The sequence below is a fragment of the Rhinoderma darwinii genome, chromosome 3 (assembly GCF_050947455.1).
Source record: "Rhinoderma darwinii isolate aRhiDar2 chromosome 3, aRhiDar2.hap1, whole genome shotgun sequence".
NCBI classification, from domain to species: Eukaryota; Metazoa; Chordata; class Amphibia; order Anura; family Rhinodermatidae; genus Rhinoderma; species Rhinoderma darwinii.
In genome coordinates, this window is record NC_134689.1 from 411,590,012 (window position 1) to 411,662,100 (window position 72,089).

General features: G+C 43.3%; 5 non-coding genes across 5 annotated transcripts; 4 read left to right on the forward strand and 1 right to left on the reverse strand.

Annotated features, from left to right (window-relative positions):
* Positions 1-861: 861 nt before the first annotated feature.
* Positions 862-933, forward strand: TRNAD-GUC (transfer RNA aspartic acid (anticodon GUC)). The gene has a single exon. It is a non-coding gene; the product is annotated as a tRNA-Asp (tRNA).
* Positions 934-2,840: 1,907 nt separating this feature from the next.
* TRNAD-GUC (transfer RNA aspartic acid (anticodon GUC)) lies at positions 2,841-2,912 on the forward strand. Its single transcript has one exon. It is a non-coding gene; the product is annotated as a tRNA-Asp (tRNA).
* A 1,987-nt stretch (positions 2,913-4,899) lies between these two features.
* On the forward strand, positions 4,900-4,971 carry TRNAD-GUC (transfer RNA aspartic acid (anticodon GUC)). Its single transcript has one exon. It is a non-coding gene; the product is annotated as a tRNA-Asp (tRNA).
* Positions 4,972-9,624: 4,653 nt separating this feature from the next.
* On the forward strand, positions 9,625-9,706 carry TRNAS-CGA (transfer RNA serine (anticodon CGA)). Its single transcript has one exon. It is a non-coding gene; the product is annotated as a tRNA-Ser (tRNA).
* Positions 9,707-35,734: 26,028 nt separating this feature from the next.
* TRNAT-AGU (transfer RNA threonine (anticodon AGU)) lies at positions 35,735-35,808 on the reverse strand. Its single transcript has one exon. It is a non-coding gene; the product is annotated as a tRNA-Thr (tRNA).
* Positions 35,809-72,089: the final 36,281 nt, after the last annotated feature.

A 72,089-nucleotide genomic window follows, 5' to 3' on the forward strand; every position in this document is an offset into this window, starting at 1 on the left:
TTTTTGACCTTTGAGGGACAGACCATAATAATAAAAAAATAAGTAAAGTGCAAAAAATTAATCCGATTAAAAAACGATCAAGGAAAAAACCGGATGCAAATCGGGTCCAAATCGGCCGGTAAAAACTGCAACACGGCCCGGAACGGAATCGGAACGGATGCAAACCGGCCGGGAAAATCGGCCAAAAACGGCCGATTTTCCCGGCCAACACTCGGACCCTGTGGTGTGAATGAGGCCTAAGGGGTAATTGTCTGATCAGTGGGTGTCTGACAGCTAGGACCTCAACCGTTTACAAGAACAAGGAGCCTGAAGATGTCCGAACCCCAAGTTTGAACCGAGCGGCAGGTCGCTCATGCGCACTACCGGTTCATTTATTCTGTAAAGGAGCCCTGGAGATAGCCGAGTGCAGTGTTCGGATTTTCCAGCGCTGCCACAGAGAATAAATGAAGTGGCAGTGCGCATGAGCGACCTGCCGCTCGGTTCAAACTTAGGGTTCGGGCAACCTCGGGCTCCCTGTTCTCGTAAACGGTGGGGGGTCCTATCTGTTGGACACACACGGATCAGCAAGATAGGGGTAACTTATTGTAACCGGAATACCCCTTTAAATGTAGTATAGTATGGCTATTATTTTTACACACTCTAAAATAACTAACAATTCAATAAGTCAGTAGAAACATTTGTCCTAGTCTGCTTGTCAGACGCCAGGCTCCAGGCTCCATGCTCCAGCCTGCACACTGCACACTGCACACTGCACACGTTGCATCACATTTATTCACACATCACATTACACACAGCCCCCCCCCCCCCCCCCCGTCATCATCCCTTTAAGAAGATTACCATGTGACCAATGGGCATGGCTGTTCCTCGTTAGTATAGTGGTGAGTATCCCCGCCTGTCACGCGGGAGACCGGGGTTCAATTCCCCGACGGGGAGGCTTCATTTTATACACCTGACTATACTAAACAGAGTTTTAAAACAAAAACGTGTAGTTAATGCAGATTCCTTCTTTAGCTTTTTGTTTTTTTGATCAAAAAGCCAAAAGCGACATAAATACATTTAAAATAGAACTGTGATAACACTATGGGTGCATTTTCTTTTGCCCTATTTGATAAGTGCACTTAAATAGGACCGAATTGCAGTACCAGGAACAGTCACAACTGTATGTATGGAACTGTGGGGGGCATAGCTAGGGTGGGGGCTACCCCGGGTGCTGGGTGCCAGGGGGGAGTCAACAAGTGGTCATACTTGTATTGATATATCCTATATACCTGAATAAAGCCCCAGGTGGGGGACTCAAGAGCTATCCCCGCCAGCAGTCAATATCAAGGTTTGACCAAACTGGAGCGAGGGTTCTATGACGGTCCCTGCATAATACTTTATAAGGAAAATCAGTGCTGTGGAACCTGTACCCAAAGATAAATCAGTCTTGCCCCCAAGTAATTTGCTGAATCATAAACAATAATATATATATATATATAATATGATTACTCTGAATAATACAGTCATGCAGTTACCAAATAATACCTCCACACCATGACCACATATTTATTCAATAATACCTCCATACTAATACTGAATAACACCTTACCCGATGATCCAACAAAGTTCCTACTACAATGGGCCCATAATCGTGGGTGATGGCAAAAGCGTAGCTAGAGTCAGTGTAAATGTTGGCCATCTTACCTTTTGCCAAGTTACAAGCCTCAGCGATTGCCTCAACCGCCGCTTCCTGAGCAGAATAAGAAGGTGGAGTGGAAGGTGGGAGTGGTCTCTCAGTGATTTACCTCGTGCATTGTGACTAGTGCGTATCCTGTCTTGTACATACTGTATATGATACGGATGAAGTATCGATCAAAGGTAGACGCTTATTTATTCTCAAAAATAAAAACAAAATGTTATATACTTCTCCACACTCATCTGATAATCCAGAACACTTGAGAATCTCTTCCATCAGGTCCTGTAATTGCCTGCTTAATACCACAAACAAAAATTTATTTGAATAAAATCTGTCATAAAACTAACAATGTTCACGCAATTTTAACCTCCTTCCTATCTAAAATCGGTAAAAACTCATCTGTGAGTGGTGTCACCTCAGTCTCCTGTGCAGATTTTCTGGATTTGAATAATCTGTTACACAATACTTCATGTTTAGCGAGTAGAGCACAGCATACCCGGTGCCATATTTGCCGTAATGGAAGAATCTGGAACAATTTACACAATACCTCAAAATCTGGGTTACTCTCATGGACATTTAATCTGGGTTACTTTATGGGGTCTCATACAGAATTTGTAGACCTCCTCCCTGAGTTCATTTATTCAAAACAAAATTGTGCGTTCTCACTGAGTCGTAACTAATCAGTCTCACATTCTCAACACTACTACCCCCTTTATGGAGCTTGTGTAAGTCATGTAGCAGGGTACAGAACTGCATATCCCAGCACTGTAAGGTTGGGCACTCTATCTGGGGACACTTATTTGGCCCCCTGTAATACGCAATAGCCTAGAACAAAAAATTACTTTCTCCTGACAAAACTGCATTTCATCTTTAGATACCTTGCAGTTGTTTGCTGCCAAAACAACATACATCTTCAAAATGACATTTAGGCAGTATTGTTCTGTCTCACAGGCCAGAAGTACATCGTCAACGTACTGCAACAGTAAAATAACTAACAATTCAGTAAGTCAGTAGATACATTTGTACTCGTCTGCTTGTCAGACTGCACACTGCACACATGTTAGATCACATTTGTTCAAACATCACACCCATGTCACATTACACCTCCCCCCCCCCATCATAATCCTTTTAAGAAGGCTACCATGTGACTTTTTTGCATGGCTGTTCCTCGTTAGTATAGTGGTCAGTATCCCCGCCTGTCACGCGGGAGACCGGGGTTCAATTCCCCGACGGGGAGGCTTCTTTTTATACACCTAACTATACTAAACAGAGTTTTAAAACAAAAACGTGTAGTTACTGCCAATTCCTTCTTTTATTTTTTATTTTTTTTTATCAAAATAGAACTCTGATAACACTATGGGTGCATTTTTTTGCACTATTTGATCAGTGCACTTAAAAATAGGACCAAATTGCAGTACCAGGAACAATCACAACTGTATGTATAAAGCTGTGGGGGGCGAAGCAAGGGAGAGGGCTACCCCGGGTGCTGGGTACCAGCGGGGAGTCAACAAGTGGTCATACTTGTATTGATATACCCTATAAAAAGACCTGGATAAAGCCCCAGGTGAGGGACTCAAGAGCTGTCCCTGCCAGCTGTCAATATCAAGGTTTGACCAAACTGGAGCGAGGGTTCTATGACGGTCCCCTAGCATAGTGTGAAGGTACAATGTGATAATTCTGTACAGTTTTAGAAGACACAGTAGGCTTAGATACACCACCTCACCAGTAGACTGTTCCTGCATAATACTTTATAAGGAACATCAGTGTTGTGGAACCTGTACCGAAAGATAAATCAGTCCTGCCCCCAAGCATTTTGCTGAGTCATAAACAAGAATATATATATATATATATATATATATATATATATATATATATATTAGCATTACTCTGAATAATACAGTCATGCAGTTATTAAATAATACCTCCACACCATGACCACATATTTATTCAATAATACCTCCATACTAATACTGAATAACGCCTTACACGATGATCCAACAAATTTCCTACTACAATGGGCCCATAATCGTGGGTGATGGCAAAAGCGTACCTAGAGTCAGTGTAAATGTTGGCCATCTTACCTTTTGCCAAGTTACAAGCCTCAGCGATTGCCTCAACCGCCGCTTCCTGAGCAGAATAAGAAGGTGGAAGGTGGGAGTGGTCTCTCAGTGATTTACCTCGTGCATTGTGACTAGTGCGTATCCTGTCTTGTACATACTGTATATGATACGGATGAAGTATCGATCAAAGGTAGACGCTTATTTATTCTCAAAAATAAAAACAAAATGTTATATACTTCTCCACACTCATCTGATAATCCAGAACACTTGAGAATCTCACCCCATCAGGTCCTGTAATTGCCTGCTTAATACCACAAACAATAATTTATTTGATTAAAATTTGTCATAAAACTAACAATGTTCACGCAATTTTAACCTACTTCCCATCTAAAATCGGTAAATACTCATCTGTGAGTGACGTCACCTCGGTCTCCTGTGCAGATTTTCTGGAGGGGAGTGATCTGTTACACAATACTTCATGTTTAGTGAGTAGAGCACAGCATACCGGTGCCATATTTGCCGTTCTGGAAGAATCTGGAACCATTTACACAAAAACTCAAAATCTGGGTTACTTTATGGGGTCTCATACAGATTTTGTAGACCTCCTCCCTGAGTTTATTTATTTAAAACAAAATTGTGCGTTGTCTCACTGAGTCGTAACTAATCAGTCTCAGTCTCATCACTACTACCCCCTTTATGGAGCTTGTGTAAATAATGTAGCAGGGTACAGAACTGCATATGCCAGCACTGTAAGGTTGGGCACTCTATCTGGGGACACTTACTTGGCCCCCTGTAATTCGCAATAGCCTAGAACAAATAATGACTTTCTACTGACAAAACTGCATTTCATCTTTAGATACCTTGCAGTTTTTTGCTGCGAAAACAACATACATCTTCAAAATGACATTTAGGCAGTCTTGTTCTGTCTCACAGGCCAGAAGTACGTCGTCAACGTACTGCAACAGTAAAATAACTAACAATTCAGTAAGTCAGTAGATACATTTGTCCTAGTCTGCTTGTCAGACTCCAGGCTCCGGACTCCACACTGCAGACGTGGTACATAAAATTTGTTTACACATCACAATACACAGATGTGTTACATTACACCTCCCCCTGTCATCATCCCTTTAAGAAGATTACCATGTGACACATGCGCATGGCTTTTCCTCGTTAGTATAGTGGTCAGTATCCCCGCCTGTCACGCGGGAGACCGGGGTTCAATTCCCCGACGGGGATGCTTCTTTTTATACACCTATACTAAACAGGGTTTTAAAACAAAAACGTGTAGTTACTGCAAATTCCTTCTTTTTGTTTTTTTTTTTTTAATCAATAAGCCAAAACGACATAAAACAAAATTAATATAGAACTCTGATAACACTATGGGTGCATTTGTTTAGCTCTATTTGATCAGTGCACTTAAATAGGACCGAATTGCAGTACCAGGAACAGTCACAACTGTGGGGGGCAAAACTAGGGAGGGGGTTACCCCGGGTACTGGGAGTCAACAAGTGGTCATTCTTGTATTGATATACCCTATAAAAAGACCTCAATAAAGCCCCAGGTGAGGGACTCAAGAGCTGTCTCTGCCAGCTGTCAATATCAAGGTTTGACCAAACTGGAGCGAGGGTTCTATGACGGTCCCCTAGCTTGGTGTGAAGGTACAATGTAATAATTCTGTACAGTTTTAGAAGACACACTAGGCTTAGATACACCACCTCATCAGTAGACTGTTCCTGCATAATACTTTACAAGGAAAATCAGTGCTGTGGAACCTGTACCCAAAGATAAATCAGTAATGCCTTCTTTTTATACACCTATACTAAACAGAGTTTTAAAACAAAAATGTGTAGTTACTGCAAATTCCTTCTTTTGTTTTTTTCTTATCAAAAAGCCAAAAACTGCATAAATAAAAAAACAAAAAACCCTCTGATAACACTATGGGTGCATTTTTTTTTTTGCCCTATTTGATCAGTGCTCCCTAAATAGCCCCTATTCAGTAATAGTGCCCCCTACTCATTAATGGTTTACCCCTTAATAGCCCCAAATTAGTAATAGCGCCCTTTGTGGCCTAATTCAGTAATAGGGCCCCAACAAATATTTAAACTTATACTCATCTAACCCTGTTCCCTCAACAAATGGAACAGTTACTGCAAGTAGTAAGAACATTTTATATTTTATAGTAGTAATAAAGTTTTATATTTTATGGCAATAAAAGCCAAAAATTGCATAAATACATTTTAAAAAGACCTAAAACATTTGGGTTGCATTTTTTTGCCCTATTTGATTACTGCATTTATATAGGACCGAACTGCAGTACCAGGAACAGCCACAATTGTATGTATGGAGCTGCACGGGGCATATCTAGGGAGGGGGCTATCGGGGGTGGTTCCCCGGGTGCTGGGACCAAGGGGGAGTCAACAAATGGTCATGCTCGTATTGATATACCCTATGAAAATACCTGAATAAAGCCTCAGGTGAGGGACTCAAGACCTGGTCCCTGCCAGCTGTCAATATCAAGGTTTGACCAAACCGGAGTGAGGTTCTATGAGACTCCCCTAGAATTTTGTGAAGGTACAATGTAATAATGCCGCACAGTTTTATTTATATATGTTCTAATTTATATTGAATGTTTACTGTATGTAAATTCAATGGCTTGATGAATGAGAAAAATAAAAGAATTTGACCACTATTTGGTTTCATAGTTGCGAGAACTCCATGGAGGAGAACTAGGGTAAGAGTTCTTGGTCAGCAACATGTGGTTCTCCTAATTTAGCTATAAATGCATAAAACAACGCAACACACCACAGACAATTTAAGACGCTGACATTATTTTATTGATAGTGTATGCAACAGTGACACCTGCAGGCCATAAACAGAAGGAGCTAGTACTAGCATAATTTTATTGATAGTTTATGCAACAGTGACACCTGCTGGCCATAAACAGGAGCTAGGACTTGGTAAAAAAAAAAATTACACAAAAGTGGTGGATTACTATTATTATACATTATTATGTTTTTTTTATTTGGAGACATTTTTGTATTTAATCAGAACTGAAAATATATTTATAAGGAAACAAAATAATAAATTTGCAAAAATTGAAAAACTCATACCTTAGTTTATATAAACTAATACTTACCCTTCAGATAGGGGGTAACTTATTGTAACCGGAATACCCCTTTAAATTTAGAATAGTAAGGCAAAATTTTTTTACACACTCTAAAATAACTAACAATTCAATAAATCAGTAGAAACATTGCTACTAGTCTGCTTGTCAGACTCCACACTACACACGTTACATCACATTTGTTCACCCATCACACGCATGACACATTACAAAAACCACCCCCCCCCCCGTCATAATGCCTTTAACCTCTTAATGACCAGCCTATTTTAGAGCTTAATGACCAAGCTATTTTAGACGTTTTTCTATCGTCTCATTCCAAGAGCTATAACTTTTTTATTTTTGCGTCTACATAGCTGTATAAGCTCTTGTTTTTTGCGGGACAAGTTGTAATTTTTAATAGCCCGATTTTGGGGTACACAGAATTTATTGATTAACTTTTATTAACTTTTTTTGGGGGGGAATAGAAAAAAAACAGTAATTTCGCCACACTTTTTTGCGTCCTAAATTTACGCCATTTACCGTGTGGTATCAATAACACAATAACTTTATTCAGCGGGTTGTTGCAATTGCAATGATTCCAAATTTGTATAGATTTTGTATGTTTTACAACTTTTACACAGTAAAAACACTTTTTTTTCAAATTTTCTTTTTGTGTCTCCATATATGAAGAGACATAACTTTTTCTTTTTTTTCCGATGCAGCTGTATGAGGCCTTTTTTTTTGCAGGACAACTAGTAGTTTTTAATGGTACCATTTTCGTGTAGATGTGACTTTTTTTTATCACATTTTTTTAAAGGCAGGATTCCAAGAAAACAGCAATTTTTGCATTGTTTTTTTATTTAATTTTTTCCGACTTTCACCATGCGGGTTAAATGATGTAATAACTTTATAGTTTGGGTCATTACGGATGTAGCGATACCAAATATGTTTAACTTTTTTATTTTATTTTGTTTTTTAATAATAAAGCCGTTTGTAAGGGGAAATAGTGGGTTTTAAAAAAATTTTCCATTTTCGTTAAACTTTTTTTTTTCACTTTTTCACTAGTCCCACTAGGGGACTTCACTATGCAATTCTCCGATCGCTATTATAATACACTGCAATACTTCTATATTGCATTGTATTATGCCTGTCCGTGTAAAATGGACAGTCATCTGCTAGGCCATGCCTCTGGCATGACCTAGCAGGCATACACTATAGGCCTATATTAGGCCCCCCGACTGCCATAGAAGACAGACACTCTGCGATCTTATTGCCGGCAGGATGAGAGGGAGCTCCCTCCCTCTCTCCAAAACCACTCAGATGCGGCGCAAGCTATTGAGCGCCGCATCTGAGTGGTTAAATGGGTGAGATCGATACTGATATCGATCTCACCCGTTAGAGCAGGGATGCCCCCAGCCCTCAGCTACCTCTGGCAGCTGAGAGCAGGGAGATTTAACGCCTCCCTGCTCTGTTTATTTATTTTGATGCAGCGCCGTAAAAAGGCTATAGCATCGGATTAAAGTCCATTAGTGGCCGCCATAAAAACACTATGGGTCACTAACGGGTTAAGAAGGTCACCATGTGATACGTTTGCATGGCTGTTCCTCGTTAGTATAGTGGTGAGTATCCTCGCGGTAGACCGAGGTTAAATTCCGGGGGGGCTTCTGTTTATACACCTAAATATACTAAATCTAATTTTAAAACAAAAAAGTGTAGTTACTGCAAATTCCTTCACAAATAATACCTCCACACCATGACCACATATTTATTCAATAATACGTCCATACTAATACTGAATAACACCACTATATCATAAAAATACAGTCATGGAGTTTTCAAATAATACCTCTATATAAGGATCAAATTATACCTCCACATCATAACCACGTATATCTACCACAGAAACCAATATGTCCAATAATATCACCACACAGTGCCTATACCAGGGATCACAAACCAGTTCTACACTGACACTTGATGGAGTATAATCACGCTGCAGACCATATAAGTAGTGACAGTACAGTGACTCACAGGTTACGCATTTTCTGGTTGGAGTCCTTCACTTTCCCTTTTTCATCCTCATCCGGTCGAGACCACCATGACAACTTCTTCCAGGCCCTAATCGTCTCTGCAGAATTTGACACACAAACATCTTTGGATCTTTACTTTTCCAGTACATCCCCACCCACTGATAGTGCCAAATATTAACAGTGCTCCATTAGTGCCATCTACACATTAATAGTGACTGCTACCTTTAGTCTCCAACACAGTAATATTGCCCCACCCACACACACATATTTTTGCCAAATTAGTTCCCTTCACAAAGGAACTGTGCTCCTTGTATGGCCCCTATTCAGTTATAGTGTTTCCTACTCAGTAATAGTGCGGCCTAAGTGAGGCCCACTCAGTTTTTGTACTCCCTGAAGAGCCCCTATTCAGTAATAGTGGACCCTACTCATTAAGAAGCTGAGACAGGACCCTGGCGTAGGCCGGCGCGATGCAGTAACATAATCACACCGACCTTCGCAGGGATCCTGTCCCAGCGTCTCATAAACTGCAAGTCTAACATCGGACAGAAGTCGTGCACTATGAGATGGGGAATTTGAATTAGCAGAAGGGGTTATGATTTAGGGGTGATATGCTACAAATGAGAGAAGCCAAATTTGTCTGGGAGTTTACTGTAAAGAGGTGAGTCACCGCTGGAAGAAGCCTTCATGATTGTCTAGGCCTTCAATATCCAACTCTCTGCACCTGCAATAAAAAAATATTATGCTGAGTTGTCAAAAGCTGTGATGGCCGAGTGGTTAAGGCGTTGGACTCGAAATCCAATGGGGTTTCCCCGCACAGGTTCAAATCCTGTTCACAGCGGAGGATGTAGGTTACTTTTACTTAAATAATACAAAATTAAATTAATTTAACGCAATTAAAAGGGTTAAATTAGAATTACATTTTAACTCTTTTGCTCATGTGCCGTCTCCATCACTCAAAGTACGATTATTGCAATTCGCGTTCACTACCTTGCTCCCAAGACATAATATATACCTTCGCAAGGCGGGAAGGGGTTAAACTAAGCGTAACACCAACACAGAGTCAGGGAATAGTTGCCCCACACGTTTTATTGGAGCTATACCATTCACTGCCCCTGTATGAAGATTATCACAAGCAAGGCAGTTCCTCATTAGTGTAGTAGTGAGTATCCCAGACCGGGGTTCAGTTCCCCAACAGGGAGGCTTGGTGTTTTTATACATCAGAATACACTAAATAGAATTGAAAAACAAAAACCATGTTGTAACTGCAATTTTATTTTATTTATTTTTTTAACCAGAAACTTAACTTGTAACTGCAAGTAGTAAAAAAGTTTATTTTATATAAGTAATAAAGTTTTATATTTTATAGTAGTAATAAAGTTTTATATTTTGTGGCAATAAAAGCCAAAAATTGCATAGATACATTTTAAAAAGACCTAAAACATTTGGGGTGCATTTTTGCCCTATTTGATTACTGCATTTATATAGGACCGAAGTGCAGTACCAGGAACAGCCACAATTGTATGTATGGAGCTGCGCGGGGCATAGCTAGGGAGGGGCCTAACAGAGGATGTTCCCCAGGTGCTGGGACCAAGGGGAATTAACAAGTGGTCATACTTGTATTGATATACCCTATGAAAAGACCTGAATAATGCCTCAGGTGAGGGACTCAAGAGCTGGTCCCCGCCAACTGTCAATATCAAGGTTTGACCAAACTGGAGTGAGGTTCTTTGATGGTCCCCTAGAATTGTGTGAAGATACAATGTTATAATTCCGTACAATTTTATTTATATATATTCTAATTTATATTGAATGTTTACATAATGTAAATTCAATGCTTTCATGAATGAGAAAAATAAAAGAATTTGACCATGATTTGATTTGATAGTTGCGAGAGCTTCCATGGAGAAGAACTAGGTTAAGAGTTCTTGGTCAGCAACCTGTGATTCTCCTAATTTAGATATAACTGCATAAAATAGCACAACACACCACAGACACTGACATTATTTTATTGATAGTGTATGCAACAGTGACACCTGCAGGACATAAACAGAAGGAGCTAGGACTTGGTAAAAAAAAAAAAATACACAAAAGTGGTGGATTACTATTATTATACATTATTATGTTTTTTATTTGAAGAAATTTTTGTATTTTATCAGAACTGAAAATACATTTATAAGGAAATAAAATAATAAATCTGCAAAAAATTCTGAAAAACTCATATCTCAGTTTATATAAACTGGGGGCCAAATACTATGGGACTCAGGAGACTCAGTATTGAGAGGCACCTGGGCAGCAGACACAGTATTAGAGGGCACCAGACACAGCTTTGGGGGACGGGGACAGCAGACACAAAATTGTGTGTACAGTGCAGTACAACAAGAACAAAAACTTCTGGGCCCCAATGCAAAATCTGTAACAGGGCCCTTACCACCCATGTGCCATTATTAATACTGGTGCCTTCTTATGTGTCAGAGAGGCCTCTGGGTAGTATCAGGGGCTGTTCTGTGGGAAGCAATAGGAATGGTAGTAAAGGAAGTAGCAGGTGGTGTATTGGGGATGATAGCCGTTGTAGTATTGGGGGAAACAGTAGATGTTGTATTGAGGATAGCAGCAGATTCTGTATTGGAAGTGAGGCAGGGGCATTGCTAGGGTCCAAAAAGATTAGTAGCACGGGTCCCAAGGCATAGGTTTTGTGTCCCCACAAAAAAATAATATGTATATTAAACACAGCATAGCTATAAAACAACTTTTAGAACACACACACTAGGCTTAGATACATTACCTCATCAGTGCACTGTCCCTGCATATTACTTTATAATGGAAATCAGTGATGTGGAACCTGTACCCAAAGATAACTCAGCCGTGCACGCAAGTAATTTGCTCCAATCGTCATAATCACTAATATATATATATATATATATATATATATATATATCCATGGAGGGGAATTGGGTTCAGTGGTCTTGGTCCGCAACCTGTGGCTCCCTACGCATAGCGTGAAGCTGCTGGCTCCCATAGCAAATTCAGTAGCAGGATGAAGTCTTCCAATTAATTTTCCCACTAAACTGAGTGATGTCATACTGGGCTGATAACCCTTCACTATCTGATCGTCTTCATGGTGGCAATGAGGAGACTGTATTGGAAGATAAAGCATAGCAGCCTCTATGCATGCTTTTTCTGAACAATGCTAGTCCCAACCAAGGTAAAGGGCTCACAGGCCCTTAGCTCTTGAAATCGTGGGTGTCCCAAAGCTCGACCCCCCCACAATCAATGATTTGCCATAACTTAGTATGGAGGGAGCCAATATTAACCATCAAATTCCACTGCTTGCTTGACAACAATTTGGAACTATATGAATTACACTCTTGTGCCAATATCATAAAATGCCATCACACCTCTACTAGGCCCCTACATACTTTTAGAAAAATTCAGAACCATAAATCAAAAAAGAGGTGACCCACAGGGTAGTTTTCCCTTATAAACTTCAAGACGAGTCTTCTTCATTGGCTGCAGCCCACCAGCTATTTCTTCGCCTAGCTTTCCTTCTCCTATATAATGGTGTTTTCTTATGTAACAGAGAAGCTCTTGAGCCCACTCTGACATCTCGGCTGGGGTTAGACTGCAACGGCTGAACCCCTAATTTAGCTATAAGTGCATAAAACAGTGCAACACACCACAGACAACTTAAGACACTGACAGAATTGCATTAATAATATATGCAACAGTGACACCTACAGGCCATAAACTGAAGGAGCTATGATTTGTGGTGGATTACTATTATCATACAATGTTATGTTGTGTTTTTAAGACATTTTAGTGTTTTATCAGATCTGAAAATAGATTTATAAGTAAATAAAAAATAAATCTACAAAAAAAACAAAACATAAAAACTCATATCTCAGTCCAAATAAAGTGGGGGCAAATGCTATGGGACTCAGGAGACTCAGTATTGAGGGGCAACTTGGGAAGCAGACACAGCATTGGAGGGCAGCAGACACAGTTTTTGAGGAAGCGGCAACATACACAAAATTGGGGGTACTGTGCAGCACAATAGGAACATTACTGAGTGCACCTGGGATAGAAACAGGCACAGTGTTGGGGCGACCTCAGGTGTATCTCAAAGCTTCTAGGCCCCAATGCAAAATCTGTAACAGGGCCCTTACCAACCATGTGCCATTATTAATACTGGTGCCTTCTTATGTGTCAGAGAGGCCTCCGGGTAGTATCAGGCGCTGTTTTGTGGGTAGCAATAGCAATGGTAGCGAAGGAAGTAGAAGGTGCTGTATTGGGGATAGTTGCAGTTGTAGTATTTGGGAGAAACAGTAGATTCTGTATTGGAAGTAGGACAGGGGCGTTGCTAGGGTCTAAAAACATAATTAGCACGAGTCCCAAGGCATAGGTTTTGCCCCCCCCCAAAACAATAAATAAACATATATTAAATACAGCATAGCTATAAAATACATTTTAGAAGTAAGTATGGAATAATCTCGTGGAAATTGTAGTTTCCCAAAGGTAGTGCACTATCTTCTTTTTCTCCCTTGCTGGAGATTTAGAACCTCAAGAACGAGGATATACACAGCAAGCAGTTGCATTTCTGTGTGGAACCACAAGTACCAGCGAGATACACACACCATTGGAAATTTGGATCGTTTTTTTCTGCATGCTAGCTGGGGGAAGGTCAAACCCTTGATGGACACTTCAAAATTTACATCCACAACCGTCTGAGCGGTAAAACACTATCAATTTGTCTCTATTTCATAGCATTACTCTGAATAATGCAGTCATCCACTTACTAAATAATAAGATTATACAAGGGCCAAATAATACCTCCACACCATGACCACATATTTATTCACAGAGTTATCAAATAACACCCCTATACATCAGACAAGGTTAGCGTCTCACCTCAGGCAGCAGCTTGCTGCCTCTATGAGGGGGCGGCGGCACCACTGAAAGTAACCGCCGCCACCCCCACCCCCACCTGCACTATAATTGTATCTCCAATTTTATGTATCACTAGGTAGGGCAAGGAACATTAGTCCTCTGTCCTGCTATTCATCAACACAATGACGCAAGCGGCGCAAAGATGTCATCACACCACTTTCATCGTTCAGATCCAGCAGTCTTGGTCAGAAGAGACCAGGTCTGTGTTGCTAGAGGACGGCGTGGGAATGGGATCAAGTATGTCGGGTTTTTCTGAGTTACCAGTGTGAGTGGCATTATCAGCAGTAGGCTCTATCTATAGGGGACTCTGGGGGGCACTGTCTCCAGGGGGCAGTATATGGGGCACTATCTCCAGGGGGAACTATCTATAGGGGGCACTATCTCCAGGAGGCTCTATTGAGGCACTATCTCCAGGGGCATTATGGTAGCATTATCTCCAGGGGGCACTATGTATGGGGGCACTATCACCAGGGGGGCACTATGTATGGGGGCAGTATCTCCTGGAGGCTCTATGAGGGCACTATATTCAGGGGACACTATGTATCTCCACTATCTCCATGGGGCACTATGTATGGGGGCACTATCTCCAGGGGGGCACTATATCCATTGGGACACAATCTACAGGGGGCACTGTCTAAAGGGGGCATACATAGTGCCACCCTATCTATGTGGAGACTATATATGGGGACTCTATGTATGGGGGCTCTATATACAGGGGACACTATCTACAGTGGGCACTGTGTGTGTGTGGGCGTGTGCGTGCGTGCGTGTGTGCGCGTGCGTGTGCGTGCGTGCGGTGCTTTTTAAATCAGGAACACAGTGTATGGTGCTATTATATTTAGGGGTGTAATGAGTGACACCATGAGAATTTTAGTTTCATTTATAGGTGTGGAAACATTTGAAAAGTGAGAAGCTGAATACATCTGACCGGCAAACTGCAGAAATGGGTCGTGGCTGGGAGAAGTCATCATGAGGTCTGGACTGGATGTAGAAACAAAGAGAAGAACTATGGCTCCAACCTAAGAAGACATCACCTGTGAGTAATTCAATGTAAATGTTTATTCTGCCTCTAATCAGTACTGATGGAGATTGGTGCAGCAAATAACGCCAAACGTGGCGGATGACACAGGTGCTGCAGGTTGCGCCAGACGTGGCGGACTCCTTCGGACGTGGCAGATGACACAGGACGTGGGACGTGGCGGATTCCTCTGGACGTGGCAGATGACACAAGACATGGCTCGACTCGATACTATAGACACAGCACAGGAAACAGGAACAGGAAACAAGGCACGGGTAACAACTGGAACGGGAAACACTAAGGGACCATTTGCAAGGCAGACTGGGAAAACTAACAACGCTCAGGCAAGGATCACAGGGCCTGGGGCCTTCTTATAGACCAGGAAATCATGGCAGTTAATGATGATGACGATTTCCTTTGTGCGCGCGCGGGCCCATTAAGGCTGGGCATGAGCGTGCGCGCGCACCCTACGGGACACAGCAGATCGGAGCGGAAGTGAGCGCTGGCGTCTCCTAGGAAGGAGATGGGGACCAGCGCTCACGGATCCATGGCTGCGGGCGTCGGGAGGTGAGCAAACCCGACGGCTCGCGGCCATGGACGCTACAGCATATATGTACTGAGCTTGGTTCTGGTGCTATATATATGTACTGAGCTTTGTTCTGGTACTGTATATATGTACTGAGGCTGGTTCTGGTACTAAATATGTGTACCGAACTTGGGTCTGGTGCTGTACATATGTAGTGAGCTTGGTTCTGGTGCTGTTTATATGTTCTGAGCTTTATTCTTGTACTGTATATATGTACTGAGGCTGGTTCTGGTACTGAATATGTGTACTGAGCTTGGGTCTGGTGCTGTATATATATACTGAGCTTTGTTCTGGTGCTGTATATATGTACTGAGCTTTGCTCTGATACTGTATATATGTACTGAGCTTGGTTCTGGTGCTATATATATATATATATATATATATATATATGTGCTGAGCTTGTGTCTGGTGCTGTATATATGTACTGAGCTTTGTTCTGGTGCTGTATATATGTACTAAGCTTGGTTCTGGGGCTGTATTTATGTACTGAGCTTTGTTCTTGTGTTGAAAATATATACTGAGCTTGGTTCTGCTGCTGTATATATGTACTGAGCTCTGTTCTGGTAATGTGTATATATATGTATGAGCTTGGTTCTGGTGTTGTATATATGTACTGAGCTTGGTTCTGGTGTTGTATATGTGTACTGAGTTTTGTTCTGGTGCGTATATATGTACTAAGTTCTGTTCTGGTGCTGTATGTATGTACTGAGCTTGGTTCTGGTGTTGTATATATGTACTTAGTTCTCTTCTGGTGCTGTATATATGTACTGAGTTCTGTTCTGGTGCCATAAATATGGACTGAGTTCTGTTCTGGTGCTGTTTATATGTACGGAGTTCTGTTCTGGTGGTGTATATATGTACTGAATTTGGTTACGGTGCTGAATATATGTACTGAGCTTTGTTCTGGTGCTGTTTATATGTACTGAGTTCTGTTCTGATGCTGTATATATGTACTGAGTTCTGTTCTGGTGCTGTATATATGTACGGAGTTCTGATCTGGTGCTGTATATATGTACTGTTGTCCGATAGTTGGTAAAATACCCTGCAATACTTATGTATTGCAGGGTATTATACCTGTCAGTTTCACTCTGACAGGCAGCATATTAGGTCTTACTTAATACCCTTATTGAATAATTCTTTAAGTCTACCAATCGATTCTCTCACATCTCTACCATTAGTGTCTAAAAACAAGTTGGAATCCTCAAAAACCACATTCAATTCCGAGAGCCATGATTGATCTTAGGCCTAGAGCCAGTAGCTGTGTAAAACAGAATCATTTGATGACCCACCAATAATTTGTCAGGGTACTTGAAGGTCCAACTATCTGATCATTGACATAATACACTGCAATACTTATATATTGAAGGGTATTATAACTGTCATTTTTACTGCCCGTCATTCTTGAGACCAGCATTTGATTCGCCGACAGGGAGGCTTGGAGTTTTTATACACCTGAATGTAATAAACAGAATACTAAAACATTGTAAGACAAAAATGTGTAGTAAGTGCAATTTTTTTTTATTTTTTTTTTACCATAAACTTTTAACTTTGTTTTCAGGAATTTTTATCTTTTGTGGCAATAAAAGCCAAAACTGCATAAATAAATTAGAAAAGGACCTCTGATGCAGTACCAGGAGCAGCCACAACTGTATGTTTGGAGCACGTTTCAATTAGATATGGATTTACAAAGATTGTATTCAAATTTACGATGGAAGGTCTATTTTTCTGAAACACCGGTTCCTGAGACATTTCCCCCTAGTCACCAGGAGGTATACCATGTTTTACCTTTGATAAGTCTTAAAAGATTAGTTTTCAAAATTATAAGCAATTTTGTTCCTCCTATGGGGCCTTCAGCATTGGAGTCGTTTATTGCTTTTATTCAAAAGGATTTTAATCTATTTAGAGGAGAGATTGAAAAAGGCTGTTTACATTGTACATCTAATTTTGACTAATATGTGCTCTCATACAGGATAAGGAGATTATTGTAAAACCGTCCGACAAGGGCGGAGCTATAGTTGCTATGGATAAATGTGATTACAGTGAAGGAAATAAGTATTTGATCCCTTGCTGATTTTGTAAGTTTGCCCACTGTCAAAGACATGAACATTATATATATTCTAAAATTGAGCTCTTTGGCATTAACTCAACACGCCGTGTTTGGAGGAAGATAAATGCTGCCTATGACCCAAAGAACACCGTCCCCACTGTCAAGCATAGAGGTGGAAACATTATGTTTTGGGGGTGTTTCTCTGCTAAGGGCACAGGACTAATTCACCGCATCAATGGGAGAATGGATGGAGCCATGTACCGTCAAATCCTGAGTGACAACCTCCTTCCCTCCACCAGGATATTAAAAATGGCTCGTGGCTGGGTCTTCCAGCACGACAATGACCCGAAACATACAGCCAAGGCAACAAAGGAGTGGCTCAAAAAGAAGCACATTAAGGTCATGTAGTGGCATAGCCAGTCTCCAGACCTTAATCCCATCGAAAACTTATGGAGGGAGCTGAAGTTCCGATATGCCAAGTGACAGCCTCGAAATCTTAATGATTTACAGATGATCTGCAAAGAGAAGTGTACGCCAAAATTCCATCTAACATGTGTGCAAACCTCATCATCAACTACAAAAAACGTCTGGCTGCTGTGCTTGCCAACAAGGGTTTTGCCACCAAGTATTAAGTCTTATTTGGCAAAGGGATCAAATACTTATTTCTCTGTGCACAATGCAAATAAATATATATAATTTTGACAATGTGATTTTCTGGTTTTTTTATATAATCTATCTCTCACTGGTAAAATTAACCTAGCCTAAAAATTCTAGACTGTTCATGTCTTTGACAGTGGGCAAACTTACAAAATCAGCAAGGGATCAAATACTTATTTCCTTCACTTTATCTAGAGGAAATCATGTCACAACTACATAACCAGCATGTATATAGACAACTATCTAGCGATCCCACACAGTCTATTAGCAAAAATATCAAGGAATTGTAGGATGTGCATCTTGGACAACACGTGATTGATAAAATGATGTATGAATTTTTGACTAAATCTAATCCTATAGTACCAGTGTTTTATGTGCTGCCCAAGGTACACAAACAATTAATAAGCCCACTGGGACGTCCTATTGTGGCCTCAACAGAATCTGTATAGTCACCATTGTCCATTTTTAAGAACATTCTTGTTAAGAACACAACTTTATTTTTTTTAGACACGGGGGCATTTTTACAGATTATACGCAACATCCCAGTGATACCGAGGGTGGCGCTCTTGGTATCCTGGGATGTTAATAGCCTATATACATCAATCCTGCACGAAAAGGGTCTGCTGGCAGTTATGAATATACCACAACAGTTTAACCATGAGGTTAAAGTGGTACATTTTGGTATGGATCTGCTTACCTTGGTTCTGGAAGAGAACTATTTCCTATTTCAAGATTCTTTTTATCTGCAAATATAGGGGACAGCGATGGGGTCCAATGTGGCCACCCCATATGAAAATTGTCATATGGCCGATTTTGGAAAAGTTTTTGTATGTTTCAATACATTGGTTCAGGTCCACTCATTTGTCTGGATAAAACACATAGACAATAGCTTTTTGCATACGCACCCTGGGGGAGGGGGCGACGACGACAGCGGGATGAGACGGACATTGGACTCCCTCCTGTCATTCCATGAATACTTGAACAGCATATGGCCGGAGCTGCAGTTCACATTATGATAATAATTGACTTTTGGATATCACAGTCATTAAGAATGAAGGAGGATTTCTCTCCACAGATTTAAACGTAAAATCTACTGATAGGAGCAACTTACTACATTTTACGAGTTGCTACTCTACTGCCACCAAAATGTCATTACCCATTTTCCAGTTTCGACATATCATATAGTCAGTGATGACAACACAAAGACTAGAGATGAGCGAACCGGGACAACCGAACGCGGTTTCGGTCCGAACATCGGGAAAACTTCGGTTCGCAGCGAATCCGAACTTCACCGGGTTCGGCCGAACCCGTTTTGACCGAACCCGGCTACATTTTGGCGCCTGCCACATGTTAGATGTAAAATGGAGGATTTCACAATATCACCTGACATCAGGCTACCCCATAATGCCTTGCAAACGGCTCTCCCAGCCAATCGGGAGGCCGCATAGGGGCGGGCTCAAGCCTGCAATAAAAGTCTATGCACGGAGCTCAGCGGCCATTTTACAGACAGGAGCTGTAGGGATAGCATCTCTGTGCAGTAAGGGAAAGCTTTAGGAATCTAAAAGCCAGGAATCCAGCAATCGAAGGGGCTCATCCACTACAGCGGGAGTCTACTCTCAACATCCAAATTGCAATACAAATTCTCCATTTGCCAAGCCAGTGTGTGAATACGCTTTTATAAGGAGCTCATCCCCGTTAACATAACAATCCAACTTGCAATACAGGCAGCCTTTGTAGTACTACAACGCCCAGCATTCCCTGAGTGCACCGCGGCGTGGCTGATAGAAATTCTCATTCATTGCCATTTGCCAAGCCAGTGTGTGAATACGCTTTTAGAAGGGGCTCATCCCCGTTAACATAACAATCCAACTTGCAATACAGGCAGCCTTTGTAGTACTACAACGCCAAGCATTCCCTGAGTCAGTGCAGTGGCTGATAAAAATTCTCATTCATTGCCATTTGCCAAGCCAGTGTGTGAATACGCTTTTAGAAGGGGCTCATCGCCATTGCATGCAACTTGCAATACAGGCAGCTGAGGCAGCCTTTGTAGTACTACAACGCCCAGGGCCAGCATTCCCTGAGTCAGTGCATAGTGGCTGATAGAAATTCTCATTCATTGCCATTTGCCAAGCCAGTGTGTGAATAAGCTTTTAGAAGGGGCTCATCCCCGTTAACATAAACATAACAATCCAACTTGCAATACAGGCAGCCTTTGTAGTACTACAACGCCCAGCATTCCCTGAGTGCACCGCGGCGTGGCTGATAGAAATTCTCATTCATTGCCATTTGCCAAGCCAGTGTGTGAATAAGCTATTAGAAGGGGCTCACCCCGTTGCATCCAACTTGCAATACAGGCAGCTGAGGCAGCCTTTGTAGTACTACAACGCCCAGCTTTCCCTGAGTGCACCGCGGCGTGGCTGATAGAAATTCTCATTCATTGCCATTTGCCAAGCTAGTGTGTGAATAAGCTTTTAGAATGGGCTCATCCCCGTTAACATAACAATCCAACTTGCAATACAGGCAGCCTTTGTAGTACTACAACGCCCAGCATTTCCTGAGTGCACCGCGGCGAGGCTGATAGAAATTCTCATTCATTGCCATTTGCCAAGCCAGTGTGTGAATACGCTTTTAGAAGGGGCTCATCCCGGGCCGTTGCATCCAACTTGCAACACAGGCAGCTGAGGCAGCCTTTGTAGTATTACAACGCCCAGGGCCAGCATTCCCTGAGTCAGTGCACAGTGGCTGATAGAAATTCTCATTCATTGGCATTTGCCAAGCCAGTGTGTGAATAAGCTTTTAGAAGGGGCTCATCCCCGGGGTTTTGATTCAACTTGCTGCACTCCAGCAGTGAAATGTCTGGTAAAAAAAAGGTTGTGAAAGGACGGGGTAGAGGAAAAAACACCCATGCCGTGTCCTCTTCCAGTCCAAATGTTGGATCTGTTGGTGCCAGACCCAGTACCAGCATTTGTGGCACATTTGGGCGGGTTACTTTAGACAATACGGCCATTGTGGACTGGTTGGCTGGCTCGCGGTCATCTCAGCAGGAAGACTCTGGCGATCTGGCTTCAAGCCAGGTTTCGTTGGATTCCAGATCCTGCACAGTGACAGTAGTAATATGGGTATTTCTAGCGTTTCCATTCCATCATCTATGTCTTCACTCCCCCTTCCTAGCGGGAAGCCATCTTTCCTGAGAGTCCTAAGAGACATCTCCTCGGGTGCGAAGGAAGATACTGAACAACATAGTGATGATGATTTGTTTTCCGCGAGTCAGCCAACGGAGTGTGTTGCGGCGTTGGTGGAGGTGGAAGCGGTGTCCGAGACGCATAGCTGTGGTAGTGGGGGTGTTGGTGGTAGCCGTGGTGGCAGACGCAGTAATGAGGGGGGGCATGGAGCCCGCCATGATGTCACATCACATTCACAACACAGTGACAGAAGTGGCGGGGATGATGAGGAGGGCTATGATGATGTTGTTTTAGACAGGACGTGGGAACCAGGTGACGAGGTGATGACGGCGTCAGAGGAGGAGGGTAGTAGTGGCGGCACTGGCAGTGATAAACAGCCAAGCCGAGGTAGGGGCAGAAGTCAATCTGCAAAACGTTGCAGCGGTAGGGTCAGCTCAGGAGCCGGTGACGGCGACACTGATGCTACTGGTGTAGGCTCCCGAAAAAAGCCTGCCAGACAAGGGGCAAGCTCGGGTGGTGGTGGTGGTGGTGGTGGACGTGGTACTACCTCTTTACGGTATTCTGCAGTGTGGCAATTTTTCTGTAACTTCCCGGAGGACGAAAACATGGCACAGTGCCGTATCTTCAAGCAGAAAGTAAGGCATGGGCAGGGCAGCAATGTAGGAACTACCGCTCTACGTAAACACATGGAGCGGCATCACAAGGCCATGTGGGACAATCGACATGCCCCACCATCATGTACATCTAATAAAGTCCCCTCTGCCGCTGCTGCTGCTGCTCCGAGTCCCTGTCATCTAAGTAGTAGCCAGGCCTTATCCACCATGTCGTTGTCATCATCATAATCACTGTCATCTAGTGCTCCTCCTACGTCCCGTCAGTTATCCATTACGGAATCGTTGTCCAATAAGCAACAATATATACCCAGTCATCCACTTGTCGTGCGGCTTAATTCACACCTGGCTAAGTTGTTGGTGGTGCAGTCGCTGCCGTACCACCTGGTCGACTCCACCGGCTTCAAGCAATTGATGGCGTGCGCTCAGCCTAGGTGGCGAATACCTAGCCGACATTACTTCTCCAAAACAGCTGTCCCTGCCTTGCACAAGCACGTGGAGGAAAAGGTGGGCCAGTCCTTGCAATTATCCGTGTGCAGCAGGGTACATGCCACCGTCAACACATGGAGCAGCAACTATGGGCAGGGACAGTACATGTCTTTCACGGCCCACTGGGTCAATATTTTGCAGCCAGGCATTACCACCTCCACGCTTGTATCTTTCTGGTTCAACTCCGGACACCAGGCGCCTACCATCCTCCTCCTCCTACTCCTCCTTGCCCTCCTCAATGGAGGTGTTCCCGTCCCCGACAGGACACAGCATATCTTCCACTCCTCCTCCCTCCTCTTTTCATAGGTGCAAGGTGAAGCGCCACATCGCTGTCTTACACCTGCTGAGCCTGGGCGAGAAAAGCCACACAGGGCAGGAGCTGCTGCTGTGCATCAAGGAGGAAATCGCACGCTGGCTGTCTCTTCTGAAACTCACACTGGGCAATGTTGTCTCTGATAACGGGAAGAACGTTGTGGCTGCACTGCGTCTAGGTCACCTGACACACGCTCCTTGCATGGCACATGTGATCAATCTGGTCATAACACGCTTCTTAAAGTCATATGTTGGTTTGAAGGGTGTGCTGGCCATGTCCAGGAGGGTTTGCGTTCGCTTTAGACGTTCGTATGCATTTAAGCACGCCCTCCTGGACTTGCAGCGTCAAAACAATCTCCCAGAACACAGCCTGATTTGCGACGTTCCAACACGCTGGAATTCCACCCTGCACATGTTGGACCGTCTGTACGAACAGCGGAAATCCGTGAATGATTTCCTGATGCAGCAGACGGGCAGCGTTTGGAGCCAGTGTAATTTCGAGCTCAGGCACTGGCAGCTGGTTAGAGACGCATGTCGCGTTTTGAAGCCCTTTGAAGCCCTTTGAAGCGATTTATGAGCCGTGACGCTAGCGGAATGAACGATGTTATGCCGCTGATATTCATTATGGAGCAAACACTCACAGCGATGATTCAGCAAAGGATGGAGGAAGGATCACATCTGGCTATGGATGTTGAGGAGGAGGAGGATGAGGATGAGGAAACAGGACCTGAAGAGGAGCTGGATTTGGAGATGGAATCACAGGAAGGGATAGGGGACGAGGCAGCCGCACAACATGACAGTGATGGTGATGACGAGTCTGACGACGACCTTGATGATGGACAACCATGGCAGTATGGGGCGGAGATGGAACCAACCGGGCCCTCTGAAACGCTGGCAAGGATGGCGAGCTGTATGCTTTGTTACTTGCGCGTTGACTGTCGTATTGTTAGCATGAAGCAAAGAGATGAGTACTGGATAGCCACACTTTTAGACCCTTGGTATAAAGCCAGAATGAGGGAGTTTTTTGCGCCTTCCGAGAGGGAGGCAAAATTGGCTTATTATCGAGAGAAGCTATGCAGCCAGCTTGTCACGGCTTTCAAACGGCAAACACCTGCTGCAAGCATGTCTGACCGGGGGGCCACTCTCCGCTCCCCACTGTCTCATCGTTCCACCGCCTCTGGCAGAGCTACCTCTGCAATAGACGGCAACGGCGGCAACAGCGGCAGCAGCGACGGCAGCGGCGGCAGCAGCAGCCAATGATGACAACATTTTTACATCCAATACCCCGACCTGACACACATCGTAGTCACCAAAGGGATTTTCACCATCACCAGGTCCAGCACCTAAACAACCAGGTTCACTCGTACCTGGACTGTGCCCTTTCTCCGTCAGAAATCCTGATTCCAGACCCCATGGACTTCTGGGTCAGCAGATTGGATCATTGGCAAGAACTGGCCCAGTTTGCCATGTGTGTACTGTCTTGTCCACCCTCCAGTGTAGCGTCAGAGAGGGTATTCAGCTCGGCAGGGGGCTTCGTCACCCCTAAGCGAACAAGATTGTCCGCCAACAGCTTGGAAAATCTCACCTTTCTGAAAATGAATCAAGCGTGGATCGGTGAGGATTTTAAAACCCCTGTGCCTGATGCCACTGATTAGATCTGACATTGCTGCTGCCTGCTACTGCTGCCTGCAACTACGGGATTCTGTCCTGTCCACTCTTTTTTTAATGTGCCGCTGTTGGTGCTGCTACTACTTCTACCACCAATCCACCCCCAGTGCCGTCTGCTACAAACAGGCCTGCCCCACCACAGGGCTTTGTCCTGTGACTGTCCAGTCTCTTTTAATGTGCTGCTACTACTACTACTACCACCCTTGCTGTCTGTTGGCTACCTCTACTACCACCAATACACCTCCACTGCCGTCTGCTACAAGCAGGCTTGCCCCACCACAGGGCTTTGTCCTGTGACTGTCCAGTCTCTTTTAATGTGCTGCTACTACTAAAACCACCCTTGCTGTCTGTTGGCTACCTCTACTACCACCAATACACCTCCACTGCCATCTGCTACAAGCAGGCCTGCCCCACCACAGCGCTTTGTCCTGTGACTGTCCAGTCTCTTTTAATGTGCTGCTACTACTACTACCACCCTTGCTGTCTGTTGGCTACTTCTACTACCACCAATACACCTCCACTGCCGTCTGCTACAAGCAGGCCTGAGGCCTGTCCCACCACAGGGCTTTGTCCTGTGACTGTCCAGTCTCTTTTAATGTGCTGCTACTACTACTACTACCACCCTTGCTGTCTGTTGGCTACCTCTACTACCACCAATACACCTCCACTGCCGTCTGCTACAAGCAGGCCTGAGGCCTGCCCCACCACAGGGCTTTGTCCTCTGACTGTCCAGTCTCTTTTAATGTGGTGCTGCTACTACTACTACTACTACCACCCTTGCTGTCTGTTGGCTACCTCTACTACCACCAATACACCTCCACTGCCGTCTGCTACAAGCAGGCCTGCCCCACCACAGGGCTTTGTCCTGTGACTGTCCAGTCTCTTTTAATGTGCTGCTACTACTACTACCACCCTTGCTGTCTATTGGCTACCTCTACTACCACCAATACACCTCCACTGCCGTCTGCTACAAGCAGGCCTGAGGCCTGTCCCACCACAGGGCTTTGTCCTGTGACTGTCCAGTCTCTATTAATGTGCTGCTACTACTACTACTACTACTACCACCCTTGCTGTCTGTTGGCTACCTCTACTACCACCAATACACCTCCATTGCCGTCTGCTACAAGCAGGCCAGAGGCCTGCCCCACCACAGGGCTTTGTCCTGTGACTGTCCAGTCTCTTTTAATGTGCTGCTACTACTACTACCACCACCCTTGCTGTCTGTTGGCTACCTCTACTACCACCAATACACCTCCACTGCCGTCTGCTACAAGCAGGCCTGCCCACCACAGGGCTTTGTCCTGTGACTGTCCAGTCTCTTTCAATGTGCTGTGACTACTACTACCACCCTTGCTGTCTGTTGGCTACCTGTACTACCACCAATACACCTCCACTGCCGTCTGCTACAAGCAGGCCTGCCCCACCACAGGGCTTTGTCCTGTGACTGTCCAGTCTCTTTTAATGTGGTGCTGCTACTACTACTACTACTACCACCCTTACTGTCTGTTGGCTACCTCTACTACCACCAATACACCTCCACTGCCGTCTGCTACAAGCAGGCCTGCCCCACCACAGGGCTTTGTCCTGTGACTGTCCAGTCTCTTTTAATGTGCTGCTACTACTACTACCACCCTTGCTGTCTATTGGCTACCTCTACTACCACCAATACACCTCCACTGCCGTCTGCTACAAGCAGGCCTGAGGCCTGCCCCACCACAGGGCTTTGTCCTGTGACTGTCCAGTTTCTTTTAATGTGCTGCTACTACTACTACTACCACCCTTGCTGTCTGTTGGCTACCTCTACTACCACCAATACACCTCCACTGCCGTCTGCTACAAGCAGGCCTGAGGCCTGCCCCACCACAGGGCTTTGTCCTGTGACTGTCCAGTCTCTTTTAATGTGCTGCTACTACTACTACCACCCTTGCTGTCTGTTGGCTACCTCTACTACCACCAATACACCTCCATTACCGTCTGCTACAAGCAGGCCAGAGGCCTGCCCCACCACAGGGCTTTGTCCTGTGACTGTCCAGTCTCTTTTAATGTGCTGCTACTACTACTACCACCCTTGCTGTCTGTTGGCTACCTCTACTACCACCAATACACCTCCACTGCCGTCTGCTACAAGCAGGCCTGCCCCAACACAGGGCTTTTTCCTGTGACTGTCCAGTCTCTTTTAATGTGCTGCTACTACTACTACCACCCTTGCTGTCTATTGGCTACCTCTACTACCACCAATACACCTCCACTGCCGTCTGCTACATGCAGGCCTGCCCCACCACAGGGTTTTGTCCTGTGACTGTCCAGTGTCTTTTAATGTGCTGCTACTACTACTACCACCACCCTTGCTGTCCGTTGGCTACCTCTACTACCACCAATACACCTCCTCTACCGTCTGCTACAATCAGGCCTGGAGGGCTTGTGAAAAGCCATTGCTTGTTGCTTTTACATCCATGTATGGATGAACCTCGGCAGGCATCTGCCAATAAAAAGGGTACATTTTTGGAGGGCTTGTGAAAAGCCATTGCTTGTTGCTTTTACATCGATGGTTGGATGAACCCCGGCAGGCATCTGCCAATAAAAAGGGCACATTTTTGGAGGGCTTGTCAAAAGCCATTGCTTGTTGCTTTTACATTACATCCATGTATGGATGAACCCCGGCAGGCATCTGCCAATAAAAAGGATACATTTTTGGAGGGCTTGTGAAAAGCCATTGCTTGTTGCTTTTACATCCATGTATGGATGAACCCCGGCAGGCATCTGCCATTAAAAAGGGTACATTTTGGAGGGCTTGTCAAAAGCCATTGCTTGTTGCTTTTACATTACATCCATGTATGGATGAACCCCGGCAGGCATCTGCCAATAAAAAGGGTAAATTTTTGGAGGGCTTGTGAAAAGCCATTGCTTGTTGCTTTTACATCCATGTATGGATGAACCCCGGCAGGCATCTGCCAATAATAAGGGTACATTTTTGGAGGGCTTGTGAAAAGCCATTGCTTGTTGCTTTTACATTACATCCATGTATGGATGAACCCCGGCAGGCATCTGCCAATAAAAAGGGTAAATTTTTGGAGAGCTTGTGAAAAGCCATTGCTTGTTGCTTTTACATCCATGTATGGATGAACCCCGGGAGGCATCTGCCAATAAAAAGGGTACATTTTTGGAGGGCTTGTCAAAAGCCATTGCTTGTTGCTTTTACATCCATGTATGGATGAACCCCGGCAGGCATCTGCCACCATAAAGGGTAAATTTTTTGAGGGCTTGTCAAAAGCCATTGCTTCTTCTTTTACCACCTTATATGTCTGAACCCTGGCAGGCATCTGCCGCCAAAAATTGTTAATTTTGGTACCTTTTTTTAACAATGCATTAAGCATACAACATGCACAAGTGCAGTGGTTTCTGTTAGTTATCACCATGTCCCATCTGTTTTCCTATAGCCATACATGTTGGCGTAACTTTGACACTAACTTTGCCTTAAAGACAGCTCAAAAGTACTTGGATACACTCATGGGTGACCTAAGAGTGTTATACAGGGCTTCTAGGGCTTTTAAACAGTGTTATACACGATTTTTAGGGGCTTTCTTGTATTACAGGTTCGGTCAGAACTGGTTCGGTCCGAATCAAGCTTTTTCATGGAATTCGGCGAACCAGCCGAACCGAACTTTTCATAAGTTCGCTCATCTCTAACAAAGACATTACGTTTGGATGAAATACAAGAAAAATTTAGTGATCAAGGTTATCCAAACAGGATTTTAGACATTTGTAGACACCCTAGACCTCCTGAATCTAAAATGACATCAGGCAGAATCCCTTTTGTGCATTATTTCCATCCATTTGCTTATAAGGTACATAAAATGATCATAGGTCGATCTTACAGAAGGGATATCCTGCAGTAGAAGCTTTTAAACAACCCTTTTTACCATGCTTTCGTCATCCACAGGATTTACGGGACAAGCTGGTACATGCTGATGAAGGCTCTAAGTCCATTATTCCACCACAACAATTTCTAAAGACAAAAAAAAAATGGCCACGTTCCCATGTCTGCATTGCTCACAATGTAACAATGTCCTTAAGGGAGAAATAGTCTTTCATCCTCTTTGGGGAAACAGCTTTCCTATTGAGGGTTATTTCACATGTGATACCACCCACGTGGTTTATGTCATAAATGTCCTTGCGGCCTCGTATATGTTGGGGAAAGTACCCAACATATACGAGACTGATTTTCACAAAATACATCAACCTACTGTTACCGTTACCTAATCACTTCCAGAAATTACGTCATCATGTATCACAACTTAAGTTCCAAGTTTTGGGACAAGTAGCCATTCCTGGGAGAGGTGGTGATCATGTAAGGAAATTGAAGTTAAGGGAAGCTTTTTGGATTCATACCGTACAATCGTTGGAACCTAGGGGATTAAATAAGGAATATGACATACATAGCTTTAATTGAAGCTTAGTGTGTGACCTTGACTCTGTGAACTGCGGCTCCTAACCGATATGATGAATTTGCTATAATTTTTTATTACTTTATATTATTGAAAAAAAGTTTTTTTTTTATTTAACTTTTAATTTTTTTTTGTTTACTAGGCACGATAGGACTCACTCCTGTGAATCTAGGAGGATGCCCCGTATATATTTCCGAATTGCAAGCGAGGTTGTAAAGTTGTATTTTGTTTCATTAGTATTATGCCGTTACTAATATAATGGATCTTTGAATGCAACATGTGATATACTCGACGCTAGTTAAAGAACTCACATACGTCTTGACATATCATATGACCAGCATGATGACGGTACATGCTTGCAGCTTCATGAATCACATGGGGTTGATATGTCTTTAAATAGATGCTGAACCTATCCAGACTTGGCGCCATTCTACACAGCAATGGATGTTGCGTATGAGAGCGTTTTCCTACCAGGCATATAGTATTTTGAAATTAGTCTTTTACCCAGGCAATCTGGTAAGATAGCTTTTCCTTCATGCAATATTTATCTTTATATGGGACGCCACCCTAGATATACTTTGATATTTTGAAATGATACTACTTGTTTCTTGCATTGTTTTATAAGCGCTGCGAGATGTAGACATTTGCGTTAGATGTAACAGATAATTATTGTACTGTGCTCATTTCCATTGTTATCGATTTAATACTTAAACTATTGCTGTAGTTGGCCGTATGGACCTTCAGACAGGAACTGTGCCCCTTAGTGCTGCCCATTAAGTAATAGTGCCTACTGAATGGCTGTTATTCAGTTAATCAATTCATTAATGTTACCCACCTTAATAGTTCCTACTCAGTAATAGTGCCACCAAGTGAGGCCCACTCAGTTTTGTGCCCCTGAATAGCCCCTATTCAGTAATAGTGCCCCCAACTCATTAATGGTTTACCCCTTAATAGCCCCAAATTAGAAATAGCGCCCCTTAGTGGCCCCCATTCTGTAATAGTGCCCCCAAGAAATATTAAAACTTATACTTATCTAACCCTGGTCGCTCAACGAATGGAGCTGCACAATCTCATGCTGCAAGTCTCCACAGCCACATTAGTCCTGCAGCCTATGAGAAGCTGAGACGAGACCCTGGCGTAGGCCGGCACGATGCAGTAACATAATCACACCGACCTTCGCAGGGATCCTGTCCCAACGTCTCAGAGACTGCAGGTCTAACAGACAGAAAACGTGCACTATGAAAACGGGAATTTGAATCAGCATAAGGGGTTATGATATAGGGGTGATATGCTGCAAAAGAGAAGAGCCAAATTTGTCTGGGGGCAAACTCTAAAGCGGTGAGTCACATCTGGAAGAAGCCTTCATGATTGTCTGGGCCTTCAAAATCTAGCAGTGCTTCTAAAAATGTTTGAAACTGCAATGAAGAAACGTTAGCAGTGAGTTACCAAAGCAGTGATGGGGTTTCCCTACACAGGTTCAAATCCTGTTCACAGCAGAGGATGCGGTTTATTTTTGCTTAAATAAAACCAAATTGAACATGTCCATAGCTTTCAAAAAACTAAAGTATACATTTTTTTTTCAAGAGAACTCAAGGTACTGCTGAGATTTGAACAGTTTACTGGACAGGCACTTTAACAAACTAAGCCACAGCACCCTATGTGTTCTCAGAAATGGTACGATGTCTACTTGAACTGACAGCCCAGCAACACAGAGTCAGGGAGTATTTGACCCCACGCGGGTTTCATAGATTTTATTAGAATTAGGCCGTTCACTGCTCCTATAAGAAGATTACCATGCAAAAAAAACAAACGTCCATCATTGCAGTAGTCCACCGAATGTAGTCCAATAGGTCCAGCGGAACCTGCAAATGTTATCAATATGAAAAATAAAAATACTTATACTCACCTACATCAACTTCTGTGTTCTCCCTGCGTCACAATAAATACTAGAACCATCACACAACCCCCCCCCACAAGCACCCTGCAAGCAACCACCATAAGAACCCTGCACAAAACCCCCCCTACAGACACCCCCGCACACCCCCTCCCACTAGAACCCTGTACGCACCCCCTACCAAGCACCCTGCACGCAGGGCCCGCCTTAGGGCTGTGCGACCTGTGCCATGGCAAAGGGCGCATCACTCCAGCAGGTGGGGCGCTGCGCTGGCTCCCTTCCCCTGCTTTTTTCAGAAGTGCCTGGGCCCAGTGACTCAGCAGCCACCTTTCAGCCCACGCGCTTCTTCACTCAGTGGCGTCACTACCGCTGTAGCAGCCATGGCGGAAACGGAATCCCCGTCCATGGCGTTGCCGATGCTGTGACCAAGGATTACACTCCAGGAGAAGCCTGTGACGTCACTGTCCATAAATGGACAGAGACGCCACGGGCTTCTCCTGGAGTGGAATCACTGATGCTGTGACCGGGGATTCCTCCCCAGAAGAAGCCAGTGATGTCACGGTTCATAAATGGATACAGACGACAGGGGCTTCTCCTGAAGTGGAATTCCTGGTCACAGCGTCGGCAACGCTGTTGACAGGGATTCCACTTCAGGAGTTGCCCCTGATGTCACTTTCCATATATGGACAGAGACAACAAGCAGAGTGCTCCGGGAGCGGAGCCCCCGGCCACAGGGGGATTCCACTCCTTAAGGGAGCTACAGTGGCGCTTTCTACAGAAGGGGACGGTGCTACCGTGTTTCCCCGATAGTAAGACACCCCCGATTGTAAGACGTATCGGGGGTTTCAGGGGGGTCGGCTAATATAAGCCGTACCCCGAAAGTAAGACATATGTCTTACTTTCGGGGAAACACGGGGGTATTGCCGCCTCCTGCCCACTTCCGCGCCGCCCCCCTCTCCATACGTCACCGCGCCGGATATATCCGTCCTCAGCAGCTGCTAGTTCGCTATACACAGCCTGGCTCCTGCTGCAACTGCCGGAATCGAAGCGCGCGCCGATTCCGGCAGTTTAACCCATTAAATGCCGCTGTCAATAGTGACAGCGGCATTTAATGTGTTTGACAGAGGGGGGAGCTCCCTCTGTCACCCGATCGGCGCCCCCGCAAACAAATCGCGGGTCGCCGTCGGGTTTCCATGACAGCCGGGGGTCTAACAAAGACCCCCAGGTCTGCCTTCAGCATCTGCCTGTTAGGCGATGCCGGAGGCATGACCTAATAGGTTGCCTGTCAGTTTTACACTGACAGGCAATAATGCTTCGGTATACTAAGTATACCAAAGCATTATATATGCGATCGGCACATCGCATAGTGAAGTCCCCTGGTGGGACTAAAAAAAAAAATGTAAAACAGTTAAATAAAGTTTGTGAAAAAAAAATACAAAATAATTCGACAATTTTTTTCCAATATAAGACATACCCCGAAAGTAAGACATAGTGGGGCTTTTGGGGATAAAAAGAAAGTAAGACACTGTCTTACTTTCGGGGAAACACGGTATCTACAATGGGGCTGTGGGCTGTGTGGTACTACCTACAAGGGGGCTGTGTGGCACTACCTACAAGAGGGCTGTGTGGCACTACCTGCAAGGGGGCTGTGTGGAACTACCTACAAGGGGGCTGTGTGGCACTACCTACCAGGGGGCTGTGTGGAACTACCTACCAGGGGGCTGTTTGTCACTACCCACAGGGTGCTGTGCGGCATCACCTACAAGGGGGTTGTGCGGCACTACCTACGAGGGGGCTGTGTGACACTATCTACAGGGGGCTGTGTGGCACCACCTACAAGGGGCTGTGTGGCACTACCTACAAGGGGGCTGTGTGGCACTACCTACAAGGGGGCTGTGTGGCACTACCTACAAGGGGCTGTGTGGCACTACCTACATGGGACTGTGTGGCACTACCTACGAGGGGCTGTGTGGCACTACCTACGAGGGGGCTGTGTGGCACTACCTGCAAGGGGCTGTGTGGCACTACCTACAGGGGGCTGTGTGGTACTACCTACAATGGGCTGTGTTGCACTATCTACAAGGGGCTATGTGGCACTATCTACAGGGGGCTGTGTGGCAATACCTACAAGGTGGTTGTGTGGCACTATCTACAAGGGGAATCTGTGAGTTGCGGGCTGATGGTCATTTTAGTGACAGTGGCAGGCTGATGGTCATTTTACTGTGAGTGGGTTGCTGATGGTCATTTTACTGTGAGTGCTGGGCTGATGGTCATTTTAGTGACAGTGGCAGGCTGATGGTCATTTTACTATGAGTGGCGGCCTGATGGTCATTTTACTGTGAGTGCTGGGCTGATGGTCATTTTACTGTGAGTGGGGGGCTAATAGTCTTCAAGTGGTTTCCACCTCTGAGCCCCAATTGAAAATAATAGGAGGTAGAATAGTAACTGCGGCGCCCGTTTGGAGGGCTTTTTTGCCTGCGTGTTTTGCATTAGCTTCAACGGCTTAAAAAAAACGCAAAAAAAAGTCAAACAACGCTGTCAATTCAAAATATGCCTTACATTTTTGAGGAAGATTTTTTTTGCCTTAAAAAAACCGCTGTGTGAACACGCGAGTGTGGTGCTTGTTTTTAGTTTAATGTTATTTTCAAAATAATTTTTGGTAGGGGTGCACAGAGGAAATTTTATTTTTCCAGTGTGTAGAGGTACTACAGGCGGCAATATACTATGTGTAGCACTTAGGAGACATAATACTATGTGGGCACAATTAGAGGACAAAATACTGTGTCCTTGGTTTTAATATATTATTAAGTATTATTATTATACTGTATGGGGGGCACTGAAGGGGCATTATACTGTATGGGGGCACTATATGGGGCATTATACTGTGGGGGACATTATACTTTTTTATGGGGCGTTATTTTATGATGGGGTGGTGCGCCGAAGGATAATTTCGCACAGGGCACCATCTATCCAAAGGCCGGCCATTCCTGTGCGCACCTCCCACAAGCACCCTGCACACAACCCCTCCATAAGCACACTTCCCCACAAGCACCCTGCACGCACCCCCCCCACAGTTACCCCCCCAAAAGCACCCTGCACACAACCAGGGGGGGTTGTGTGTGTGGGTGGGGTTGTGTGTGTGTGGGAGTTGTGTGTGCGGGGGGGAGGGGGTTGTGTGTGGCGCGGTTGCATATTTGGGGGGTTTGTATGTGTGTGGGGGGAGGCGCTCGGCAAAGCAGTGGTGATTACCACTGCTTTTCTTCAAAACAGCTGATCCTTCAAAGCCGACAATCAAATGTTTTGAAGAATCAGTGGCGAGCACCGCTGCTCCGTCAAGCGCCCCCCCACACACCATCCCCACTGAACATGCAAACGCGCCACACATGGTTTGTGTGTGGGGGATTGCGTGTGTGTGTGTGTGAGGGGCTGTGTGTGGCACGGTTGCATGTTTGGGGGGTTTGTGTGTGTGAGGGTGCGCTTTACGGTTCAGCGGTACTGATCCTTCATAGCCGACAATCAGATGTTTTGAAGAAACAGCGGCGAGCACCACTGCTCCGTCAAGCGCCCCCCACCACACACACAACCCCCCCAAACATGCAATTGCGCCACACAGAAACCCCCTACCCACACACAAACCCCCTCCGCACGAGACGCATACACAGATCAAAGAAAACATGGCAGCCCCCAGTTGAAGTAAAAAAAGTTTTAAGAAAAAAAGAAAGATTTTATGTGAAAAAATAAATAAAGTAACTATAATATTTTATTAAATAAAAACACATAAATGAATAGAAAAAATAATTCATGACACCTTTTCTTTAAAAAACATAAATTTATTGACAGTGTATGCAACAGTGAGACCTTCAGGCCATAAATAGAAGGAGCTAAGACTGACATAATTGTATTGATAGTATATGCAACAGTGACACCTGTAGGCCAAAAATAGAAGGAGCTAGGACTGACAATTTTAGTGATAGTATATGCAACAGTGACACCTGCAGGCCATAAACAGAAGGCACTTTTTTTTTTTTTAAAGTGGTGGATTGCTATTATACATTATTATGTTTTTTATTTGAAGACATTTTAGTGTATAATCAGAACTGAAAATACATTTATAAGGAAATAGGATATAAGCCCATAAAAAAATTCATAAAAACTGATATCTCAGTTCATGTAACTTGGTGGCCAAATGCTGTGGGAGATTCAGTATTGAGAGGTACTTGGGCAGCAGACACAGTATTGGGTGTAGAGTGTAGTACAACAGAAACATTACTGAGTGCACCTGGGTTAGAAACAGGCACAGTGCTGGGGGGACCTGAGATTAAAGTAGAGACTAGAAGGCACAATATCAGTGGTAGCAACGTGCACAGTATTGGAGTTAGAAAAAACCAGAGGTGTATCTCAGAGCTTCTGGGCCCAATGCAAAATCTGCAACAAGGCCCCTACCAACCACGTGCCATTATTAATACTGTAGTCGTCTTATGGATCAGAGAGTTCTCTGGGTCCCCTGAGGCTCCAGGGCTCGGGTGCAACTACTGCCTCTGCACCCTCTTTAGCTACGCCCCGGAAGTAGATACCGCACTGGGGGGTAGTATCAGGCGATGTTTTGTGGGTAGCAATAGGAATGGTAGTAAACAAAGTAGCAGGTGATGTATTGGAAATAGTAGCAGTTGTAGTATTGGGGGCAATAGTAGATGCTGTAATGAGGATAGCAGCAAATTCTGTATCGGAATTAGGGCAGGGGCGTTGCTAGGGTCCAAAAAGCACGTGTCCCAAGGCATAGGTCCCCCCTCCTCATCAGTAGACTTTGACCAAAGATAATTCAGCCGTGCACCCAAGTAATTTTCTCAAACCGTCATAGATGCTAATATATTATCACACAATGTACAAATATGGCAATTTTTGTTCACTTCCTTGCGCCCGCGACATTAAAGATCTTTGCAAGGAATGAACTGGTCAAACCATATATAACTGTCTGTAGCTTTCAAAAACAGACTGCATAAAAAAAAATTCTCAAGGCACTGCTGAGATTTGAACTCAGGATCTCCTGTTTACTAGACAGGCGCTTTAACCAACTAAGCCACAGCACCCTGTGCATTCACACAAAAATAATACGATGCTTGTTCGGACTGTCAGTGCAGGAACACAGAGTCCGGGAGTATTTGACCCCACACGTGTTTCACAGATTTTATTAGAATTAGGCCATTCACTGCTTTATTTATGTAGTTTACCGCCTGCAAGGCAGTTCCTCATTAGTATAGGGGTTAGTATCCCCGCCTGACACGTAAGGTTCGGATCACCAGCAGGTGTTTTTATAAACCCGAATATACTGAACGGAATTATACAACAAAGTTTTTTATTTTGTGGCAATAAAAGCCAAAAATGCATCAATACATTTAAAAAAGGCCTAACCAACTTTAACCAACTAAGACACGGCACCCGATGTGTTCAAAAAAGTAGTACAATGCTTGTTTGAACTGATGCTACAGCAAAACAGAGTCAGGGAGTATTTGACCCCACACGTGTTTCACGGATTGGATTACCACGTTCAAGGCCTTATTCTGCGGGTCAATCCGATTACGGCAATACCAAATGCATATAGGTTTTTTTTTTTATGTTGGACGAAATTTTCACAATAAAATCCCTTCCTTTAAAAAATAATTTAGTTTTTGTGTTGTCATATTCCAAGAGCCATAACTTTTTTTTATTTTTTAAGAAAGCTGTGTGAGGGCTTGTTTTTTGTGGAACGAACTGTAATTTTTATTGGTACATCCAAATTTTGATCCTTTTTATTCATTTTTTTGGGGAGGTGAAATGACCAAATAATAGAGATTGTGGTATTGTTTTTTAGTTTTTTACGGCGTTCACCGAGCAGGAAAAGCAACATAATATTTTTATAGTTCAGACCTTTATGGACGCGGTCATACCAATTATGTACAGTTTATTTTTTTTATAAAAAATTGTCAATTTTTATTTTATTAATTGAAATGTTAAAATTTTTTTTTTTGTACATTTCTTTTAGATTTTTTTGTTTTTAGTCCCGCTAGGCACTTAAAAGGTCCAACTGTCCGATCATTGGTATAATACCCTGCAATACTGATGCAGTGTGACAGATGACATGTGGGGTATTGTATTCCAGAGATAATTGGTCTTGCTGGAAGGGTAGTGAGGTCCTTGTGTATTTTGGGGTTGTAATAAAAGAAAGGCATATTAGTATTGTTAGGTAGTAAATTATTTCTCTCATTTTGTTGAGAATTGAGAAGTGGAAAGCCGAATTAATAATCTCTTGAAGCTTGTTTGATATGTCTATAAGGGGATTATTGTCAAGCAGAGTGTTGTAGCTCTCATCTGATAAGATACATGGGGCTTCTAATTTATAGTCATCAATTTTCTGGATGACGATACCCACTCCTTTGTTGGCTGATTGGATCACGATATGTTTATTATTTTTTAGATTGTTCAGAGCTTTCCTTTCAATCCAGGAAAGATTATCTTTATTTGGTATTCTGTATGTCTCAAGTTGTTCTTGGTATTTATATACTAGATGATGAAAATTAGTGATGAAGTTCCCCTGATTTTCTACTGGGTAGAATTTTGACGGGGGTTTTAGATTTGTATGTTTATACGGGTCTATGGTGGTACTGTCTATGGTGGTACTGTCTATGTTTATACGGGTCTATGGTGGTACTGTCAGGTGTGCTCTTGTTATTGGTGCCTTTTTTTGTCGACATAAGCTTGTAGTGCCGTTTCAGGGTGAGTTTTCTAGTAAAACGGTGAGAATCTAAAAACAACTCGAAACCTTTAGCCAGGGTACATTTTTTAGTAGCGATAGTTCTGATGGTGAGAATGTGTAGTTGGAGAGGTTAAAGATGGAGGTGTCTGATTCTTTAAGGGGCAAGCTTATTCTTTTTTTCTTTTTACCTCCTCTGCTTTCTTTACAATGTTTTTTTCTTTTTTAGGGGAAAATAGTTTGTGATTGTTCCTGAGAGTGGTCCCTGTGGCGTACCTATCCCTAAAATTGATGCACTGGAGGTAGTGGAGAGGATGGCTGGTGTTGGGACGGGTACTGATGCCTGATATCCAGCAGTAGTATTATCAATGATGGTGGCCGGTGATTGGGGTAAGGTGAGCGAAAGAGATTTGGGACTTGCGGAGGTTTGCTTCTCTATAGGTTCTATGATGGTGTCTTGGTCAGAGGGTGGGTTCGTGGGACATGTGCTACGTACTTTCAAGAGAGAGAGGTGTAACTAGTCATGGGGGGGCACTAAGGGAAGCGCGAAGGGTAAAAGGTGGTGGTTGGAGGACATGGTGCCTAGTGGGATTGTTAAGTTGAACTTTCAGGGTCTTTCCTCTGTTTGTTGTATTTGCTGTTGAGAAATAGTCTCTTGTTCCTATTGTGTTCAAATCTTGTGCTGTTTTTGTTGTTAGTGGAGCGGTTATTAGACGTGTTCTGGCTTTGAGTCTGTGTTTTGATGCCTGTGTTAGGATGATTATTGCTACTAGATGTAGGAGGGGATGTAGGGGGTTCTGGCTTGGGCCATGATCTGATTTGATTATTTGGGTAGTATAACCGGTCATCATCCTGAGGCCTCTGGGGGAATTTTTTTCTTTAAGATAGATGGAAAGAAAGATTACATCTAAATGATGGTGTAGTCCAGTTTAAAAATAATTTTCCAGTTCATTAAAAATCTCTTTTATGTATTTAGAGTCCTCCATAAGATATTCAAGTCGACCTCTAGGGGGTCTTTGTAAATAGACTGCTTGCTGTGTACTGTTATACCAATCTGTCTCTCGATTCCTTGCGATGTTTAAACTGTTTCATGATGGTGGTTCAGTAGTTTTTGAAGGTAACGATCGGTCAGATGACTATTTTCTTCTGCTGAGTGCTAGGCCTTCAGGAGCAGATACGAAAGCCCCTTGTATTGGTTCGTACAGTGTATAACTAAATGGGGGAGGAAAAAAATACACAAAGTGCACAAAGTGCATCAACCAGTGATCTGGTGTTGTTGAGCACAACATCCATAAAAAGAGGGGAGGAAGCCTCCAGCTCACCTTGTGTGAAGACTTGAAGAATTATTAATCACTGCGCATGGGTCCTCGTGTCGGCACACAAACAGGAAATTGCAATAAGAAGAAGAGATTGGATCCAGCGCTGTAGAGGATTAAAAGGAAACTATTTCCAAGGTTTAATGATGTCGGTTTAAAAACAGGATAAAAAAAGAAGAATTAAAATGTCCTGAAGTGCAGAGAGGTTTCAAAGGGGTACCCACCCCATTGAAACCTCTCTGCACTTCAGGACATTTTCATTCTTCTTTTTTGATCCTGTTTTTAAACCGACATCATTAAACCTTGGAAATAGTTTCCTTTTAACCCTCCACAACATCCATAAGTGTGTTTCTCCAAAAGGTGCTGCATCCTGGGTTTCGAGCTGGAATGTGATGTTAAGTTGTTATATGTAGAGAAGGTATCAGGTAAAAATACGGATTGTCCCCTGGCACTGCTGAATTTAGTCAGTCGTTTTTACCCAAAAACTGATTCCCAAGTTACGTATTTTCATAATATTTATTGCATAAGCATGCAACGCGTTTCAAAGCCGGACCAACTTCTTCCTTGGGTGAAATAAAAATGGTGTTGGTTCACCTTGCAAGGGGTAATATACATATAAAACCGCCAAAAGAGTGCATTGTCATGGTGAGGTGTCATTATGCAAATTATTAAAACCGTGTGACTCTGACACAACTTAGTGCCAGGTATTCATCCAATCAGTGGTTACATGTTAGTAATAAAAATAATAAAAACAAATGGAAGAACATGATAAGGGAGCACAGGAATTGTTTTACAGGTATCTGGCCCCAGTTCAGCCGGTTAGCAGGGCTGCAGTCCTGCCTGCAGCCACTTGACCTGTTTCACAAGATGCAATCGGCGTTGGCGAAAGTAGTGAGCACAACATCTCCAGCGATATACATCGAGCTACAACTGTTTGAGAACATTGCAACAGTGTTAGGCTGGATTCACATGAGCATGTTCGGTCCGTAAAGGACGGAACGTATTTCGGCCGCAAGTCCCGGACCGAACACACTGCAGGGAGCCGGGCTCTTAGCATCATAGTTATGTACGACGCTAGGAGTCCCTGCCGAACAACTGTCCCGTACTGTAATCATGTTTTCAGTACGGGACAGTAGTTCCACGGAGAGGCAGGGACTCCTAGCATCGTACATAACTACGATGCTAGGAGCCGGGCTCCCTGCAGGGTGTTCGGTCCGGGACTTGCGGCCGAAATACGTTCCGTCCTTTACGGACCAAACATGCTCGTGTGAATCCAGCCTTACAAACAAACACTCCATACGTTCTTCTTGCCGCGTGTTCCATCTTGTTATAAAACAGGGAGGTCAAGTTGAAAATAACTGAATGTTTTTTATCTTACTTTCTGTTAAGATTTGACTTTTATTTTATGTTCTCTAATAATAATTGGCTCATATTGTGCTTCTGCAGACACTCTATATAAATTTTTTTATAATGCTCTTTTGTCAGGCTCTTCAATTTGTTTTTATTATTTTATTATTAACATGTAACCACTGATTGGATGAATACCTGGCACTATGTTGTGTCAGTCACATGGTCTTAGTGATTTGCATAATGATACCTCACCATGACAATGCACTATTTTGCCTTTTTTATATGTATATTACCCCTTGCAAGGGGAACCAAGACCATTTGTATTTTTTCTAATGAAGAAGTCGGTCCGGCTTTGAAATTCGCCGCATAGTTATACAATAAGGGTATGTGCACACACACTAATTACGTCCGTAATTGACGGACGTATTTCGGCCGCAAGTACCGGACCGAACACAGTGCAGGGTGCCGGGCTCCTAGCATCATAGTTATGTACGATGCTAGGAGTCCCTGCCTCGCTGCAGGACAACTGTCCCGTACTGTAATCATGTTTTCAGTACGGAACAGTTGTCCTGCAGCGAGGCAGGGACTCCTAGCATCGTACATAAGTATGATGCTAGGAGCCCGGCTCCCTGCACTGTGTTCGGTCCGGTACTTGCGGCCGAAATACGTCCGTCAATTACGGACGTAATTAGTGTGTGTGCACATACCCTAAATATTATGAAAATACATGATGTGAGAACCAGTTTTTTGGTAAAAACAATTTACTAAATTCAGCAGCGGCAGGAAGACAATCCGTATTTTTTTCCGTAAACAGAGTTCTCTGGATGTTTACTGTGAAAAAACATGAAAAACTCCACAACTCTAAAATTTTAAGTATAAACACTGAGATACATCATTTTCTTCAATGTGTAAAAATTTCTTGCACATTTCTGGTAACGTGGCCATCCTGATCCCAATTTAAATATAATTTACCGTTCTACATTTTAGCGCATATGGACAGAAGTCGCCTTTATGAGACAAACCCTTTCAATTATTTTCAATGTTGAACATCTGCAATTTGTATCCTCTGGAACAATTTCCAAGGTCTGTCTGACATGTGTGTATGGTCGCTAACAAATTAAATCGCTTCATAACCTCAGATAATGGATTATGCTTAAAAATAAGGCTACAAAAACATTCAGGTCCCACCGAGATTTGAATTCAGGGAACTATTTTTCTTATTTTTTAGGTATCTCTAATTAGGAGAGAAAGGGGGACCGAAGGAGAAATTGCACAATCCCCCACAATCTTACATGGAAAGGCTGGATTCACACGAGGTCATTACGTCCGTAATTGACGGACGTATTTCGGCCACAAGTCCCGGACCGAACACAGTGCAGGGAGCCGGGCTCCTAGCGTCATAGTTAAGTACGATGCTAGGAGTCCCTGCCTCGCTGCGGGACAACTGTCCCGTACTGTAATCATGTTTTCAGTACGGGACAGTAGTTCCACGAGAAGCAGGGACTCCTAGCATCGTACATAAGTATGATTCTAGGAGCCTGGCTCCCTGCACTGTGTTTGGTCCGGGACTTGCGGTCGAAATACGTCCGTCAATTACGGACGTAATGACCTCGTGTGAATCCAGCCAAACACTTATGTTACAACCCAGATCAACCAGCCCATAAATAACAATTAGTTGTCTGAAAATAGGAAAATACATATATAAGCCGCTCTGACGACCCAAATGGAACCACAAGCATAAATCCAATCCACCTGAGATTAAACTCCTTCTTTTTCTCTTCTCCACCTTGAGGCAAGGCAATAATACAATAAACCGGCACAATAAATTTAAACTGTATGTTTCAAGATTTGCTGGGATCAGTAGTTCTACCACCTTGCCGGGCTCCTTTAAGGTATTTCAAATGAGCCTTCTACAGGAAAAAACGGCAATGGAGTAGTCCTGCCGGTAAATTGTAAATATGTAAGGTTCATTTGTACTCACAAACAAAAGTATTAAAACAGCATATAGTAAAAAAATGTGGTACGCCAAGTCAGCCCGACCGTGGATTTCGCAATATCGGCTTGGCGCGTATCATAGATTTTAAAAAACCTGCCCTAAAAACCAATGTAATTGAATTTTCCCTTAACAAACAGGTGCGGTCTAAAAACATCATATGTGATATACAAAACATCTTTTACCTACAAATATTCCGATACCAGAGTAAAAGGATCAGGTGGTATGATCCATCCAGAAAGGAACTAAGATGAACTCATTTATAAAGAGGGGAAACTATGTAACCAAATCCGATCACATGATGTGATCCATCCGATAGAGAAGGGTATAGTGAGCTCATTCATATACAATACAAATCAAGAGGAATACATGTATCAACTGAATACATAAATTGTATCCATCCATTCCTAAAAATATACATATACCTAGGCATGAGGAAAAATAAATTCCGACTTTTGAACTAATTCAAAACTAAATTAGAACCTTTTAAAAATCCTGATGGATTATATGGAGTTGTCAAATGTCTCTCCAAAGAAGGTTGAAAATGACGTAAAAATATAAAAATGCAAACATTTTTTAAAAGTTAAATCTGACTATGAGAATAATACAGTATTACAGGTGGAATAAAATAAAAAATAAAATCAGTGACCCACAGAATGACAATAAACCGGGAGTTGGAGACTTTACACATCATGAGGTTTTTCCTAGACAGGAACTTGGTAATAAAAAAAGGTTGATGAACACACACAAAATATTATTGGCCATATGAGGGGGAAGAATTTTCCTCGGCGGGGTCCCCCATAATAACATGATTATGGCAATACCCAACCTCAAACCAATCGTTCAATAATAGAAACTTTGATGAATGGAAATATCGAGATCATCATAGTTTCCATCAGTATGATAATAGACAAACATATTCTCCAAGAAATGGCAATCAATACAATTACCATCAAAGGATTAGGTCAAGAGAACAGCGTTAATATCCATTTGAATTTCTTCTGAGTAAGGCTGGGTTCACACGACCTCTTTTCAGACGTAATGGAGGCGTTTTACGCCTCAAATTACGTCTGAAAAAACGGCTCCAATATGTCGGCAAACATCTGCCCATTACTTTCAATGGGCTTTACGATGTACTGTGCCGACGACCTGTCATTTTACGCGTCGCTGTCAAAAGACGGCGCGTAAAATTACAGCGTCATCAAAAGAAGTGCAGGACACTTCTTGGGAGGTTTTTGGAGCCGTTTTCTCATAGACTCCAATGAAAACAGCTCCAAAAATGGCAGTAAAAAATGCTGCGAAAACGCAGCGAAAAACGCGAGTTGCTCAAAAAACATCTGAAAATCAGTAGCTGTTTTCCCTTGAAAACAGCTCCGTATTTTCAGACGTTTTTTGTTAAGCGTGTGAACATACCCTAATAGCTATTTTCCTTTGACAGAGCAAAATCATAGCATCAATCCTCAAAATTTTCCACATTAGCAGATCGGAAATCAGAGTAAAAAATTATCCTAAGAATTCCAACTACAAAAAATGAATTCCCCTCAAAAAAGAAAATTAAAATAAGAGGTAATAAAAGGAATGGAGGACAATGTGTGATGCCCGCAGTTGCTAACCGCCGGCATTCCCCTCTTACCGCAGCCGTGACTTCAGGACTCTGGATCTCCGCCGGCGTGCTCTGCTCTTTCCTCCGGCCTGTGCCCATAGGGTGCGCACTCTTGTCCCCTGTCTTAAAGGGCCAGCCCGTGCACCAGGAATATTGCTCCCAACCTATCCCAGCACACCCTGGACTTTATAAGGAACTCTGCCCACTTCCTCGGTGCCTGAGCAATGTTGTTTCTAACCTTGTGTTAGTTTTCAAAGGTTCCATAGCATGTTCTTGTTTCCACTGTCCGTGGTGGCTTCAGTATTCGTCTTCGGTGTCCATTTCAAGTCCTATATCCATGACAACTTCAGTATTCATGTCCGGTGTCCGTGTCAAGTCCTGTGTCTGTGACACCTTCAAGCCATGCAGGCACACTTGTGAGATCGCCGATCATGCCAGAATCAGCTTCTGCAAGCGGTGTCTGTGTCAAGTCCTGTGTCCATGATGACTTCAGTATACGTGTCCCGTGTCCGTGTCAAGTCCAGTGTCCGGGACGACTTCACTATCCGTGGTCGGTGTACGTGTCAAGTCCTGTATCCGTGATGACTTCTTTATCCATGTCCTGTGTCCGTGACAAGTCCGATAATCCAGCACAAACTAGCTTCCGATAATCCGACACAAGACAGCTCCTTATAATCCAGCACCAGACAGCTTCCTATCATCCAACACAATCCAGCTTCCGATAATCCGGCACAAGCCATCTGCTGTTAATCCGGCTCAAGCCAGCTATCCAGGTACTCTCGCCCAAGTGGCTGTTATGTTTGTTTGGCCAGCTGCTACTCCGTTATGGTGGAGTGACCTAGTGGGTCAAAAATTCACACACTCAGGACAGTTTTGCTCAGGCCTTGGATCCCGCTGGTCAACCCAAGACGGCAGTTCAAGCCATGCAAGCGGACATGCGAAATCTCCGACCATGCCAGGACTTTCTTCTGCAAGAGAATAATTCCATTGCTACACGCCTGGACTTTGCTTCTGTTGCTCACCTGACAACCTCTCAAGTTTCTGCTTTTTCTACTTCTCAACCCGTCACAGCACCAGGCAGCTCTGGGGCTGGAATCTCTGTCTTTTCCACCTCGTTATGATGGAGATGCAAAAATCTTTTGAGGCTTACTCAACAAGCGCAAATTTTCATTTCAATCTGCATGCACATCTATTCCCATCCTTTCAGACTAAAGAAGCCTTCATTGTCTCCCTACTGTCAGGCAAAGCTCTGGTATGGGTGAATCCTATCTGGGAACGTGAGGGGCCGGAGTCTTCCAATCTGCAGCTTTTCAGTGAGACCTCTCGCACAGTGTTTGAGGAACCCAGTGACACGATGTGGGGTGTGGACCCACTGAGCCGTACCGTGTAGCGGGGTGGCAGCTGGCCAAACAGGTATAGTACAGAGTCAATAGTCCAGACAGGGTACCTGAGGCAATGTAGACAGCAGCAAGGCAGGCTTGGCTAGGACCAGGTGGCAGGCAGACGTCAGGTGTAGCGTAGCAGAACAGGCATGGAAAGCGGCACAACTCAGCAACATCTTAGCACGGCACTAGATCTGGATAGCACGGGAACAGGATACAGGATACAGGAAAAGGGAACACTAGGAGATTGGAAGACACTAGGGGGACCATTAGCAAGACAAACTTTGGGTAACAAACAACGCTCAGGCAATGAACAAGAGGGCAGGGCCCCTTTTATAGCCCAGTAGCATTCTGGGCTAGATTGCAGACCTCCTGCAATTATGCACGCACTGGCCCTTTAAGACCGTGCACGCGCAGGCGGACGTGCCCTCCGGAGGCAGTCTCAATACCTGGAAGTGAGTGCTGGCGCCTCACAGGAGGACGACGCTGCAAGCAACTCGGATGTCCATCTCCACGGCCGTCGAGAGGTAAGTTAGAACGATGGGCCGTGGCCGTAGACGTTACACCGGGCCGTATGTCTCCAGCCACTGCTTTGCTTCTGACTCTCCCTGTCAAGTGAAATCAATGGGAGGAGAGTATGCCATACAGTTCCGTACTTTTGCAGCACAGCTCGCTTGGATCAATGAGGCCTTGGTGGCAACCTTCTGGCAGGGATTAACCAGTAAAATCATGGATGAACTGGCGGGTCCTGATCTTTCTTCTACCCTGGATGCCCTGATTCTTCTGGCGACACACAATGACATGAGCTTCCGAGAGCATTCCCAAGAGGTTTTCCGAGAGAGAAGGTCCTTCAGACTGGCACCTAATTTTCAAAGATTCCTGCAACCTTTTTCTGCTGTCGTACCTGAGGAATCTATGCAAGTAAACAGAGTCAGACTGTCTGACTTAGAGCAGGAGCGCACACGTTCTTCCAGCCTATGTATATACTGTGGCTGCAAGGGTAATTTTGTGCGTCAATGTCCCTTAGAAGCCTGCAAACTCCAGCTCCTAGTGTTGACAGGAGAGACTACCCTAGGTGAACCGACACCTTCTCTCCTAAACTCACTATGTCTGTAACACTCTCCTCAGGTGAACAATCACATTTTGTTTCCGCTTATCTGGACTCTGAACATTACTCATCAGGCCTTAGTAGACCGTCTCCACTTGCCCATGACTCCTCTGAAGAAACTCTTAGCAGTAGCTTCCGTAAATAGTCAACCTTTTCCAGATCCAATAATCTTCATTACTGAACCTTTGAGGCTACAAGTGGGTGTTCTACACTCTGAACAAATAGCCTTATATGTTCTTCTTAAGGCTATTAATCTAATCCTGCTGGGATTACCATGGCTTCGCAAACAAACTCCTGTCCTCGACTGGAACTCCGGAGAAATTCTCCAGAGGGGAAACTGATGTCTACACCGCTGTCTGCCGCAGGTACATCCTGTTCAATTTCTGGTGCCTTTGTCACTCCCTGGTCTGCCTCCGCCTCATGCCTGTTATGTGGATGTCTTCAGCAAGAAGGAGGCTGAGGTCCTTCCTCCCCATCGTTCTTACGACTGTCCAATTGAGTTGCTTCCTAAAACTTCACCTACTCATGGACGGGTTTATCCTCTCGCTCTACCTGAAACTCAAGCCATGTTGGCATACATCAAGGGGAGCCTCGAGAGGGTTTTGTCGGGAAATCTACTTCTCCTGCCGGAGCCAGATTTCTCTTTGTGGAAAAGAATGATGGATCTCTCCGTCCTTGTATTGATTATCGTGGTTTGAACCAAATCACTGTAAAAAATAAGTACCTCTTATTGCTGATCTCAGAGCTCTCTCACAGATTACATGGGGCCAAGATTTTTACAATGCTGGATCTACATGGGGCTTATAACTTGATCCGTATTTGCAAAGGTGACAAATGGAAAATGGCATTCAACACCAGAGACAGTCACTACGAATATCTTGTGATGTCCTTTGGAGTATGTAACGCTCCAGCTGTGTTTCAGGCATTTGTGAACAACATATTCCGGGATCTACTCTATGTCTGTGTGGTGGTGTATCTGAACAATATCTTGATCTACTCACTAGATCTGATGATTCAACAGATCTGATGATGTTCACCAAGTCCTGTCGCGGTTAAGGGGGAATAACCTCTACACAAAACTAGAAAAGTGTATGCAGGGCCGGCCCTAGGATAGATGGTGCCCTGTGCGAAATGATCTTTCGGCGCCCCACCCCATCATTAAAAAAAAATGCCCCATAAAATAATTATAATGCCCCTTTAGTGTCCCCATACAGTATAATAATAATATTTAATAATATAATATATTACAACCCCTTCAAGGACACAGTGTTTTGTCCTCTAATTGTGCCCACAGTATTATGCCACCTGTAGTACCCCTACACAGTATAATGTCTGCTTAGTGGCTGCCACACAGTATAGTGCCCCCTGTAGATTTTGCCATATAGCCTCCCTGTAGACAGTGCCATAATCCCCCACCTCCTTTTTGTAGATCCTGCCTTACAGCCCCCCACCACCCCCTTGTAGACAGTGCCTCCAAACAAAAACAAATATTGTGCTTACTTAGGCCCCGTTCCGATGACGAACTGAGCTGCTCCATGACGGGATCCTGTAGCCTAGTACAGAGTTTCCCAACCTATTCGTACTCGAGGCATCACTGTAAAAAGAAAATTTCCTCAGGGCCCCCCTACTTAAAATTGTCTTGAGAAAGACAGAAAAAGGCTAAGAACAAGCACTACACTCGTAGGGTATGTTCACACACGTTTTTTGTAAGGCAAAAAAAAATCTTCTTCAAAATTCCTTCAGCAACTAACAGCGTTGTTTGACCTTTTTTTGTGTTTTTTCTTAAGCTGTAGAAGCGAATACAAAAGATGTAGGCAAAAAAGCTCCAAACGAGCGCTGCAGGTATTTTCTGCCTCCTATTAATTTCAATTGGAGATCAGAGGCGGAAACCACTTGAAGACCATCAGCCCCCCACTCACAGTCAAATTACCATCAGCCACCCACTCAAAGTAAAATGACCATCAGCCCTCCAGCACCTCGTGGGTAGCGCCACATAGACCCCTTGTGGATAGCACCAAACAGCCCCTTGTAGGTAGCACCACACAGTCCCCTTTTATGTAGCGCCACACAGCCCCCTTGTAGATAGCGCCACACAGCCCCCTTATATATAGCGCCACACAGCCCCCTTGTAGATATCGCCACACAGCCCCCTGTAAAGAGCACCACACAGCCCCCTGTAGAGTGCGCCACACAGCCCCCTGTAGGGAGTGCCACACAGCCCCCTGTAGGGAGTGCCACACAGCCCCCTGGTAGGGAGTTTCGCACAGCCCCCTGCTATGGAGTGCCGCACAGTCCCCTTGTAGGCAGTTCCGCACAGACCCCTGGTAGGGAGTGCCACACAGCCCACACCCCACTGGTAGGGAGTGCCACACAGCCCACAGCCCCCTGGTAGGGAGTGCCACACAGCCCACAGCCCCCTGGTTGGTAGTGCCACACAGCCCCCTGTAGTGCCCCACAGCCCCCTGGTTGTTAGTGCCACACAGCCCACAGCCTGGATGGTAGTGCCACACAGCCCACAGCCCCCTGGTAGGTAGTGCCACACAGCCCACAGCCACCTGGTAGGTAGTGCCACACTGCCCACAGCCCCCTTGTAGGTAGTGCAAAGACTACAAAATGACCCTGATAGCTGGCGGGCAATAGACATTCAAAAAAGGACAACTGTGCAGGAGCAGACAAAACACCCAGCTTTCCCAGCTATCTAATAAATGTGTGGAAATAAACTCAGATATAACTTTTATTTAGTCTAGCTAAAGGATTAATCCTTTTAGCTAGATTAAATAAAAGTTATATCTTAGTTTATTTCCACACATTTATTTGATAGCCGGGAAAGCTGGGTGTTTTGTGTGCTCCTGCACAGTTGTCCTTTTTTGTAGGTAGTGCCACACAGCCCACAGCCCCCTTCTAGATAGCAAACCCCCCCTTCCAGTATAGATAGCGCCACTGTAGCTCCCTGAAGGAGCAGAATCCCCGTGTGCCAGAAAATAAAAATGTTTGCAGTTACCACACAATGTTGTTTTACAATGTTTTTAAGGTGTATAAATACACAGATTATTTTTTTGCTGGAGGAGTTGTAGTTTTTATTGGCACCATTTAAAGTACAATATAATGGTTGAGTTGGAAAAAACTGTGATTCCTCCATTTTTTTGGGAGTTTAGTTTTTAATGTATGTATTTATCTTATCTTAAGGTAAAAGTAGATATAAAATTCACTTTTCCCTTAAGATATGTTAAATATATGCAGCCCCAGAACCAATCTCATACATAAATACAATTCCAGAACCAAGCTCAGTGTCACAGTTTGTGGGTATGTGGACCCACTAGGCCGCACCGCTGTAGCAGAGAGGCAGCTGGCCAAACAACAGGAACCCCAGAAATACAAAGTCCCGCACAAGGGTACCTGCATAGTCCAGACAGTGGCCGCAGCTCTGGCACGAATGGAGGTGGGTGCAGCATGTAACGCCAGACGTGGCGGATGACAGCAGGTGCCGCAAGTTGCGCCAGATGTGGCGAATCTCTCAGGACGTGGCAGATGACACAAGTGCCACAGGTTGCGCCAGACGTGGCGAATCCCTCAGGACGTGGCAGATGATACAGGACGTGGCAAAGCAACAGCAGGTGCAGTAGACACGACTCCAACTAGTAGGCACAGGAACAAGAACACAGCACGGGATGCAGGAACAGGTAACAGGGCACGGGTAACAACTGGAATGGGAAACACTATGGGACCATTTCCAAGACAGACTTGGGAATAACTAGCAACGATCAGGCAAGGATCAGAAGGGCTGGGGCCTTCTTATAGACCAGGAAATCATGTGGTTGATAATGATGATTGTTTTATAGGTGCGCGCGCTGGCCCTTTAAAAGCGGGCCAGCAGACCGGAGCGGAAGTGAGCGCTGACGTCTCCTAGGAAGGAAATGGGGACCAGTGCTCACGGATCCATGGCTGCGGGCATCGGGAGGTGAGTAAACCTGATGGCCCGTGGCCATAGACGCTACACTCAGTACATATATACAGCACCAGAACCAAGCTCAGTACATAAATACAGCCCGAGAACAAAGCTAAGTACATAAATACAACAATACAGGCCCAGAACCAAGCTCAGTACATAAATACAGTGCCAAAACCAAGCTCAGTACATAAATACAGCACCAGAACAAAGCTCAGTACGAATATACAGTGCCAGAACCAAGAAACACTAGAAACACAACTAGAAAAGGCTCAGGAACAAACACAGCATGGGATACAGGATACAGGTAGCAGGGCACAGGAACACTGGGAGCAGGAGACAACTAAGGGACCATTTTCAATACAAACATGAGTAGACAACAACAATGTTCAGGCAAGGAGTGGAGCCCTTTCTATAGTCCCGGGTGGTCAAGGATAGGTTAGGGAACTTTATCATGTGCATGCGCTGGCCTTTTAAGGCCGGGACCGAGCGTGCATACCTTAACTTTCAGAGCAGGGCCGGACGTCCACAAGTTTCCCTAGGAGGGAAGCGCTGGCAGGATGTCAGCAGTCTGTGGTTACGGCCGTCGTCAGGTAAGTAACGGCAGCGGTCTGCGACCACAGCCGTGACTCTCAGTACATATATATACAGTGCCAGAACCAAGTTTAGTACATATATACAACTTCAGAACCAAGCTGAGTACATAAATACAGCCCCAGAACCAAGCTCAGTACATACATAGAGTGGCAGAACCAAGCTCAGTACGTAAAAACAACCCCAGAACCAAGTTTAATACATATATATGTAGTGTGCAAGAGGTTGACCCGAGGAGTCATGGGAAAGGGGAAAGGCGTAGGCCAACAAATTGGCAGCCAGCTCGGCTCTCAATATGGATCATGATTCCCTTTCTCTCAGTGTAAAGGATCTGCCAGGCACAGCTTCTGTATCAACGCCCATAGGTAATTAGTCTGCACCTGCTTCTATGTCTGTGAGACTGACTCCATCTTCCACCACTCAGGATGGCAGGCTTAGGAGTGGGAGAGCCTATCACAGCCTGGCCAGACGGAGCTAGCTCCCGCCCTCTGTCTATGTATACCTGCCTTTCCTGTTCATCCTTGCTTGTGATTCTTCTCTGTTTATTTCCTGGCCCTGCTGCAGCTTCTTGAACTACTTGTCCCTGCTTCGTATTGACCCTGGCTTGCTGACTACTCTCCTGCTCTGCGTTTGGTACCTCGTGCTCTCCTGGTTTGACTCGGCTTGTTCACTACTCTCCTGCTCTGCGTTTGGCACCTCGTACTCTCCTGGTTTGACTCAGGCTCGTTTACTACTCTTGTTGCTCACGGTGTTGTCGTGGGCAACCCCCCCGTTTCCCTTTTGTTCTGTGTTCCCTTGTTTGGTTGTCTGTCGTGCACTTATTGAGTGTAGAGACCGTCGCCCAGTTGTACCCCGTCGCCTAGGGCGGGTCGTTGCAAGTAGGCAGGGACTGAGTGGCGGGTAGATTAGGGCTCACTTGTCTGTTTCCCAATCCCTGTCATTACACTCAGGGCCTGTTCACAACTAGTGATGAGGGGGTTCGCACTGGTTAAAGAGGATGACAGTCTCTTTATTTCCCTGAACACTCCATGTGTCTGCTCCTGTCTTGATGGTGTTTTGGGGTGTCCTTGATGTTATGGGTGCAAAATAAGACAGGAGGCTGAAGATTGGCAGTATAACAGGCTTGCTCGCAGCTCAAATTTACATAAGTTTTCCATATAAAATGGCGGTTACAGTCTTCCATATGATATGGAGGTGCATCTCTTACAAATAACTTTTATCCTTGTAATATAATGAAGCGCCAGATGCAGGAGCAGGGGACCCTCTCTCTCTCTCTCTGCTTTCCTTGTGGCTTCCTACCCTTGTCAATTCAGTGGGACGATAAGATATCTGTCCATGAATGCAGCATTCTGCTTCTGTGTAATGGCTCTCAGCCCGTCAGTAAGGGTAGTGAAGTGTATATAAGAAGGATGAGACTCACCAACGTATATGATGATATTGTTCACAGTCCACAGACTGGATTCCTGTTACTCTTAGTAGATTTCAGAAGATTTCCTTCTCCTAAGGCTGTTTTATTATTTGCTGCGAGCTTTACTATGGCCTGATGTTCTAGGCAGCCTGTCTCTGGACCCTAGATGGATGGAACCAGGTACCACTCTCTTCCTCACCACCTGACTCTGATACCAACTGCTAACTGACACACCTCCTTTAACTGAACCAGGACCCCCTCTATGTTTTAAGCTCCTCACACCTTCTGGAATCTTCTTAGTCTAAGCTACTCCTGCATAGGCTGTAACACAGAGCATTGTAACTTCACATTTGTTGTTTAAAAGTGCAAAAAATTTCATAAAATACATTTACAACACATTATCTCACAAGTAATGTCTTGGGGGACATTACATTCGCCCAGACGTTAAATAAAGCCGTCCATGGTGTCTGCTCCTCTGATGCATCTGAAATTCTGTAGGAACAGGTACATGAAATATTAGTGCAACATTCAAGTTAAATGCAATCACTAAGACACTTTTAGGTTATGATGCCAACATGTGACATCCAAATGCAGCATAAGAATACACAACAGTCCTCTTTAGCAGGATATCAGGTACAAAGGAATAGGGGCGATGACTCCCTTGTCAAGCAGAAGAGGGTGTAAATGGGAAAAAGGGCATAGGTCCTTTTCAGCCAGAAGGGGTTGCAAAAATGAATTGAGGACTACATCTCCAAGGTCGGTTGTCCTTTTCAGCAAGAAGGGGTGCTACAACCACAACTGGGGCAAACATTTAGGAAAAAAAGGAAAGATGGGTTTATCCCCAACCGGGATACATCAGAAATTTTATTTTTCATGTCTATAGACTCCAGCCGGAGCCTCTTGAATAGACAGTGTTTCTTCCCTTAATAGCCTATCAAGAGGGGTTTGAGCAGTATACGAATCGCCAAGCATTCTATCTGCCATCTGTACTAGCGTTCCAGAGAGCAGTCTCCACAGTACGGCCGTTGTGTTAGAGAAACAATGCGTTACATCACTTCCTATGAGGTCAAAGGGGAGCGGTCTCACAAATTGTCTCCACCTGCCAAGTTAGCGCCTGGGCTTCTTCCAGTGTACACCTTCGAGCTGCACAGGAAACTCTTAGAGCAGAACTCTGGTTCCGGGCTGTACTTTTGCGGTCCGGCTAACTTGTACTTGATCTAGCTGGCTGTTACTAGCCTTCGATCACTGTGGTTTAGCTCCAGCTGCTTTCTGTTGATGCTGGCTGATATTACGGTCTACTCAAACTTGGCTGCTAGGCGGTGGTGTTCTTCCTTTCCCGCCTTTGCGCTTGGGCTGTTTAATGGCACCTCTCTGGCGCAGCAAACTATCTCACTGCAGTTAACCCTTTCAGGAATGGTCAACTTTAGATTTGTGACGTACATCTAATTTTTATGGACGTCCAGCAGCGGCATTTTTACCCGCCTTGCTTTTCCCGCCTTTGAGTTGATGGTTGGTGACTCTAGTAGTTAACCCATGCGTGGCTCGTGTAAAGCACAGCAATGACACAGCAAACAATTTGAAACACAAATAAAGTCTCTCACAGCACGTTTTTCACTTTTAAGGCAGCAATTTCTAAGCAAATGCCTCACAGATCACACTGCAGAGTATCAATAATTTAAGTACAAGGACTTACCAGGTTCAATAGAAAGTTAGGCGCCATTAACAAGTGTCCAAGCGCCCCATTGTATATGAGTAACATAGCAAACTTCATTACATCATAGAAGACTTAGAGAAAGAGAAGTCATTACGCCAAAAGTATAATAAAAAAATTGACAAATTTTATTAGGACATACAATACATATAAAAAGTTCAAAAAAGGATCCGAATAAAAGAAGGAACGCAGTGTGGTGGCTTCAAGAAAAATGGAAATTTGGGGTATTGGGCCCACCACAACACAAATTCCCTGGCAAAGATTCGCTGTCTGATATAGGTTACAGGTGACACAGTCTAAATAATAAAATACATGCGTGACAGTAAGTCGATGGTAACAGCAAAATTTATAGAGAGAGAAAATCACTCTAAGACCATATATATCGAAAAATGCTAAGATATAAAGGATTTGTTTCCAAGATTAGTTTATGCTTTATATAGAGTGGAGATAGACCGGGACCAGAGTGTCATAATGAGACTAAAGTTGCCAGAGAAAGAAGTCAAATGTGCATAGCCTATATAGATCGTTGCAGATCTGTATATAACATGCAAAGTATGAAGGGAGGCTTACCCATGAAAACAAACGTTGAAATTGCCCCACACTGCAGCCTGAAAAGGTTGCGCCCCGACGCGCATTTCCCCAATCTAGCTTCCTCAGGGGGTAGTGTATCAGGTACTGTCAATGTCATGCTTTATATATGGTTTCATTAATGGTGAGATGTAAAACTCCGGTGTCCGTCCTCCAGTTCCGGTCTAATGGCGCATGCGCGGGATCCCTGTCCTCTGTCGTCACGCCCGCAGTGCGCCTGCGTGCCCCCAAGGACGCGTGTCCATGGAAACCAAGCAGGCACAGTGCGAGCGTGGAGACAACAGAGAGCCAGGGCGAGGCTCCCAGGTTCACTCACAGCATGCGCAACCCCAGGACGTGAAGAGGTGTTGTGATAAATATGAAGGTATGTTCTGTGCTTACACTATAAGTATCACTAAAAATATAAAAGTTATAATGTGATGTTATTACCCTAAAAGAAAAAGAAAAAGGAATGGAGGTGAATGAAAAAGGGGGGGGGGGGGAGGGGGAAAAAAAGAAAGAAAAATGAATAGCATAAAAAAGAAAAAGAAAAAAGAAGGATCGCGGGACGCAAAAACGACCACGTAGATACAAAGATATATAACCGACAATTAGTTGTGACAATTTAATAAAATTACATCATATAATACGCACATGTGTAGGAATATATCGTACAATGAAATATAATGATACTAGAAAAAGCTAGTATCGTGAGAGTTACAATGTTGTGTTATTTCCCAAGCAGAAAGAAGATAATAAAAAGGAGAAGATGAGTTAAAGAGGGGAGAAGGAAAAGGGAAAAAGAAGAAAATAAAAGGAAGAAAAGAAAAGAGAGAAGAAACACAGGGACACAGAAAGGACCTCGTAAGTACCAAAATATATAACCGACAGTTAAATGTGACAATTTAATAAAGAAATGTATATCTTACACTATGTGTAAGAATATATCATACAATAAAATATGATAATAATAGAAAATACTGGTGTCGTGAAAGATAAAAAAATATAAAATTAAATAAAAAGTAAACGAGTTACTAGATTATTATCAACACATAAATATCAAGTGAAGTGAGAAGATCATGAAAAACATGAATGGAGAACGCATATAAATATATCTATAAATTGCGATCGGTGAGATACAGAAACAAATATCAAAAAATAAACAATCAAGAATACATAAAGGTAATAATGATACTAATAAGCAAAATAAAGAGGTATGCATCAATTAAATATTAAAGCAATTTAGAAAACAAAAAATCACAAAAAAATAATAATATTTTACTATTGAGCAAACTAATAATAAGTAAGAGATATAAAAATGAAACATAAAGTACGCTATAAACCAATATAATCAGTATTATTAGACTCTTCTTGTCCGTGGGTGTCAGTCGGTACATCGGAAATGTGGTTCTATGATATATCGGAAGGACAGCGGTTTTTGGAATCACTCGATCTAAACATGACAATGCAGAAAGAACAGGCATTAATAACAGTTAAAAACACTTAAAATTTAAAGGGAAGTTAGTATGAAAGAGATTTGCTGCCCGAATCACGTAGTATTCCGGAAGGCAGCAAATATATTACAGAAAGGCAGAGAAACTTAGATTTTCATTGAGACCATGAGGGGTCATGGTGCCCAGTGTGATAATCCACCTGCACTCTTTTTGTGCAAGTATCTTTTTGACATCCCCGCCTCTGACACCGCAATGTATCCGGTCGATGCCTCTTACACGGAAGGATCTAGGGTCACATCCATGTTTTAATTTAAAGTGTCTTGGGATGGTTTTTAAGGTCGTCAGTTCAACTACATCTTTTGCCGCAGATATGTCCCGTACATGTTCCCTCACCCGTAATTTTAGTTGTCTTGAGGTTAGACCCACATAAACCTTGGGGCAGTCGCATGTGGCATAATATATCACGTGAGTAGTACTACACGAGATATATTGCAATATTTTAAAACGTCTATCCGTCTTTACAGAATCAAAAGTTGTAGTCCGTAGAATATTTGGACACGCTATGCAGTCACCACAATGGAAACAGCCTTGCACCGGGCCTCTGGCCGAAAAAGGGTTCACTCGTTTGGGAACATAATGGCTCTGTATAAGGATATCCTTAAGATTCCTGCTTCTTCTTGCTGTCATTTGAGGATGTTGGGGTAGGACTGGAGCAAGTGTTGCCTCCAATTGTAGGATGGGCCAGTGTTTTTGCAGGATCTCTCTCATAGTTTGCCATTGGTTATTGTGAGTCGAGATAAATCTGATCAGGCCGGGCGTCGTTTCCTTCTGTTCTACGGGTAGTGGGTTGAGTAGATGTTTCCGTGCCACTCTCTTAGCCCGATTGTAACCCTGTTTAATACAGCAATGGCTATAGCCCCTCTCTCTAAAGCGTTCCCTTAGGTCTTGGGCTTGATTCTCGAAACTACAGTCCGAAGAACAGATCCGCCTCATCCTAAGGAACTGACCAACCGGGACAGCTTTAACTGTAGAGTAAGTATGTGCCAATGTCGCGTGTAAAAGGGAGTTGACCGACGTCTCTTTCCTAAAGACGTCAGTCTGTAATCTCCCATCTTGGTCTGTTGTAATGGATATATCCAGAAAGTTCACCCTTTGTTTGTCATGGGCAAATGTCAACTTTATGTTCCAAGTGTTGATATTCAGATTTTGCATGAAGTTGACAAGTTGTAATTCAGTGCCCTGCCAAATAATGAATATGTCATCGATGTAGCGTAACCAGAACAGCACATGGTTATCGGCGTAGGCGCCATCACCATGCACAACCCGTCTCTCCCAGAGGCCCAGAAACAGGTTGGCATATGACGGCGCACACGCCGCCCCCATGGCCGTGCCTTGTTTTTGGACATAAAAAGAGTCTTTAAAGACAAACAGGTTATGCATCAGAATGAACTCCAACAGATCAACTATCAAGTTACACAGGTGACTGTCCCGGTTGCTCATCCCGAGGAAGAAGCGGACCGCCTCAATGCCATCTTGGTGTCTAATGCACGTGTACAAGGACTCCACATCTGCTGTGACCAGTAGCATGTCTGCCTCCAAATATATTCCATCAATTCTTTTAAGTACTTCAGAAGTATCTTCAACATATGATGGTAGGCACTCGACTAAAGGTTTCAAATAGAAGTCGATGAACTTGCATACTGGTTCACATAGACTACCAATCCCTGACACTATCGGGCGACCTGGGGGATCCCTAATATTTTTATGAATTTTAGGGAGAAGGTAAAAAGTGGGAATTTTAGGAAATTCCACAACTAAACCATCTAATGTTTTTTTGGGGATAATTCCCTTTTCAAAGGCACTATTCAAAATTTTCATTAGATCTAAAGTAAAAGTGCCTATGGGGTTATGGCTCAATTTACAATATGTCTCTTTGGTCCGCAGTTGACGGAAAGCTTCTTTTTCATATTGTTTGGTTGGCAAGACCACAATGTTACCCCCCTTGTCTGCCGCCTTAAAAACCACATCTTCAAGTGATTGTAGAGATTTAAGTGCTGTTTGTTGTGCAGCTGTAAGATTATCATATCTGTTGTTGATGGAGATCTGTTTAAAATCTTCCATCACAAGTCTTGTAAAAATCTCCACTTGTGGGCACAGGGACAGAGTATCAATAATGTATGGTAGACTCAGTATGGTTCACAGTCTTTCCAAAAAGGCTGATTAACCTCTAGTGGGCTGGAATACAGCAAAGCAACTTGGAAAATGGCTGATTAACCTCTTATGTGCTGAATTTTTTGGTGACCCGAGAAGTGATGGGAAAGGGGAATGGCGTAGGCCCATAAGTTGGTAGCCGGCTCGTCTCTCAGTGTGGATCACGATGGCCAACAGACCTTTCCTTTCTCTCAGGGCCTGCTCACAGCTAGTGATGAGGGGGTTTGTACTGGTTACTGAGGATGGTAATCTCTTGATATCCCTCGGGACACTCACTGTGTCTGCTCCTGTCCTGATGGTGTTTTGGGGTGTCCTTGATGTTATTGGAGCAATATAAGACAGGAGGCTGAAGAGTGGCGGTATAACAGGCTTGCTCGCGGCACATTTTTACTTAAGTTTTCCATATAAAATGGTTGTTACAGTCTTCCATATGATATGGAGGCACATTCTTACATATAACTCAACTCTTATAATACAATGAAGTGCCAGATGCAGGAGCGGGGGATCCGCACCTTTTCAGCTTTCCTTGTGACTTCCTAACCTTGTCAATTCAGTGGGAAGATAAGATATCTGTCCATAAATACAGAGTAAAGGAGAAGTCAGCAGCACAACAAGAGGAGAAGGCAAATCCAAAAGGTATTGGTCCTTATTCTCCTCCTCTCCTCATTGGAACCACCCCATCAATAATTTTGAATCGCAGCTGCGAGATGTTATGCCTGTATTTAATAAAATGTTCTGGGATTGGCAACTCTACCTTCTTACTCCTGATGGTATACTTGTGCTGGTTAATTTGTGTTCTGCATTCCTGAGTGGTTTCTCCCATATATAACAGTTCACATGGACATTGAATAATATATATAATAACACTAGATTGGCACATAAAGAATTGCTTAATCCCATATGTTTTCTCACTCCTAGGATGTACCAGGGTATTACCCCTCATGATATTATTGCAATTGCAACATCCAAGGCAGGGAAAACATCCCTTTTTTTAAATATTTGTCTTGGTCAGAGAACCAATGTCTGCATGTACCAAACGATCTCTTAAATCAGGGGGTCTACGAAAACACATAATAGGATGGTCTTGAAATTCAAGTTTTTTCAGGGTCTTTTCCCTGTTTTCTCAAGAAATGTATCACTGAGTATAGACCAATAGTCCCTAAGGAGTTTAGAAATCTTCAGACTAACAGGGGAAAATGTTGACAAATGGAATTTTCTTAAATACCTTTTTATTAGGATTTCTCCTAAGTAGATCACTACGTTTGCATTTTTTTTTAAATCTCAATGGTAGCTCTTTCAATGACAGATCTAGGATAACCTCTTCTGAGGAATTTATTACACATGACATTGAGTCTATCTTCAACAATATTCTCGTCTGACACTATTCTTTTTACTCTAAGGAGTTGTCTATTTGGAAGGGATTCCACCGTTCTCCGGGGTCGACAGCTATTATAGTGCAATAAATTGTTACAATCAGTCGGTTTCACATATAAATCAGTGACAAAATGATTGTCTTTCTTAAACACGACTGTGTCCAAAAATTGTATGCTGTCCTTAGAATACATCAAAGTAAATTGGAGTTCAGGGAAATGACTGTTAATTTCTTCCTTAAATTTCAATAGCTGTACTTCACTACTGTGCCATACAAAGAAAACATCATCTATGTACCTCATCCAGCCCCTCACAAATTGGAAGAGGCTGGATGGGTACACAAATTTCTCTTCAAAAAAGGCCATGAAGATGTTGGCGTATGTTGGTGCGACATTGGACCCTATAGCTGTGCCTCTGTACTGAATATAAAAGGTATCCTGAAAAAGAAAATAATTACACTGTAATACAATCTCTAGTAATGCCACTATGAATTCTTTTTGTTCATTGTCAAGGGTCCATGTGGCAACAACTCAGTAACCGCCACCATCCCCTTCTCATGTTAAATACTGGTATAAAGGGATACCACATCGAAGGACACCAGGTAGCAATAATCCGAAACTTCCATGTCCCCCAATCTATTAATAAAATGGGTTGTATCCTGGACATAAGACTTTGTGTTAACCGTTGCTTTACGTAACAACTGATCAAGAAATGTCGCAATGGGTGTAAATAATGATCCAACCCCTGAGACTATTGGTCTTCCAGGTGGCTTACAGATTATGGATTTTAGGGAGTAAATACAAAACAGGCGTCCTAGGGTATTCAACCCGTAAATATTCATACAATTTGACATCTATCAAATCTAAAGCATATGCATTATCGACAATAATTCTAGTTTTCTTCATGATGTCAAATTTTGGATCAAGCTCAAGTTTTATATATACCTGTACAGTGAAGGAAATAAGTATTTGATCCCTTGCTGATTTTGTAAGTTTGCCCACTGTCAAAGACATGAACAGTCTAGAATTTTTAGGCTAGGTTAATTTTACCAGTGAGAAATAGATTATATAAAAAAAAAACAGAAAATCACATTGCCAAAATTATATATATTTATTTTCATTGTACACAGAGAAAAAATAAGTATTTGATCGCTTTGGCAAACAAGACTTAATACTTGGTGGCAAAACCCTTGTTGGCAAGCACAACAGTCAGACTTTTTTGTAGTTGATGATGAGGTTTGCACACATGTTAGATGGAATTTTGGACCACTCCTCTTTGCAGATCATCTGTAAATCATTAAGATTTCGAGGCTGTCGCTTTGCAACTCGGATCTTCAGCTCCCTCCATAAGTTTTCGATGGGATTAAGGTCTGGAGACTGGCTAGGCCACTCCATGACCTTAATGTGCTTCTTTTTGAGCCACTCCTTTGTTGCCTTGGCTGTATGTTTCGGGTCATTGTCGTGCTGGAAGACCCAGCCACGAGCCATTTTTAATGTCCTGGTGGAGGGAAGAAGGTTATCACTCAGGATTGACGGTACATGGCTCCATCCATTCTCCCATTGATGCGGTGAAGTAGTCCAGTGCCCTCAGCAGAGAAACACCCCCAAAACATAATGTTTCCACCTCCATGCTTGACAGTGGGGACGGTGTTCTTTGGGTCATAGGCAGCATTTCTCTTCCTCCAAACACGGCGAGTTGAGTTAATGCCAAAGAGCTCAATTTTAGTCTCATCTGACCACAGCACCTTCTCCAAATCACTCTCAGAATCATCCAGATGTTCATTTGCAAATTTCAGATGGGCCTGTACATGTGCCTTCTTGAGCAGGGGGACCTTGCGGGCACTGCAGGATTTTAATCCATTACGGCGTAATGTGTTACCAATGGTTTTCTTGGTGACTGTGGTCCCAGCTGCCTTGAGATCATTAACAAGTTCCCCCCGTGTAGTTTTCGTCTGAGCTCCCACCTTCCTCGGGATCAAGGATACCCCACGAGGTGAGATTTTGCATGGAGCCCCAGATCGATGTCGATTGACAGTCATTTTGTATGTCTTCCATTTTCTTACTATTGCACCAACAGTTGTCTCCTTCTTACCCAGCGTCTTACTTATGGTTTTGTAGCCCATTCCAGCCTTGTGCAGGTCTATGATCTTGTCCCTGACATCCTTAGAAAGCTCTTTGGTCTTGCCCATGTTGTAGAGGTTAGAGTCAGACTGATTACTTGAGTCTGTGGACAGGAGTCTTTTATTCAGGTGACCATGTAAGACAGCTGTCTTTAATGCAGGCACCAAGTTGATTTGGAGGGTGTAACTGGTCTGGAGGAGGCTGAACTCTTAATGGTTGGTAGGGGATCAAATACTTATTTCTCTGTGCACAATGCAAATAAATATATATAATTTTGACTATGTGATTTTTTTAATTTTTTTTTACATAATCTATCTCTCACTGGTAAAATTAACCTAGCCTAAAAATTCTAGACTGTTCATGACTTTGACAGTGGGCAAACTTACAAAATCAGCAAGGGATCAAATACTTATTTCCTTCACTGTATATCACCCAATTGTCTAAGGGCTTCATCGATGTAGTCGCTGGTGTCCATGACCACGACCGCAACCCTATTATCAGTGGGCTTGATCGTAAGGTCATGGGCACCAGCAAGTGCATCAAGAGCATTAATTTCAAGTTTAGTTAAGTTTGCCTTTTTTAAGGAGTTACCCGTTAACTCTTTAAATTTATGCATCCTATCTCTTACCAGCTAAATATATGTCTCAACAGCCTTATTGACAGAAGGTGGCTGGAATGTACTTGGTGTCCGTAACTCAAAGTCACAAAATCTTAATTTACTTGTGTCACATGATGTGGTCTTCCCCTCCACCTGGTCAACTCCCGAAAAGTATGCTTTAAGTCGTATTCTCCAAAAAAAGGCAATAAGGTCAAGTTCACACTGAAAGCAGTTAAAATGCCCTTGTGGGCCGAAAGAAAGGCCTCTATTGAGCAAATCCAATTCAGAGGCAGTAAGCTCCACAGAAGAAATATTCACCACTAATCTGTCCACTTCCTTGTGGTCTAGTTGACATTCTTCCTGGTTGGTGGTAACTTCGATCGCATTATTCTGCCTTTTCCGCTTTCTTTGGTGTTTTCTGCCACCCCTCCTATGGCGTTGTCTTTTCTCCTTGTGGTCTCCCCTAAAAAAGATGACGATGTTGCAGGGCCAACTGATCATGATGATCATGATGATCATGATGATCTGATGAGTCAGTTTCAGAGGCCATGTTAGTCGGACCTCTGCGTCTTCGTCTTTGTGTCTGTCTCTGAGGAAAGCAAATGGAGAACATCTCATTCATTTGTCATTTATACACGGTTCCTCTTTTATAGTCTTCAAGATCGCTGTGCCATTTCTGGCGTTTAGTTGTTTCTGTATCTTTGCGATACGTATCCAAATGTGCAGTGACTTTGTCACTAAAATCTCCAAACTCTGATTCAGACATCAATTCTCACAGCTGTGATTCAAATTCGACAATTCTTATATCACTACTTCTGATTACAGATTAAAGAAATTCAATATTCAGTAATATGATGTCAAGGGAGTATTTATTACTGATTTGCTCAAACTTTGCACATAAATCACCATTTTGTTGAAAGAGCTTAGGTCGTAGGTGACTATGTAACCCTCTGGGTATCCTCTGTGCTTTAAAATATTCTCCCAGGGTAGATAAGTGCAACTCAAGGGAATTTTTTTTTTTGTCTTCTCTCATTCTCCCATTTTTTCCTTAGAATTTCCACAGTGGGTTTGTTCAGGAAGGCACTGTCACCCATATGTCCCAACATAATTCTGGCCACATCATCATCAGGGTAAGAAAACATGCTTGGTGAAAGATTTTTACTAGTACCTTGATTGTAGTCCATCCTCAATATGGGTGCACACTTTAGAGCCAACGTAGAGTAAAGGAGAAGTCAGCAGCACAACCAAATGAATGTCCAGAGGAGAAGGCAAAATATCCCAGCGAGGGATGGTGCACGCAACACAAATGTCCCAGGTCCAGTGAGATAACTTGCGCAAAGTAGAAAGAAGAAAGACTGCAGCACTCACAAATCCAAATGGTATTGTTTTTTATTCACCAAGCAATAAAAACTGCAACGTTTCAACCCCTGTTGGGTCTTTATCAAGCATAGTGATAATAAATCAGTGCACACTTTTTATAACACATGTCAAATGACATCACTTCCTGAACACATATAGTATTAACAATAAATATATACCCCTAAAAAATGCATAATAACATGAATCAATATCCCCCATATTATCCGAATGTAATATAATCACCAGATATATGTGGAACGCCAAGAAAGTACCTGTATATCAGTCGGTACAAGCTCATTATACTATCAGCGTCTTAAGTTCTCCATTGCGCATAACAGGAACTTCCTTGTCATCAATATCTGGCGTCTGCCGTCTCTATGGTTGCGTATCGCCATCTCAGTGCAGACCACGCATGCTTACTAAGTTAACATACGTGGTAATCAGGAGAGAATCGGTTGTCAAGGCAACAACGACGACGCTAATATATCACAAATGGAACACAAAAGTGTCCATAAGCTCCTAATGGAAAATTGTGCATGCCTCATCAGAAGAACAGAAACATTTCTTAAATTAAAATGCTGAAAGTTAAGGCAATTCTAACAGGCAATGTTAATGACAATGTCCCATATATGGGATCAACAATATACATTTTATAGCAATTTATTGTAGATATTTAGCCATAAATATTAGATATAAAGAAGCCTATAACCTACAATGCATATAATCTTCGATAAGACAGGCAAATAAATATCAGGACGAGCAACATTCCAAGAGACTGATGAGGACTTTTCAAGGCTTTCTTCACACTAAAATCCAAAGTGGTCCCTCATATAATGTGAATAACCTAAAAAGATAATAATAAAAACAAGTAAATAATTATTCCAAAAATATCCAATAATTACCCACAATTAAATGACCAATGGTCAGGCCCTCTATCATAAATTTACTACCGATGACGATGTGGCCAAAATCAAGCAATGGGGCACATTTTTAACAAATACCCGTAATCCTGAACTCACTATTAGTCCCTTTCGTTCCAGGGTGTCCAATTCATAGATCCACTTTAATTCAAGTTTTGTTAGGGTCTTTTCCCTGTCTCCTCCTCTCCTCATTGGAACCACCCCATCAATAATTTTGAATCTCAGCTGCGAGATATTGTGCCTGTATTTAACAAAATGTTCTGGGATCGGCAACTCTACCTTCTTACTCCTGATGGTATACTTGTGCTGGTTAATTCGTGTTCTGCATTCCTGAGTGGTTTCTCCCACATATAGCAGTCCACATAGACATTGAATGATATATATAATAAAACTAGATTGGCACGTAAAGAATTGCTTAATCCCATAAGTTTTCCCAGTCCTAGGATATTACCCCGCATGATATTATTGCAATTGCAACATCCAAGGCTGGGAAAACTTCCCTTTTTTTGAATATTAGTCTTGGTCAGAGAACCAATGTCTGCACATACCAAACGATCTCTTAAATTAGGGGGTCTACGAAAAGACATAATAGGAGGGTCTTGAAATTCAGTTTTCTCCGGAAATGTATCACAGAGGATCGGCCAATAGTCCCTAAGGATTTTAGAAATCTTCCTAATAACAGGGGAAAATGTTGACACAAATGAAATTCTCTTAAATACCTTTTTATTAGAATTTCTCCCAAGTAGATCACTACGTTTGCATTTTTTTTTACCTCATTGGTAGCCCTTTCAATGACAGATCTAGGATAACCTCTTCTGAGGAATTTATTACACATGACATTGAGTCTATCTTCAACAATATTCTCATCTGACACTATTCTTTTTACTCTAAGGAGTTGGCTATATGGAAGGGATTCCACTGTCCCCCAGGGATGACAGCTATTATAGTGCAATAAATTGTTAATATCAGTCGGTTCCACATATAAATCAGTGACAAGAAGATTGTCTTTGTTAAACATAACTGTGTCCAAAAATTGCATGCAGTTCTTAGAATACATCAAAGTAAATTGGAGTTCAGGGAAATGACTGTTAATTTCTTCCTTAAATTTGAATAACTGTACTTCACTACTGTGCCATACAAATAAAATATCATCTATGTACCTCATCCAGCCCCACACAAATTGGAAGAGGCTGGATGGGTACACAAATTTCTCTTAAAAAAATGCCATGAAGATGTTGGTGTGACATTGGACCCCATAGCCGTGCCTCTGCACTGGATATAAAAGGTATCCTGAAAAAGAAAATAATTACACTGTAATACAATCTCTAGTAATGCCACTATCAATTTTTTGTTCATTGTCAAGGGTCCAATTTCGCAACAACTCTGTTACCGCCAACATCCCCTTCTCATGTTCAATACTGGTATAAAGGGATACAACTTTGAAGGACACCAGGAAGCAATCATTCGAAACCTCCATGTCCCCCAATCTATTGATAAAATGGGTTGTGTCCTGGACATAAGATTTTGTGTTAACCGCTCCTTTACGTAACAACTAATCAAGAAATGTTGCAATAGGTGTAAACAATGATCTAACCCCTGAGACTATTGGTCTTCCTGATGGCTTACACATACTCTTATGGATTTTAGGGAGTAAATACAAAACAGGTGTCTTAGGGTATTCAACCCGTAAATATTCATACAATTTGACATCTATCAAATCTAAAGCATATGCATTATCGACAATAATTCTAATTTTCTTCATGATGTCAAATTTTGGATCATGGTCAAGTTTTTTATATACCTGTATATCACCCAATTGTCTAAGAGCTTCATCGATATAGTCGCTGGTGTCCATGATCACGACCGCACCCCCTTTATCAGCGGGCTTGATCGTAAGGTCATGGGCACCAGCAAGTACATCAAGAGCATCAATTTCAAGTTTAGTTAAGTTTGCCTTTTTTAAGGAGTTACCCATTAACTCTTTCAATTTATGCATCCTATCTCTTACCTGATGAATATACGTCTCAACTGCCTTATTGACAGAAGGCGGCTGGAACGTACTTTGTGTCCGTAACTCAAAGTCACAAAATCTTAATTTACTTGTGTCACATAATGTGCTCTTTTCGTAGACCCCTAATTTAACTGGTTGCCGACACAGGACGAGAATGCTCGTCCTGAGCGGCGAGTACTTCGCGCATTTGGACGAGCATTCTCGTCCTGTGTGACAGCCGTCTGTACGCGCAATCGAGAGCGGGCAACGGCTGTAATACACAGGAGGAGAGAAACATCTTCTCTCCGCCCTTAACCCTTTGAATTTCGCGATAAAAGCTGATCGCGGCGTTCAAGGAGGGGGGGGGACTGCACTTTTATCGCATCACAGAAGATAACTGTGATGCGATCAAAGCCCACAACTTGCATGGCCAGACAGCCCAGGGTGCATTGAAGGACCCCAGGACTGTCTGAACTTATTTCCTGTTGTTAGGGCATACTGAGGTATGCCCTAACAACTACCTGTGTACAATCAGTACACAGGCTAATTTATATACCAATACATTACAGTTACAAAATAAAAACAAAAATTATAAATCCCTTTATGGGATTAAAAAAATGAATGTAAAAAAATTAATGATAAATAAAAAGTAAAAAAAATACACAGAAACACACATTTTTTTATAATAAATAAACTTTTTAAAATATAAGTCCCAAAATAGTAAATAATATAGACATATTGCCACAACCGTAACAACCTGTACAACAAATGTATAACATTATTTATGATGATCGGTGTATGGTGTAAAAAAAAAAATATTTAAACTGCAGAGGAACTGCTTTTTTTCTGCCTTTTCGACAAAATAAAATTTATAGAAATTAAACGATAATGTATTTGTACCAAAAAAAGGTACCTACATAAAGTACAACTCGTCCCGCAAAAAAAAAAGTCTCATACAACTACGTCGTAGAAAAAATAAAAGAGTTATGAGCGTCGGGATGCAAAGAGGGAAATCTAAAAAATTGCTCTGTCCTCAAGGCCAAAATTGGCTGTGTCCTTAGGGGGTTAAGAGATCGTTTGGTACGTGCAGACCTTGGTTCTCTGACCAAGACTAATATTCAAAAAGAGGGATGTTTTCCTTGGATGTTGCAATTGCAATAATATCATGCGGGGTAATACCCTGGTACATCCTAGGACTGGGAAAGCATATTAGATTAAGCAATTCTTTACGTGTCAATCTAGTTTTATTATATATATCATTCAATGTCCATGTGGACTGCTATATGTGGGAGAAAACACTCAGGAAAGCAGAACACGAATTAACCAGCACAAGTATACCAGCAGGAGTAAGAAGGTAGAGATGCCGATCCCAGTACATTTTGTTAAATACAGGCATAACATCTCACAGCTGCGATTCAAAATTATTGATGGGGTGGTTCCAATGAGGAGAGGAGGAGACAGGGAAAAGACCCTAAAAAAACTTGAATTAAAGTGGATCTATGAATTGGACACCCTGGAACCAAAGGGACTAAATAGTGAGTTCAGGATTACGGGTATTTGTTAAAAATGTGTCCCTTTGCTTGATTTTGGCCACATCGTCATCGGTAGTAAATTTATGATAGAGGGCCTGACCATTGGTCACGTAATTGTGGGTAATTATTGGATATTTTTGGAATAATGACTTATTTGTTTTTATTATTATCTTTTTAGGTTATTCACATTATATGAGGGACCACTTTGGATTTTAGTGTGAAGAATGCCTTGAAAAGTCCTCATCAGTCTCTTGGAATGTTGCTAGTCCTGATATTTATTTGCCTGTCTCATCGAAGAGTATATGATTGTAGGTTATAGGCTTCTTTATATCTAAAATTTATGGCTAAATATCTACAATAAATTGCTATAAAATTTATATTGTTGATAACATATATGGGACATTGTCATTAACATTGCCTGTTAGAATTGCCTTAACTTTCAGCATTTTAATTTAAGAAATGTTTCTGTTCTTCTGATGAGGCACGCAGAATTTTCTATTGGGAGCTTATGGACACTTTTGTGTTCCATTTGTGGTATATTAACGTCGTCGTTGTTGCCTTGGCAACCAGTTCTCTGCTGATTAGCGTGATGTCCATTAACAGGCACTATCACGTATGTTAAGTTAGTGCGCATGCGTGTTCCACACTGAGACTGCGATGCGCAACCATTGAGATGACAAGGAAGTTCCTGTCATGCGCAATGGAGAACTTCAGAAGCTGGTAGTATAATGAGCTCGTACCGACTGATATACAGGTACTTTCTTGGTGATCTATATATATCTGGTGATATTACATTCGGATAATATGGGGAATATTGATTCATGTTATTAGGCATTTTTTAGGGATATATATATTTATTGTTGATACTATATGTGTTCAGGAAGTGATGTAATTTGACATGTGTTATAAAAAGTGTGCACTGATTTATTATCACTATGCTTGATAAAGACCCAACAGGGGTTGAAACGTTGCAGTTTTTATTGCTTGGTGAATAAAGACCAATACATTTTGGATTTCTGAGGTCTGCAGTCTTTCTTCTTTCTACTTTGTCCATAAATACAAGCTTTTGATTTCTGTGTAATGGCTCAGCCTGTCAGTAAGGGTAGTAAAGTGTATATAAGAAGGATGAGACTCACCAACGTATATGGTGATATTTTTCACTGTCCATAGAATGGATTTCTGTTACTCTTAGTAGATTTCAGAATATTTCTTTCTCTTAAGGCTTTTTTCTTTCTCCCAGCCAGCTTTACTATGGCCTGATGTTCTAGGCAGCCTGTCTCTGGATCCTAGATGGCTGCCACTCTCTTCCTTTACCAACCGACTTAAACTCCAACTGCTAACTAACTCTTACTGCAACTGACTCTAACTGCTAACTTGCACACCTCCTATAACTGAACCAAGACCCCCTCTATGTCCTAAGCTCCTCCGACCTTCTGGAAACTTCTTAGTCTAAGCCACTCCTGCATAGGCTGTAAGACAGAGCATTGTAACTTCACATTTGTTATTTTAAATTGACAGTAACTAAAAGTGCAAAAAATGTCATAAAATACATTTACAACACATTATCTCACAAGTAATGTCTTGGGAGACATTACATATACAACTCCAGATCCAAGTACATAAATACAGCCCAGAACCAAGCTCAGTACTTATATACAGCACCAAAACAAAGCTCAGTACATATATACAGACTCAGGACCAAGCTCAGTGCATCAATCTGCACTATAACCAAGCTCAGTACATAAATATAGCCCCAGGGAGGCGTGGCTTGCTTGCAGTGAAGAAGGATGTGTTCCTGCAGAGCTCTGCTGAGCAATTCCTAATCTGCCAACATCTGCCCTTCTGGAGGGTCGAGGGACGAATCATACCCCATTACTGGATCCCCGCTGCTCTGGGGGTCGTTTTGGTACCAGTCTCGGTCGGTTCTGAGAACTTTTGCAATTTGGGCCTTGTGCCATCATTGGATCCCCGGCCTCCATTTTGACTGGAAGTGTGCGGGCCACACTCCCGCTGCCCCGGAGGTCCCAGAGTGACATTGGAAGGTGCACTACACACACCGCAAGCTGCACAAGGTGCTGGACATCATCCTGGAGACTGTGAGTACTGCCAGAGTGGCATAAAATAGTCCTGAAGCAAGGGATAAAGCGCGGCTGCCATTTTGTGAGGCTCCAGGAGTCACAGCTTGTGGCCTGTTTCTCACCCACATCGCCTCCAGGGCTGTGCATTGCCCTGGGTACATAGACTGTGCAGTACATCTGCCTATAGGGAAGCATCTGTGTGGTGCATCTGTCTGCCATCAGGCTGACCCTGCAAGGGGGCACACAGCAGCTCAGCAGCGCTAAGTTCTATCCAGCATGGCGGCTGGTCCTCCTCTAACGTATATGTAATGACCATGCGGTGATTGCACTCTGCCATTTGTGGGGAAAACTGCGCCACTATCCATTTCAACAATTTTAAGGCTATACGGCTTGTTTGCATGATATGAGATATGGGACGTACGAGTAAGTTTAAGGAGCCTAAAAAGCTGACAGAATTCTTTCACCCTCCTGAGGGAAATATGCCTCAGCATAGCCTGCTCTCTAAAACTACCATGGCGTGCTCTTCACCAGCTGAAAGCGGCAGCAGCGGAGGTACTCCTAGTCCCATTCAGACCTCAACATCATCCTTGATTGAAGAAACAATGGCATGTATGTTATCTACACTACGTAAATCTCTTCAGGAAGACTTCCAAGTTATGCTTCACACACTACAAGCTGATATACAAAGCATCGGTGATCATACGGATCACTTGGATTCTAGGATGGCTGAGCTCACTGGGTCGCACAACAATCTTATTGATAAAGTAAGCAGTATGGAGGATGAGCTGGAGAGACAGGCCTCTAAACTAGCAGATGCAGAAGATCGCTCTCGCAGAAACAATGTGAGGCTAAGGGGTATCCTGGAATCCATTTCTAACGACCAACTGTATAGATATGTAGTGGACATAGTCTCAACCCTGCTACCAGATATCTCTGAAATGGAATGGAGAAGGTGCTTGACCGCATTCACAGACTGCCGAAACCTAAGTCTGTGGCTCCCTCACTACCCAGGGATGTTATCACCAGATTTAATTTCTTTCATATAAAGGAGGCCTTCATTAAACCTTTCAAACAACCTTCTCTCCTGCCGGATGCCTGCAGACATCACAGTCTTCAGTGATTTATCAGCTGCCACTCTTGCTAAAAGGAGGGAATTTGCAGCATCTACAAGACTCTTCCGGGACCGTGGCATACAATATCAATGGGGCTTCCCGGTTAAGCTCCTGGTCCAGAATGATGGGTCTCTCCATGTTCTTTCATCTCCGTCACAGGCGCGAAATCCATAAAGGATTGGATCTTAATACCTCCCACTTCTCCTCGCACATCTGCTCAAGGAACTTCTCCTCGTGGTCCCGCAAGGATTGAGGAGGAAAGGTGGGAAGTACCGGCCGTGTGATTAATGTTGGTCCATTTTCTTATGCATGTGTAGAATGCATATTTTCCTCTCAGGTGATACCCACGGTCAGGCTGTGGAAGCTGTTGTACAAGATGGACTGGCAAGGACAGTTTGGAGTAGCTATTGATCTTTCTTCAGTGCCTGCTTTATCTTGATATTTTTGCCTCCTGTTCATCCTCCCACCAGTGGGTAGCTTGACAGGATATGTTCTTATAATTGTTATGACAAGCCTTTTATAAGTTGATAATGTGAATACAAGTCCCTATAGTGGCGGAGTGTCCCCTCTGCCTGTGCACTTTTAGTGCTTCTTTAAATATCCCCTCCCCCCGATCACACTTTGTTTGTGAGGGTCATAGGTGTATGTGTATGGATATATACGTATACCCCAGAATTATGCCCTCACTCCTTTGGCTAACACATCTAATGTGTGGCCTTGTTGCACACGGTTTTTATATGCTGTTTATCTATTGTGGTGGTGATGTCTTTTGTAATATGACTGGTACTAATATTTACAACTTTTTCTTTATGGATCAGGTACGCCTTGCTTTTACTTGTTTAAGATGGTGTTTAAAATTCTCTCTCTGAATGCTCATGGGCTTAATAGCCCATATAAAAGATCTAGTTTGTGGAAGGA